Source organism: Vipera ursinii (genome assembly GCF_947247035.1).
Source record: "Vipera ursinii genome assembly, chromosome: 1".
Classification (NCBI taxonomy): Eukaryota; Metazoa; Chordata; class Lepidosauria; order Squamata; family Viperidae; genus Vipera; species Vipera ursinii.
In genome coordinates, this window is record NC_139512.1 from 251596220 (window position 1) to 251668308 (window position 72089).

Sequence of the window (72089 nt, forward strand, 5' to 3'; positions counted from 1 at the left end):
CTGGAAACCAGGAGACCATGAATTCTTGTCCCACCTTAGGCACAAAGATAGTTGGTGACCTTGCACCAGTCACTTTCACTCAGCCCCAAAAAGGAGGCAATGGTAAACCACTGCCCCCAAAAAACCTTGCCAAGAACATTGCAGGCTGTTGTCTAGGCAGTCCCCAAGAATTGGACATGGATGACTGGAAGAAACAAAGATTTCAGAGGGTGAGATTTGAAGTAATCCTAAGTGAGTTTAGTGGGATATGCTTCATTCAAAACAGTTAAGTATATATGCCATGTTGTTAATTATAAATTACATTAGGTGGTGTAATACATTTTAGGAATCTAGCCCCAAAGAAAGGACTTCTTAAAACCACAATGAATAAAGAGTTTTGGGATTTTTTTAATTTTTAATCCATATAGGCCTTGGATTATTATACATAGCCTTTTCTTTGAAAGCCTCAGTGGAAGTTTTTCATATGGTAAGAGTTAGTTTTTCTTTTCACAAGTTGTAATGATGAGTGACTTTAAGGAGAACTGACACTTGATTATAACAATAGAAGATTTGCATTATTTCATAATATTATGTATGAAGATTATTTTAGCACAATCAGCAACAGAATAGAACATTATACAGTCTTCTGAAAAGCTGAATCAAAAAGCTAACAGAATTTAACTGTAGTTGAGAAGTAATCTTACAGACTAATTTATTTATTTATAACATTTATATGGTATTTACATTTAATTGACTTTTATTTATTCTAGTTAGGAAAACAGCACCAAATAGAGTCAAACTAAATTTAAATATAGATCTTTCAGATTGCCTGATATAATGCTGTATTACAGCCTAGCCAACACAATTTACATAGAAACCAGAATGTCCCACTGAATTCCACAAAATTGCCCTCATGCAAATGTTTACAAAATTCTAGTGTTTCCAGGAGGTATATGCACATATACACATAGTATAAATATTTTTTGAATTAACAAATATGCATCAGGTGAGTTGCACAATGAATAGAAGATTTAAGAGCTAGTGAAAATATATGGGTTTTATTGTCTAATGATGTTTACATAACAGGCCTACATTGTTCAATGAGGGTTTCCTTCCAGGAATATATGCATAGTATTGCTATTCAAAATTAATGATAATCAAATAAAAACTTAAGTACTGTGAAATAACTCACTAGCACATACATCAGGCTCATTTCTAGAAATATAGCTTTAAGTCATTTTTTTTGTTTACTCACTGAAGCAGAGTGTTTGAATTTATCTTTACCTCTGAGATAAAATCATTTTATAAAACTCTCTGGAATCAGATATTTTGAAACATCCAAAGGAAATAACATATTCAATTACTAGCACATACAAGGACTCCAGAAACCATTACGTATGGAATCCACAAGGGCTATTACCCAAAGTTAAACCTTCTTGCTATTAAAAGGTAAAGGTAAAGCCCTATTGGAAAAATAAGATCAGTAAATTGGACAAAGTATTTAATAATGTCTTATTAGTTTCAAAGAGATTTCTTATATTATGAGCGCAACGTAACACAATAGAGCTTAGGCAGCATCACTGGTTTCCAGACTGTTTTGTAACAGTGAAAGCAGATTTTATCTTTATAGTTCTATCTTGTTTGGATCAGGATCCTATTTGTTGCATAGTGGGTGTGAACAAGGAGAAAGTCTGTCAGACTCTTTACAATGATTTCCCTAGGAAGCCTTGACTGGTACCGGTATGTAACAAACTTTTTTTTACAGATATTATAAATCTGTTGTTTTCTCCTTGTGGTTATGACTTTCTGTCTTTTGTGATTGACGTTATCCAGGAAACATGAAGGACTACTTTCTCAATTACCACCTTACTCAGGTAAAATTGGATAGGAAGAACCTCTATATCCCAGTTGGAATAAACAAACTATTATGTGGAACTTTCGCTGGAGAATTTTTTTGTTTTGTTTTGTTTTACAGTAGGTATGTATCATTGCTTGATGATATTTTTACAGGGTTCGGTTCTTTTTATTAAATAACCTCTTCTAAGCTGTTCTGATGCTTTGAATACCTCATACTTTTGCTTATTTGGATTTTGAAGAGATTTAACAATAATTAGAAAGTTTCAATTGCCTATAACACAAGAACAATCTAATAAGCCACCGTTTCTTAAACTTTTCACTCACACTTTTAAAAATTGTGAAGGACATTAAAAGAGTTGTTTACATTGATATTTACTATCTTAAAAATTAAAATGGATGTATTTTTAATTTTGTATTTATAAAATATAAATATTACATGTGTTAATGTTTATTAAAAATTCCCTTTATGACCTTGTAATCCCTTAATTCAGGGTAGTCAGGGTGATTAAATCATGTAAAATAACAGTATTAAACCACTAGATATTAACACTAATATTTTTATGAAAAAACATTTTTAAGAAATAAAAATAATGAGAAGACTGACATTGTTTTATTTTTTTTGTAAATATCTTCATTATCTGACAATAATTTTGATTTCTTGGATCCCTGAGAGTATCTTGTGAGACTCCCAAGATTCTTTGGACCAGGGTCCCCAGCCCCCAGTCTGTGGACCGGCACTGGGCCATGGCATGCCTGAAACCGGTCCACGCAAACAAGCAAAGCCCCACCTGCAGGATGCAAGCAGTACATAAAACCACGCCCCCTCTGGTCCACAGAAAAACCTCTCTCCACAGAACTGGTGGTCCCTGGTGCTCAAAAGGTTGGGGACCTCTATTTCGGACCACACTTTAAGAAACACTCCTATAAGCCACTTAGGACTGTCTTTATAATGTGGAGGACACATTTAACCACATATTTTCAATTTCTCCCCAAAACCAAGCACTTTGGGTGAATATTTCTTTTTATATTTAGATATGAGAAAATGGGAAAGGATATAATTAGCATACTGATCACCTCAGAACAGGACTTCTAGGTGCTGTTATATAAGCTAGGTGCTTGTATAACAAAATGACATTAAAGAATGCTGGAATTAATGGACAAATGGACAAGTTAAAGGAAATGCTTGTTCATGCAAGAAACAATGTGTGCTGCTCCCTTAGTCTACCTAAGAATTTTAGCATTTTAAAACCAAACATTTTAATAGTTTCAGTACAGCAATTTCAGTAACTAGAGGACATAACTAAAGGGTATCAACCTTAAGTGTCCTAGCTTTAAGCTGTTAAGTAGAATGATTCCAAAATAAGACATTATAAAATACAATGCTGGACTAGATTTTTATTTGTATTAGAAGCACTAATATTGGCAGTTATCCTAGAAAGAAGAGACTTTAGCATTTAATTTTTCATTCCCTAGTATTCCCCAGAATTTATTTTAAAAGGAAGAAAGAAAGAAATAGGGCTTAGTTTCTGATGTATTACAGATTTCTTTTGCAATGAACATATGCCATGGCTGGAAAGAAATGACACAGATTGTGCTGGGTGTTTTATGATGGGATTCCCAGGGAATGTATATAATTACATGCGATTGTATTAATGCAGACAAAAGTAAGCATGCTGTATTGTTAAGATATTTGAACAGTTTAGCCCAAAGACTGAACTGGAAATTAGGAAGCCATTCAAATCACTCTCAGCTAGGACATTAGAAAGTGGCCTTAAGTAAGAGTAAGAGTTCTTCCCTACAATATGGGAGCAATAGTAATGATTTTATCTTAGTCATATGCTTTTAAATGAAACATTTCAATTATTTAGAAAATCACAACATGAAAATGTTTAAATACTTTGTGTTTATATTTTTTCTGAGTATATATATGAAATGTAATAAACTGCCACTTAATATCTTATTAAGTCTAAATTATTTAATAAGATTATAAAAGAAATCAGAATAGATTTTTTTATTTTATTCCCAAGAATCTATAGTGGGTAAGTTATTATGCTTCTTTCTTTCTTTCTTTCTTTCTTTCTTTCTTTCTTTCTTTCTTTCTTTCTTTCTTTCTTTCTTTCTTTCTTTCTTTTTCTCTTTCTTTCTTTTTCTTTTTCTTTCTCTTTCTTTCTTTTTCTTTTTCTTTCGTTCTTTCTTTCTTTTTCTTTCTCTTTCTTTTTCTTTCTTTCCTTTCTTTCTTTCTTTCTTTCGCTTCTTCTCCTTTTCCTCTTCCTCCTCCTTCTCTGCCTCTTCCTCTTCCTCCTTCCTTTTCCTGCCCTTATTTGTCTAGGATGGCTGATTTGGAATATCAAAACAACACACATTGTATTTCCTTTTCCATTCAATAGAGTATATCCCATTTTGCAGGGCTGGAGTATAGAGAAAGCCAGTAATGTATAGGCATTTATTTCTCTTTAATAAAAATATTATGGAGAGTGTCTCGTTATTCCCTGCACTTAGCTATTTTTTTTCTTTTATTGGTATCCTAGAGGTTTGAAAAAGAATGATATACATAGTGGAGATATAATTATATGAAACTGATCAATTATTTAGTTCACATGGGTATCCACAACATTAAAAATGACAGTCAAATGGAACAACGATCATATAAGTGGTTATATCCTTAAGTAATTCCTCTCGCCATTTCAGCACAAACATTATCTCACAATTATGGAATCCAGGCCACACAGACAGTGTTTGGTATATTTCTTTTAAATGCACATGCTGGAAACATTTGTGTGCAATCCTGAAAATAGTGTTAGGCCAGATGGAACCTTACTCTAAATATGGGTTACATAATGTACTAGTAAGTTTTTAGCAGTGTGTGCTGAAACTTCTGTAGAAACTCTTTGCAAGGATGTTAGTTTCCAAGAAAGTAGGAAAAATCATTGGGTGTCCTCAATGGAGACAATTGTGAATGCAATCTGATAAAGTTTTTCAGCTCCAAATAATTTCTATCACATAAAGCCCAAGGCATAGAGATAAAAGTGTCATCAAAAGAGAAAGGAAGCCTTCCAGAAACTCTCCATTAATTTACTCTTTGAAGAACTAAACTTTCCTCAGCTCATCCCCACTCCACTTCCATCTTCTCAAACTTTTGCATGGCTCATTATTTTGTAAGTAGCTGTTACTTCAGTCTGGAGAAAAATAATCACCATAGATTTGAAGGCATACTTTTTTTGGGAAAAAAATACTGCTTAGGAAGCAAGTTTCTATATCAATAAAATGAATATTCAGTCCTTAAAAAAATAGCCTGAAGGAAAATTTTAGAAAAGAGATGCTTGGGAATTCAAGTCTTCTTGAAAACCTTAACCCATAAAGAGCAAGGTGTAGATATTTCATGATAATAATAACTAACACTCCTTCTGAGGTAGGTAAAATGAGGACCCAGATTGTTGGGGGCAATAAGCTGACTTTGTAATAATGCTGCTTGGGGGGTGGGGGGAAAGCCCTAATAAGCAGGCATATACATAGAATGAGGGCTATTGCTAAGCACATTGATTTGTGCTTTAGATTGTAAGCCGTCCTGAGTCTTCGGAGAAGGGCGGGATATAAATGGGATTTAAAAAAAAATGAGGCATAGAAATTATGACAGTTCAACAATGAGTGAAATTTGTCCTGACAATAATTTTTGTACTAATCAATTTACAAATAGATTGCATTTTTCTTTGCATAGTATCCGATCCCATCCAGCGAGTTGAGTTTAGTATGAAAGAAAGCCAGACCTGTCAAAACTTCATTTTTTTTAACTTAAACAATAGGGTCCATTGAACTATAAACTAACCACATAGGCTATTTTGCACAACAAGATAAGACTATAAAGTTGCTAATTGCAGATATAGCCTCTAAGAAGTTCACAAAGCAATATGGTAGCAACAAGAGCTTGGAGAAAAATGCCCTGGAGTTAAGCAACACCAATAGTCATAAGGCAAGAATGGCTTTATTTCTCTATACCAGCCTTTCTCAATCTTACGGTAGTACCTAGTGAACTTCGGTTCTCAAAATTCTACCACACATCTTAAAGTTGTGAGATTTAGAAATGCTGATCTATATTGTACAAATACTGTAAATAACTAATAACTGAACACAGCTTCACAACTTATAGGATGCCGAGTTACTCCTCGGTGCAATACCACCAAAATTTTCGATATGGGGGCACCTCTAGAATAGTATTCAATACTTGACATAGTTAAACTAGCACCTTTTTTGTTCAGTTGTTGAATCCTTATTATTTTGTTATTTTAAAATTTCCCAGGTGTGTATATATATATATATATATATATATATATATATATATATATATATATATATATATATATATATATATATATATATATATATATATATATATATATTATAAACAGCAATAGTTGCACTAGTTTCTCTTACAGCTATAATAAGGCTATTTATTGTAGAGGATGACCATGACCACACCCACCTCTTTCCCAAGGAAGCTGCAGCATCAATTTCTCCAGCCAAAACAAAAATAAATAATAAAAGCTCTTCCCTCACCACCTCACGGGGCTGTAACCCTTCCCCTCCCCCCCCTCCCTCCCCCCTCCCAATCATCCCCTCAGGATGGAGCCTCAGGAGCCGAAGTGAAAGTGAATGATTCACGACGCGGTTTTTTATTGAAAAAAAAACAGGAAGGGGGGAATTAAAGGAGGCACGTGACAGACGGGAAACTGCCCAATCGAAGGGGGCCGTGGGGAAGAGCGCGTATGGGGTTGTGTGCGCGTCTTGTAGACGGGAGAGAGTTTTATTTCTTTTCTCTCCCCCCCCTCCGTTTCCCAAGTGGACTGACAGTGGTGGAGAGGAGGAGGGGGTGGTGGTGAGCGCGGCGTGGGACTTCGGCGGGGCGAGCTCGTCAGCGGTGGGTCTCAAGGCGCGCCTTGAGCGCTCCCCGTCCTTTCCCCACCCCACCCCCCAAACCTTTCCCCACGCACACTGAAGGAAAAAAAAGGCAACGCGGGGAGTCAAGCGCGCGCGCGCGTAGGTGTCTGGTCTTGGCTCCTTTCCCTCAGCCAGTCACTCACCACCCACGAGGCTGACGCTCGCCGGGGTCCCTGCACGAAGAGACGGGAGTCTGAGGGAAACTTCCTTGTTAAGCCGGGAAGAGAGAGAGAGAGGAGAGAGAGAGAGGCATGGGAGAAACTCGCTCGCAGGGGAGCTTCTGAGACGGGGCTTCTCTGATTTTTTTATTTTTTATTTTTTTAGCACGCTGCTGCCTTTGGGACTTGCGCCCCTCGCCCAGCCGAGTTTGACTTTGTGACTGCGCGCCTTTGATACGCTGCGCCTTGGCTTTCTAGGGCATCAGTGGCCGCTTCGGGATTGGCTCGCTGCTTCTTCTTCTTTTTTTTTTTTTTTCTTCACTTTCACGGCGACCTGCTGCGCACCTTCGTCTTCCTCCTTTCTGCCGCCTGCGGGGTTTTTTTTGGTTTTGTTTTGTTTTGTGTTTTTTTTGGCTCCGTTTTGCGAAGAAGCGTTGGGTTTTCACCTTTTTCCACGCGCCAGGCGACGTCGCTTAGGAAGATGAAACAGAAGTCTCCCTACTCCTGCAAGTAAAGTTGAAAAGGTAAGTTTGCACAGGGATGCATGACCTGGGGGGGGGAGGAGGGGGGGAAGGGTGAAGAGGGCGGAGAGGAAGTATCGATGCTTATCCTGAAAGTAACCTCAGGGAGGAAATATATGCATGAAGATGAGCATTAGGCTTGGGTCTTCTTCTTTAGGCTGATACGCTATACCTACTTGGGAGAGGATCTTGCTTTTTAAAATCCGTGGTTTGCTTGCGTGTCTCCTTAAATACTACGGTTGTAAGTTGTGCGATTTTTTTTTTACGTTCAGCGTTTCTTTCCACTTAACTGATAGAGAGTCCCACAGAAACTGGATTCACTTATCGCATTTTTGGGGTGTTACTTCCACGTTTCTGCGCTGTGTCACTTTAAAAAAGAAAGAAAGAAAAATTCAAGTTTACTCATAGCCCATTTTATTTTGTCCTCACCGAAAATCAACTCTAAAAACAGGATTGTGGGAACTCATGATCATCTGATTTTTCCCCCCGTTTCTAAGGTTTCTTCAACCTATTTTTTTTTCAACCTGAATGAAGGTATGTTTGTGTAACCAGACGCAGAGACTTGCTGTCTGATAGAGAATTATCTCTGCCTTTGAATTCAGTAGATGTGTTTGTTTTTCAGGGTTAAAGCTGCATACTGAAGAAGGTAAAAGAAATCACCTGAAAAGGAGCAACTGAGAAGATTTTTTTTAATTCCTTCCCTGAAATACTACCGAATTTTGAAACAGGTGGGACATGCAGGATTGGAGATGGGGTATAAAGAATAAACGGGAATTGTGGAAGATGGTTTTGGCACAACGGGGTTCATTCTAATCTTCAGAAAATGCAGTGCATAATCTTAAATCAATTATTCTTAATACCTGTCACCAAAGTTTGTTAGATCTGAAAGTTTTTGAGAAGTAGTTTTTTCCCCTTAAGATTAACTTCTCAAATGTGGCAAAGCTTAAGTAACTTCTGTTGCTCAATCTGAAAATAAAAATAGAAATGGTGGTAGTTTTATCTAGCTTTGCAAAGAGCAAACAAAAGCATTTAATATCTTCAAGGGAATTCCCATTCTGGGGGGTTAGGTTGGACCACATGGTAGAGATAAGCAGTTTAAGTATTAAATTTGGTTATGAATTCATACATGAGTTTAAACTTTTAACAATGGTTACTTTGCTTTTTGCAGAATTCTGAAAGGTTAAGTGGTTGCTTTGTTTGGGTCAGCAAAAAGTATTACAGATTTTCCTGTCTATATAGTTCAAACTGGAGAATCTAATTATTGGGGGGCAGGGAAGATTAGGAAAGATTTTTGGGTCCAAATTGAATTCTGTTCCATTAGGAATCTGTTTCTTTCCCTTTAGATTATTCTTGAAAGTTTTAGAAGAAGATTTGGAAAAGGTAAGATATTGATTAACATTAAGAAGGTTACTTCCTATGGCTAATTAGATGTTACTTTAAACATTCTTATGCTTAAGGATATCTTGAAGTTCATATATTAAGAAGGCAAAAAAGATAGCTTTGTTCTGTGATTTTTCTGAAATAAACAGGGTTATTCATTTCATAGTTATTTAAAATTTAGATACTTCAAATATTATCTAATGTTTAAAGCTTGTAGCTTCATGCACAATTAATCTATATTCTCTATACACAAAACTGTAGCAAAATTAAGGTAAATAAAATACTGTAGCAGCTTCATTGTGTGGCAAAAGTGACACTTTTTATTCTTGGTATGTGCTGTAAAGCTTATCTGTTACATTTTGTTCAGCTATAATTAAGTCTCCTTCATTTATTATTTCTTCACATGGTTGGTTGTGTCTGCCAGCAACAAATGAACTCTCATATTGAGGTAAAGAATGTGGGCATAATGCCAGTTTAAGCAATATTAAATACTATGAATAAGATTAGCTATCTAGTCTTCAGCATGCAGTAGTTGTGATGAAGCTGCAATTCGGTCTTACTTTCTTGGAAGTTAGCCTCTCATCTTGTACTTAGTACGTGTAAATTCAGACTGTGTATGATAAATCTGAATGACAAATCAATTTCAACCTGTTTGCACAAAAGATTAATGTTAATGCTGCAATTTAAGAGTGCCGTGGTGATTAGTTTTACAAAGATGTTTTCCAGGCTGTTTATATGGAATTTGTTGATTTATTTTCACTTTCACTTTTAATACAGCATTTTATGTTTATTTACTTTTGGAAAAATGTTGGAATTATGTTTTGGAAGAGTATTAACAGACAAATTAACAGACAAATATGTCATTAAATAAAACAGTCTAATATATAGTTGAATTAGTGTGCATTTTATGCTTAGTCACTTGAGAGTGACCTCATTGAACTGTGTAAAGTTTGTTTATGTGGTAACATCCATAGAACCTTTTTGTTCAATTCTAATAAAATAAGACTTTTATATAAAACATTATACCAAAAATATACAACAGTTTCTCGACTGGTTGAAATGTAATAAATCAGTTTAGTTTCAATATACCTGATTTAATCTCATAGTACCTACTTCTGCTCTGCAGATAAATTTAATATGTTGCCTTTAACAATATTGACTGCTAATCTCAGTAGTTATCTTAATAGTATTGCATTTAAGTATTTAATTGATAGCATTCTACCATCATAACACTAGACACCAGGTACCTGTAATTTATCTCTAAAGTTGCTATTAAAACCATTCAAATCTTGTTGTCTATCTTGACATGGACAACCAAATTATGAAATGTATCAAGACAATACCAAAAGGCATGGATATTGAAAATACTAGGAGACTGAAAAGTTTAACATTTTAAAGAGACAGTTAAGAAACTTATAATCATTTGGGGAAGCAGTAATAATCTGCCAAGAAAAACCTCATGGTCTTATATAGTGAAAGTATTTCAGTTTCCGAGGGATAGTCTACATGATTTCAACAGGAGCTTCTGTATAAAGCACTTTGGAATAAATGGAATAATTGATAGGTTGTCTAAACAGTTGTCTGATATGACTATAAATATCTTTATATATTATTTAATTTTAGTGAAAGCACTATAAGTCAACTTCATTTTTTTCCTATTTAGTGTTAAACAATGCAGCAATTATTTTCTGTTCGCTACTTAAGTAAGCATGCAGGTAAAGAAGTATAACTAATTTTTGACTTTAAAAATTGAGCAATAATTTCCATTCTGTATGGCTCACTGTTTTTGGCCATTATCTCAGTTCCTTTACATGTACTTTTTTCCCTTAGAAAGTTAAATGTTTGCTTTTCAGATTATTCAGTGTTTAGTTGCCTTTTTAATCTTCAAGGCATATGTTAAACTTAAAAAAAGATAGATATTGCAGTAATAGGATTTTTAACTATTCCTGTGCCACAGATTTGATTCCCATTACATGCAATAATTCAAAAGAATTTGTCCCCAACCAGGCATGTGATTGCTATTATAATTCTTGTTCATGCAATACTTTAAAAACAATTCTTAATATTTTTTAATTATGCTGTGATTGATTGATTGCAATGTAAGGAAGTTAAGTACTGTATACTAATGTTAGTTGGCTTGTTGGAAGTGGAGCCCTTTCTATCTGTTCTCAACCTGCTTGAGAAATTCCCTGGACTATGTTGCCATCAAAAGTCAAATGCTCCACTGAGCAGACAACCAACAACTAATTTTAGAGCATCAAAAGATAAAAGTGTTATCCATTTTGATTCATGTTCTTGGCTTTTCTGAATGCATCCTTTACCTGCCAACTGAATGCCATCGTTTAGCTGCCAATTTGTGGCTTACAGATAAGAGCTCTTGGAGGATGTATTAATTAAATGAGAGGCGTAGATTTGCTTAAACCAAGGGATCTGCTTAATAAATTGGTATTATCATTTTGCAGTTTATAGCAAATGCTTACATTGAAAGATAGAATGGAGCATGTACAAAAATGAAAAGAGTAAATGCAGTGCCTAATATTTGTCTCTCAAAAGTTCAGAAAAGATCCCTCCACACTTTTGATCCTTTATTATATTGGCTGGATTCTTTATAGAATTAAATAGACTTCATAGACGTAATGCATTTTATGCTTTATTAATATGATATGCCTAATTTTGTTTCAAGCAATGGATGTAGAAAGACTAATATCAGAACAGGCTGATCTTCTACTTCTTGTGGATTAAAGTGTTTTACTTTAATGTATTTGCCAATACATTAAAGTTGTGCTGTGATCTTTTAATTCACATTCCAGAAATATATGTGAATAAAGGGTGGATCTTCTAGTTTCCCATGCTCACCTCAGCTATGCAGTCTTTGATTGGAATTTATTTCAGACCAAGACATGCATTTCATTAATCATATCTTTCATAATCTCACTAAAAGCCATTCAAAGTTTCTGCCCTCCTTAAAGTCAGACATGGTTAATCATACCTAAATAGTAACTTCCATTTATTTAAAAACACTCCACCTCTGTCTCTCTTACCAGATGTAATATATTGGTTTCATGATGGTACCGTATTTGTGATATTAAAGATTTCTAAACCCCTTTATTGTCAGGTTTTTTATGTAAAAGAGTTTAAAGATTGCCATGCATCTAAGAAGACCTCTGCAAACTTTGTCTGCTTAATTAAGAAAATATGTCATTTTTAAAAAAATTGTCAGTCACTACGGATTGGAATAATTTATATCTTTCAGTTAATTGCTATTATGATGTAAGAAGAGTTGAAGTCACCATAAAAGTGAGTTGCGTTAATTTTTTATTATAATTCTTTGTGAAGATCAAGTAGGTTTAACAATTTAGGAATTACTTGCTTAGTTAATTCATATTTCATAATCTGAGGGATGAATTTTCTTGAAAGTATTGTTATGAAATCCAATGCATATCAAATTTCAGGTTCAGGGAGATTTCCTCCATATAATTATGTATAACGCTACAGTCTTGAATAAGAAAATAAAATATATCAGGATGAATATAGTTTAAAGAATAACTGTCTCAGAGGAGCAATATATTGCATATATTTTAAAATTTCAAAGCAAGTATTTCTTTTTTAATTTACCTAATAAGAGGAACAGTTCATTTTCCAAAATTGTTATTTCATGCTGCTCTGAGGAAAAATTGTTCTTTAGCTTCTTCTACTACTACTTCCATGGGTACTTGATGTCTAGTTTAGATGTGCATTATCGAGACTTGATAAATTTAAAAGTCCTGAATTTGAGAGAGAGGTTTAGTGATTAGGATTTAGTCATTTTCTGAAAAGAGCTCCTCAGAAAACAGCTTGTGCACATTTATTTAAAATGTTTATTTTTTAAAAAATAAATGCTTCCTAGGTAACATCAAGAGTTGTATAACTAAAGCATGACACTTTTCTACATAAATGAACTTCAGAAATAGTTGACTGAAATAATTACGAGATTTTACAAAAGTTACAATCAGTATAATCTGAAATAATACTATCTAAAACCATCATTTATGTACTCCTTGCTGCAATATAATGTTAAATCCAACAGGACAGCTTTGACCTTCACACATGATCCTGTTATTAATCATACATTCCTACTTAATATTTTTCTATTTGCTTCTTGTATATCATTTACATTCTTATGCTCTTGCTACATTAAAAGTATATCTCTCCAGTGCCAAGAAATACTGAGTTTAAATTTCTGGCTCTAGATTGTGACAAATGGTACTTCATAAACACTTTGTTTTCCCCTACCTATTTATTTAAATTCTGCAAGTTGTGGCAGTTAAGTAGATGCAAACTTTAAACTGCAGCATTTTTATCCTAAAAGACTCCTAATGTAAACTCAACATTCTATGATGGTTTCTTAAATTATATTGTAACTATTAAATCCATGACTTGTTCAAAATCTGTATGATAACTTTAATATTCATTGTTATTTAGATTTAAATATTATTTTTTAGTTATTGATTTACTACTTTTGTTAGATTTGAAACTTAGCATTCAAAATGGAATTAGTCCTTGCATTTATCATGGTAGAATTCTAAATATGCCATTTGACTTAGTCTATTATGTGTTATTAGCTAGAGGTAACACTGTTTATTGTAATAATGATTTTTTTCACCTATACAATATTTTATGTTTTGAGTATTGAAAAATCTGGAATTTCAAAAGTAGCTTTGGTGTGAGTTTATTCAGACAGAACTTTATGCAGATATAGTAGTAGTCTGATACTATTTAAACCTCTAACAAATCAAAATCTTTGCCCAAATAATAACATGTACATATGTATTAACATTGCAAATAGATATTTTAGAAATATTTTTCTCCCTAGTTCCAATAGAGGATCAGTGGATATAAGTTAAATTTCATGAAATAGGAACATTTTTTTTCCTGTTGAAATAATGTGCACAGAATTCTCACTTTTTTTTAATGGAATGAGTACATTCCATTAAATGTCTTTATTAAGGTGGCTATGTTTTCAGTAAATGTAGTAAATATAAAAATGAGAAAGTGTGTAAGAAATACTTAATTTATAATGGTCAGAATATAAAAAGTGCATAGTTTTTTTTATCTTTTTAACAGTAGCTTTCATTTTGAACTATAAATATATTGTTGAGAACATAGTTCGGTTTTAACTGAGACATATTTTTAGATTACATGTTTTTCTCAAAAAATTAGACTGAGATTAAGTCCAAATTACAAAATCAGTTTCAAATTATTTTCTTTTTTCTTAGATAGCAATAGGAAGTGTGCTTCAGTATTTGGACTGAATTCTTTTTCTCACATAATAAATATATACTCATACAGAGTAGAAAGTGTGTTTTTCATATAGAAGGTTGCTGTTAAGTGCAGTAATAGTATTCACAAAGTAAAGAATTCATGTTTTATACATTTATTGTCTAAATATTTATTTAATATATTAATAAGTTATAGTGGCGTTCTAATTTTTGTTATTCCCTGCTTCTAAATTGAAGCCTTTTTTGCCTGTACTTTAAGAAGAAGGATGAGATATCCAGTTGTTAAGGCATTTAAAAAACCTATGTTATAGGGGGGGAAACCCATACTTTTTCAGTCTTTTATTTTTATTTCAAAAAAATCTATTGCCCAAAAAAACAGCTTTGTTGCATGAATGTTGGAAAATGTGTTGTTCAATTTTTTTTAAGTTTTCTTATTAAATAGTCCAAAGAATATGGAATTTTGCTATATACTGTTTTCCTAAGGGAAATGGATTCCAAATATATTTCTGATTAAAGAAAATGGAAACTACTTATATTACTATTTTGTGACATTAAGTTGATTTCTCAAAAAAATTCCATTCATACATATGGCACACATAAGCCAGTTGCTCAGAGTTTACTATACTAGAAAAAATGTGTGGGTGTTCAGTTTAGTATTGTCTAGTCCCATAAACTCACACTGCACATTTCCTGGGTAACAAAAATTACCAGTGAGCAAGATGTAGTCATGTGATGTTTTAAAAAATGGACTAGGAGTGTGGGGCACATGAGTTCAAAGTTTCATGAAGTCATGAAACATATAGGATGATTTCAATTACTTTATTTCAGTGTATCCTACACCATAACTAAAATAGCAAGATATGTAAAATGTAATTAATAATAAGAAACATTGGTAAGTAGCCACAAAAGATAACCTGTTTTTTGGATGAAGGATAAATAAGCAGGGGAAGATTCTGAAACAACATTCAGGACAATCTGAATAGGATTAGAGTAGGAAATATTTTTCCCTGAATGGGATAATAGGAGGAGGAAGGAGTATTGTGTGTGTTCCCTGACTTAAATTATTTATAAAATAATAAAGGCGGGATATTTTTCAAGAGGTCTCCCATCCAATTCCATTCAGCAGATTGGGCATACAGGAATCCCATCATTCAAAGAGTGTTAGACAGGCCTTCTCTGCTATAGTCCTTGCTTTGTGAAGTATTCATCCCTTGAAGATTAGAATGATACCAACCCTGTTGGCTATCATAAAGCTTTAAAAACCTGGCTGTGTACTTGGGCCTGGGGCTTTCAATGTGTTAAGGACCCCACTTCTTGTAGATGGTTAATACAATTGCTGTTTTAATTGTTTTTAATTGTCTTAACTGTTTTGTAGTTTTAGAATTGTAAGTCCCAGAGTACTTGGCTAAGTTCAGCAGCTATAGAAATTGAAGGAAGGAAGGAAGGAATGACATTGACACAAGCCTTAAAGCAATCCTGAAAGAATGTGAGCAGTATTATTGTTCACTATTTTGCAGATGGCAGGAATTGAGGCAACATGATTATTTTTACAGCAATTACATATTTTAGGACCATTTTACGAATGGATATGTGATCAGTAAAGAGAATTAGCTGTTTGCATATTTTATGGAAAGTTCCAGCAGGATTGGGGAAAGAGCAAGGAAAAATATCTTAGTCACCTGACCTTTCAACTTTGCTCATTGTTAGCAAGTTTTCACTAAAAGGTAGCCATACCCAGAAACTGCTTATTCAATTCTCCTTTTTCTTCTGACTTTTCTTTGTTCTCAAGACTCTATTATCTAGATTCTACTGTATGTTTATTTGTATCAGGATGTAACTGACAAAAGTACAAGAAGGAAATTGGAAATTGGTATGTTATATGTTATAGTATAATTTTGGAACTTCCTTATTTTTCAGCATTTGTAAGACCCAAAATAATACTGAAAAGGGCAGGAGTTAATAAAATTATTAGTTTTAAAAAGTAGTTAATAAAAATGTAATTGTCCACAAAATTGATCATCCTACCAAAATAACAAAACAAATAGAAATAGATTACTTCTTTCTACTTTTCTTACAATTAGCAAAACAGGATATTGTCAACACTATGAGATTTTTTTTAATCAAGATCCTCAGTAAAGATTTGTTTAATATGAAATAGGACAGAAAGAGTGAGATCAAGTTTCAACAGAAGTGCAGTTGTAAAGTATGTGAATTATGTAGTCTTTTAATAGATTTTACCTTTTCAAAGAGATTAGTGGGTCTACTTTGCAGAGCATTTAAAAAATATATTTAGGAAAAATTAGAATGGCAGGGCATGTAAATTGATGTAGAACTACAAAAGTTATTGAGAGTAAATTATCCCCCAAAGGCAGCACTAACTTTCTCTTCCTTATTATAAGGACATTGTTCACTAAGATTTCTTTTTCACAAGTAATTTCCTGAATGCATTACCTTGAGGGTTATTTAGACATATGAACCTTCATTAACCTTTTGGGTGCTTTTCCTATTTTTATTGTATTGTTGCTGCTTACAGCTTAAAATTAAGGGGGGGGAAGGTATGCAGAACTTCAAAACAGAAATGTTTTTTAGCCTAAGTTGAAGATCTGCATAACATTGGTACATTTTATAATTAAAGTCTAAGAGAAATTAAGTATCTAATAATGCAAGATGACATTTGTCTATCAAAAATCCATTGTTGCCTTGACACACAACATCAAAAAAAAGAGTAATAGAATGTATTTTTTTTCTGAGCAACATTTTCTAGTTTCAATTCAGTCTGGACTCGTTTTCTTTTTTATGGTTATTACATTTTTGCCAGACCCATGGAAATTTTGTATGAGAGTTGCTTGACTAAATGCACTTCTGTCTAAAAGATTCTGCACTTTTAACCTTTTCAGTTCAAACCAACATTCAATCTTACAAAATAGAATGATAAGTACCTTCATTCCTTTATAAAAAGTTTATATTCTTTAAAATTAAGCTTTGTCATTCACTTTGAGATATATGTGTATGTATATATATATATATATATATATATATATATATATATATATATATATATATATATATATGTATGTATATGTATATATATATATAATGTTTGTTAAGCATTCAGAAGCCAAAAAATTTACATACACACACACACGCACACACACTTTGTTGGATGAGGAAAAGAATAACAGTTCAATTTCTGTTATGAAAATAATGTAAGCAATAAGAAATATAAACTATTCCATTTTCGCTTTGCCCTAAGAAACATTAAGTATGCACCAACTTATGATTTCAGATTAATTCCTGAACAACAGGTAGCAACCAAAACCATCCCAAAGAAAAAGAAATGCAAGAAAGCAAAATGGCTTTCTGAGGAAGCTTTGCAAATAGCTGAGGAAAGGAGGGAAGCCAAAGGCAAGGGAGAAAAAGAAAGATACACCCAATTGAATGCAGAATTCCAGATAATAGCTAGAAGAGATAAGAATGCCTTCTTAAATGAACAGTGCAAAGAAATAGAAGAAAACAATAGAATAGGGAGGACCAGAGATCTTTTCAAGAAAATTGGAGAAATGAAGGGAACGTTTAATGCAAAAATGGGCATGATAAAGGACCAAAATGGCAGGGACCTAACAGAGGCAGAAGAGATTAAGAAGAGGTGGCAAAATTACACAGAAGAACTATACAAGAATGAGCTTAACGTCCCTGATAATCACAATGAGGTGGTCACTGACCTGGAGCCAGACATCCTAGAATGTGAAGTGAAGTGGGCCTTAGAAAAGCTGAGCAACAACAAAGCTAGTGGAGGTGACAGTATTCCAGCTGAGCTATTCAAAATCTTAAAAGACAATGCAGTAAAAGTGCTACACTCAATTTGCCAGCAAATTTGGAAAACTCAACAATGGCCACAGGATTGGAAAAGATCAGTTTACATTCCAATTCCTAAGAAAGGCAGTGCCAAAGAATGTTCAAACTATCGCACCATTGCACTCATTTCTCATGCTAGTAAAGTCATGCTTAAAATCCTACAAGCTAGACTTCAGCAGTATGTGGATCGAGAACTACCAGAAGTGCAGGCAGGATTTCGAAGAGGCAGAGGAACTAGAGATCAAATTGCCAACATACGCTGGATCATGGAGAAAGCTAGGGAGTTCCAGAAAAACATCTACTTCTGCTTCATTGACTATGCTAAAGCCTTTGATTGTGTGGATCATAACAAACTGTGGCAAGTTCTTAAAGAGATGGGAGTACCAGACCATCTTATTGGTCTCTTGAGAAACCTATATGCGGGTCAAGAAGCAACAGTGAGAACTGGACACGGAACCACTGATTGGTTCAAAATTGGGAAAGGAGTCCGGCAAGGCTGTATACTGTCGCCCTGCCTATTTAACTTATATGCAGAGCACATCATGAGAAAGGCAGGGCTAGATGAATCAAAAGTTGGAATTAAGATTGCCGGAAGAAATATCAACAACCTAAGATACGCAGATGATACCACTCTAATGGCAGAAAGTGAAGAAGAACTAAAGAGCCTCTTGTTGCAGGTGAAGAAGGAGAGTGCAAAACTTGGGTTGAAACTTAACATTAAGAAAACCAAGATCATGGCATCTGGCCCTCTCAATTCCTGGCAAATAGATGGGGAAGAAATGGAGGTAGTGACAGATTTTATTTTCCTGGGCTCTAAGATCACTGCAGATGGGGACTGTAGCCAAGAAATTAAAAGACGCTTGCTCCTGGGGAGGAAAGCCATGGCAAATCTAGACAGCACACTAAAAAGCAGAGACATCACCCTGTCAACAAAAGTGCGTATAGTCAAGGCTATGGTCTTTCCAGTTGCAATGTATGGTAGTGAAAGTTGGACCATAAGAAAGGCTGAGCGCCAAAGAATTGAGGCCTTTGAACTGTGGTGCTGGAGAAGACTCCTGCGAGTCCCTTGGACTGCAAGGCGATCAAACCGGTCAGTCCTAGAGGAGATCAATCCTGACTGCTCTTTAGAAGGCCAGATCCTGAAGCTAAAACTCAAGTACTTTGGCCACCTAATGAGAAGGAAGGACTCCCTGGAGAAGAGCCTAATGCTGGGGAAGATCGAGGGCAATAGAAGAAGGGGACGACAGAGAATGAGGTGGCTGGATGGAGTCACTGAAGCAGTAGGCGTGAGCTTAAATGGACTCCAGAAGATGGTAGAGGACAGGAAGGCCTGGAGGAATGTTGTCCATAGGGTCGCGATGGGTCGGACACGACTTCGCAGCTAACAACAACAACAACAATTTAAAAGTTATTTAATGAGAAAGAACAATAGATATTTTCAAATATAGAATGAATGTAGTTGTGTAAATTCGTATGTCAGAGTCCAAAGAGAACTGAGAATGTTATTGCGTATGTTTATTGTATGGGTGATTCAGAAATCAGTCATTTAGTATATGCATGCTCAGGAACAGCGTATGGAATTCACATTTTGTCTGTCACCTTCATTCATTCATTTCTCAGTATATTCTTCATATAAGTCTGTCAGCCTTTTCTCAGGCTTCTGCAAATTATTTCCCCTCTTTGCCTTTTTATAATTATGTGTGACTTTTCTTCTACAGTGTAAGTGTAGTAATCTTTTTAGGAAACAGCAAGGAGTCTGTAATTTGCTGCAAGTTAAAATGCCCTTTAACAAAGAGTTATTAAAGATCAAGGGTTATCACGTCCTTTTATCTTTGCAAATGAGATGATATCTTCTATTGGAACAACTGGTTTTTAAAATACTGGAAGTGAGCACTGCAAGTAAAATTTTCATTTAAGCTCTATTTACGTATCGTGGGCTTTTCAGCTGTTTTCCACAATGTTACTTAACTCCTGAGATTAACTAGTTATACTCTATAATCCTAAAAATCTTAAATATGCCCTTTGCTGTACATGATTACAAGGTATCTGGAAGCCATTATTTGGAAAATAAAAATTATTGACTTTTCCCCCTCGCTCCCTTACTCCTAATACGTTAGTTTAAACGTCAAGCGATTTTACCAGGAGTAAAATATATTTTTAAAATATATTTTTAAAAATAGGCAACTCGCAAGCTAAGCAGGTGGTGAAGTCCCTAAAGGAAAATAAATATTTAATTTCAGAAATAGTTTAATTAGATTTACCTGATTAGAAGTTTATTTTTTTCCCTCAAATTGTTACTAAGTTCTATTCAACAAACTTTGATAATAATTTTAAAAACCCCTGCATGCCTAAATATAAACAAATGATATATTTTTAGCGTATCTCCCTATCAAAACTCAGTTTCCATGAATGATGCAACTTTACACTTGAAAATAGAGTTCAATTACCTTTGTGTTCATGTGTTAATTAAGCAGAAAGTTACTCAAGGTAATCTCTCTTCACTACAAATGCCTGTTTGGTTATGCACAAGCTACTTTCTTTTCTCTTATATCTCTTGTCTACATTCAAATGATGGCTTTAATAGCTGCAACCAGTGGCAAATCTGCCTTCTTGGAAACCAGTCTTTTCACCTTCTTCAGCTCAGCAGGAATAAGTAGTGGCCTATAATTAGTGGAGCCATCCATCTCAGCCTTTAGCTTAAGCCAATGTCTTCCCCTTGTATATTTCTCTTATCCAGTTAACTAGCCTATCAGTATAATCATGGCCCAACATTTGAATAACCAATGTATTTACAAGCTATATTTCTAATATATCGCACATTGTGACATAATAATAAATGTTATTTGCGGTTTGGGAACAATTGTCTGATCACAAAATATTCCTAGTTTAAGCCAGTTAGGAGACGATTTCACAAAAGTTAGCAAAAATTGGTTTAATTACTCTACCATGAATCTTTACACACACACACACAAATGATTAGTTCACAAGTTTCAAATGCTTTTACAAAACATTATGAAATAACTATGAATCAGTAACTGGCTTAAGAAGAAGAAGCATATGTGAATAAACTCACAGCTCTTAACACGAAGGGAATGGTGGCTCCATATTGAGATAAAACTACAGTAGTAACAGTGGCTAAAAATTTGCTAAAGGTACCAAAGCACAGTGATTAAGCACAAAACAGTAGCAAAGACTTCCAGGAGGGCATCAAAATGAAACATATACTTTGTGTGAAACAGAAAAATGAAGTACATTGGGACAAAAAAAAACCCCACCCAAATTCATGATGAAATTTAAACTAATTGTATTTGGGCAGGAAAAGGATTGTAGAATTGTAGAGGATAAATCAGTGAAAATATTGACTTAATGCTTTATACAGTCTGCTCCCTGCATCTGGTGAAATGTGTTGAGAATGGGAACAGTGCAAAATGAGATATATACCGTAATAAAGAGGTTTTGCATGGTTTGTCAGTTTTTAACTTAAATAAAAGTCAAGGAGAAGCAACAGAAATAATATTACAGTAGTATATAAAAATGTCTTTGTGCATGATATGAGAAAAGAGGAAGGCATTCACCTGATTTCATCACTGTAAAGCCTAATGTCTTCAAGGAAGCTGAATAGTGAAAAATCTTAAAAATGACAAGGGGAAGATTTAGTGCATAAATCATCTGTGGAATTCATATCAGAACCTCTATGGGATATCAACACGTCCAATTATAAAGGGAACTTTGGTTTCTGTCCTATGACCCCTCCAAAGATTTTCTACAAATCACAAAGTTCATTTATATCCTCAAAAGCTATTCCAATGTGCAGGAATATGGTGAATTTGATGAAAATATTTGGAGGGAAAAAAAGGAATGTGATGATTCAGAGTTCCACTACACATTATTCAGCAAGAAAAACCACTCACCAAAAGGTATGTATATGAAAGGAAAGATAATAAAAATATAATTTTAGATTAATTTCTGTCAAGATAAAAAATGTCAATATTTTTTTCCAATCAGAACTTCTGAAAGTTGAATTGAAAATTTGGGATATGAGAATATGCTGTTTCACCTCAATTTCTGGTCTTCAAACCAGAGTTCTGAGTTCTCTAGCTGTTGAAACAAATCTTGGCATTTTGTATGTTTGGAGTCTCCAAACTTGGCAACTTAAAAGACTTGTGGATTTCAACTCCCAGACAGCTGTGCCAGCTGGGGAATTCTGGGAGTTGAAGTCCACAAGTCTTAAAGCTGCCAAGTTTGGAAATCTCTGTTCTAAGAGTTTATATACATTGCTGTTTTGTGGCTTGAGATTAGGCTGCTCTTTTCTTGTTTTTCACCAAATATTTTATAACAACCACTCGTAGTTCTGATGTTATTAATTCTAGAAGCATTGTTGAGGTAAAGCAAGCAGATACTTTGGGCAGAAGAAGGCTGCCCACAGTAGCACGTTTGCTGTTTTTAGAAAAGTGAGTGAAGGGTCGGTTACCTATTAGTGGTTTGTTGTGTTTTATTTTGGGGCAGGTAATGTTATACATACCTCAGCAGCATTAGAAACCCTTGTGCTGGAAGCAAACTATCATAACCCATACGTATGCTAGTTTGCTTCTAGCACAAGGGTTTCTAATGCTGCTGAGATGTGTATATCACAATGATTAGTACTGTACAGTGTCAACTTTTTAAACAGTGGGAGGGATGTATTTCGCTTATGCTCTTGCATCTTGTCATATACAGAGTAAACGATATGGAAAGTGAAGACCTTGGAAGTCTTCTAGTCCAACCCCTACTCAAGCAAAATAACAGAATAACAGAGTTGGAAGGGCCTTGAAAGTCTTCTAGTCCAGAGTTCCCCAACCTTTCGGGCTTTGTGGACCAACGGGGATAAGGGGGGGAGAGGGGATGGTTCCGAACAAGTGGCGGGGCAAGCGCGCATGCATGCACAGCTCCATTTACGTACAAATGAAGTGCATGCAGACATGCCGCTGCTTGCGAAAGTGGGGATGCAGGCTTGCCTGCCCCTTCCGCAGCCCAGTTCCCAATTAATCCCTAAATCCAGATGGGAACAAATGCACCTGCCTCTCACTTCAGCTAGCAAAAATACACTTTAATATTTGTTTAATAAAGATCAGTACACTATAAAACTGTTAACTGGCAAAACAGGACAAAAGCTGGAAGAAAAACCCGAAGAATAGGCCTGAATTTATATCTCTCTATATTAAGAGGCCCAGAATTTTCAAGAACCACTAGAAACAATCTAGGGGATAATTAGTGTAGGCAGTGCCAAAGGGAGTGGCTGTGGTTATTCCAGCTTTCATTCTTTTTACCTGCATATTAAGCAGCAGAATAGAGATAGAAAATAGGACACCAGATGATCCTTTATCTTTCCAGCGATGTGAAAGAAATAATTTGGATGACAATACATGCCAGCAGCATCAGGAAGAAACAGCATAGTTGATTTTGCTTGGCCTGCATGGAGCAGACATGTTTCCAAAAAAAGAAATACACACAGAAAACCACACAAGAAGATTTAAAAACCCTTATTATGGAGATGTACTAATTGAAAGGAATGTTAAAAAGACTTCAGCTACTCTGTCTATAATCTGTTGGCTGAGTGATCCAGAAGGTTTATTTAGATGAATTGGAAAAAGTAGTATCTGTTCTTGGGGGAGGGACATTTTTGATAAAGTTCATTTAAACAGGTTTTTCAGAGTAGTGTTTACTTAATCAATTTATTTATTAAATGTATATGCTGCCCATCTCGTAGTCTGAGGCTTTTCTGTTCTGTGGGTTGTTCCCCCTCTCCATGGGTTTTATTTTAATATTTGCATTTAAAAAAATCATACTCTTGACTAAATTATTTGCAAATTAAGTGATGAGTAGTATTAAGTACCACCTTACCTACAATACCATCTAACCTACATTTGTGGCCAGGAATGAACAATAAGGCAGCAGTGAGTGATCTCAAATTCTCATTGATGTAAGGCCTGAAGCTGGCAGGTCAGGAACCAGCATTGCTCAGACCAGACAGAACTGTTATATAAACATGAATGAGCTTTGTTCCACTCTTAAGTCAGGGGAAAGAATAGCCAAACCTCTGTTGATCAAAAGGTCAGGGGAAAGAGGTTTAAGATTTAACTCTATGTGTGACTTACATATAGAACTTGATTTCTGTGACTTGGAAGTCCTTAAAATTTCAGCTTTATTTTATATTTATGTATTAATTTATATGTCACCCATCTCCCTGATGAGGCAACTTTGGGCAAGTTCCAAAATGTGACATTGAGTTTCTAGAACAATAGAGATTTATAGCTAGGTCTGATGTCCAAAAATGGTTTCATTCCTGCATAAGACAGAGCACTGAAGCAACTTTTTTCTTCAGATGAATCATAGCCTACTCATCATGTTTTGAGTGGATCTATTTTGTTGTAACTTTAAAGCAAATATATTTTCAACTTTAAAACAAATATATTTTCTATCTGTGCATATAGGGGTATTAAATAGCATACTTTTTCATAGGGAAGTGCAGGTAATATAAATAACACAACTACATTCCATATATATGAGCATGGATCATTGTTTGAAAGGGAAAAATATTTATATATAATGAGTTAAAACAGGAGAAAGCAAGGCATAACCAATAGATAAACCTGATAGATTTATCAGCGTACAACATATATAAACACTGTAATAGTGAACTAAAGATTGGATTTGTTGCAACTGCCTTTTTAAAAATAATATGATAAAACCCTAAGACTTGGAGGGGGCTATTTCAGACATCAAATCTAATCCTGGGCTCCATGCAGAAATCCAAATTGAAGCATAATTGGTTTCACTGTCAAATTATATTTAAGCTAGCTTTTTCTTAATATTTAACTGATGTCTTCCTTCTTGTAATTTATACCCATTATTACATGCTCATTCTTTGGGATGTCAAGACTGTACCTTCACCTTCTGTACAATATCCTTGCAAATACCTGAAGAGTCCTATCATATCATCCTTCAATTTTCACTTTTTAGGGCTAAGTTTATCCAGTTCACTTAGGCTCGTCTTATAATTTCGTCTTACTTCCCTAATCATCCTCGTCTCCCTCCTCTCACCCTGTTCCATCTTGTCTAAATCCTTCCTAATATATCTTTGTTCTTGCACTAATAAACAAATCTGAGGGCTGCAGTTTTCATCAACTATTTAAGAAGTAGAAATACATTTGCTCAAGAATGAATTTTGTGGGCCTGGAAGATATGTTTGGAATTTTGAGAATACCTTGTGAGTTCTCTTACAAAATGGCTAGGAATCTTGCTAATTTCATGAAATACACAATGCATTAATTTATCAGAACATTATCTTCTCCCTTGGCCCTCTTCCCCCAGGACATTCCATATTACCTCTGCTTTACCCTTCTCCTGTTTCTGGCAGGCAGGTGCACTTACAAACAAAACTCTACAATGTAATCACCTATCAGTTTATTTTTTAAGAATGTATGTGGGGACCAGAACATTCTTGGGAATAAAGAGGATAATTCAGGGAGGTGACACATTTTGCATTGTGCCAACTTTCTACCTGAAGTTATGTAACAATTTGTAGAATAAAGTAAAACAATTGAACCAAGACTGGAAGAAATTGGAAAATTCCTACTTCTTACTTGCTATTATTTTTATAGAATTAGTTCTACAGATTAGTTCTATCTTTGACTGGGCATAATTTCAGGAACCGCAATGGCAGGTTGAGGACGTCTCTGCTGTTGCAAAGCTGATGACCATGGTGAAAAGGGGAGCCAATGAATGTATTGCCTCCTGAGAAGTCCTCTCTGGATCAAGGAGAAAACAAGGATCACCCACAAGTTTTCTTCATACAAAATCTCTGGTGGTTTGAGAGCTCTTGGGATTTGCCGGGGGTGGGGGTTAGGCATCATCTTGCTTAAGTCCCAGTTTGGTACCTTCAAAGGGACACTGGGTTTGTCTACTTCCTCTTTTAACTACTTTAGGAAACTGCTTGTTATTGGCTTTCTAGATGTTAACCTTCTGAAGGGCCGGCTTTGTTACACCACAAAAGTCTCTTTCTAGTCTGAACAAAAGACATTCTATGTAAATTTAAGTTTTTCTTAAAGTAGAAAAAACTAATTTTTAGAAAAGGGGAGACTAGAATGTTGATTTTGGAAATTTAAGAAGCTAGGTAGGCATGAAAGAATATTTTATAAATAATATATTAAGATTTTAAAATAAATTGTAATAAAACTTCCTATGGAAAAGTCTTGTTGATTGGAAAATAAACAGATAAGAAGGGACCTGAAAGTTGACTACAGGAAACTAGAGAGAACAAAAGATTATTGGAGAAGAGATCCATCAATATAGTGGACCAATACTGTTTGACTGTAGAAGAAATTAAGGCTGTTTGTACTTAGAAACTACCTACATGATTGTCTGATACTCTAACAGAAGATATTAAAAAACAACAGATTTTATTGGATGAAACAGAGACTGAGGCTGATTGGATGTGGTTTTGGCTTCTTAGAAAATACCAAATGGCAAAAGCGATAGAGGAAAAGATGCTGTGAATCTGAAAATGGATTGTAAAATGGCAGAGTATAAGAGCCAGATGTAAAAAGATGCCACAATGGATTTATAAATGAAACCAGCTGATCTCTTAATAATTAAAGGAGACATACAAGTAATAAATCAGAAGAATGACTTGGAAAGCCTTCTTATCTTGGATTTACAAAAGGGATGTGTTAAACTAATGAAGCTTAGTCTGTTACCTTCAGTCAAAACTGACATGAAGATGGAGAGGTCTGGGGTGTTGTTGTTTTTCCTCCTTATCCCTTTAAAAGACATTTGAGAAGTATTTTAGCTGCCTTTGCTTCTGAAGCAGCTCTGATCTTATTTGTTTAGAATTTGCTTCAAATTAAGAAGTCCATCTTTTCTCTTTCTTAACTTTTTTTTTCTTGGTCAGGGGAAGAAGTACTTTTTCCTTAGCTACTTCAAAGATAAAATATTTGAAGTGAAATGTAAGATTTATTGAAACTAAAGCTATTAAAAGCCGCCCCCTGCCCTTTTTATGTGTGCATTTTCATTGGCTCTTTCTGGAATTTTGTAACAATTGTGACTTCACTGACCTCACCTTCTGTCCATCCAACCCACCCTCAAGCAAAATGAATCATTTTAAGAAGCAGCCTATATTTAGCACAAAGAGTACGAGATATTCATAGTAAGTGTTTGCCACTTGGATTCTCTGCAAATGTCTTCACGCACTATAGTTACAAATACTGCAACAACTCCATTTTAATCACTTTTGAACTTTGAAGGTCATTTGCAGGGAATGCCCTCTGTTCAAAATCGGACCCCGAAAAAATATTGATATTTTGACCATGGAATTACCCTGCTAATTAACATGGATAACATTATGGTCAAAGTATCCTAAGAGAAGAGCTCGTAAATTTAAATAGAAAAGAGTAGTGATGCAAGTTTATAGACTCTCTTAATTCTTCCCTTTAAGGATGTTGATATAGCTTGATAGATATTTAAAGAGTTATTGTACATCAGGGCTGGAGCTTTAAGAGTTTAGAGCAGTGTGAGTTTAGATGAGTTTAAGAGTTTAGATGAATGGACTTCAACAACCTCATGCTGGCTGGGGAATCCTGGTAGTTGAAGTCCATGTGACCTTGAAAAACACTAGAGTGACAACCTCAAACTTTGGGTGGGGAGACTGAGAGGTAGATGCACCTATGTAAGTGCAGTTATGTAAATACCCAGGTTAGCCCTGAAAGTGAGAATGGAATGAAAAAGAAACTCAAGATTGCCCCACCTAAATTCTCTTGGATTTAAGAGGTAGAGGTTTTATGGATTTAACAGGTCAGCTTTTTAAAATTCTATAATTATTCTCTATGTCAATCAAGTAGGGTTTCAGTAGTCTTTGTAGAATCTGATTCCAGACCCAACATATTGAAAATGGCTGACAACCTCCCCCCCCCCCTCTTCATTTGCTCCTTGTTCCAGCTGGAAAGTGGAAAGCATGAGTCTAAGTGGACTCTAGGCTTGCATTAAAGCTCTGAGGTCACTGTCTGTGTGGACAAATGCATTACTCTAGTCAAGGCAAGGAGAAGCCCTGGGAATTGATCACAACTCTCAGTATGACAGCATATTAATGTGGGGCTGGGAGTATTATTTCCCTTTGACCTGGTCTGGCTTTAATGGCCTTGTTTCCTCATTCTCCCAAGGCTGAGCCATCTTGTATGAGAGGCATAGAAGAATCAGGGAGGGGCAAGGTGGCAGCCTATGTCTGGCTATGATAGGAGTGGGTGGCAGTGCCTCTTATCTAGACTTTTGGCATGTGTACATTATAATAAGTTTTCCAGCATCGTTTCTACAGATCCAGTGCCTTCTGTGATCCTATCTGCTTTCACATAGGTCAGGGGTGTCAAACTCAATTTCATTGAGGGCCGCATCAGCATTGCGGTTGCCCTCAGGGGGCCGGGTGGGTATGGCCAGGTGGGCGTGGCCTACTGGGTGGGCGTGGCTAGAGTGCGTATGGCCTACTGGGTGGGCGTGGCCAGCTCTACATCGTTCGCATCAAGGGTGTCTATGGGGGCCTGGGCAGGAGTGGGGCAGATCTGAGGGTCTCTGGCAGAAGGAGGGTCTCTGGGCCAGGGCCAAGGCAGTGGGGGCCGTTCCCTCACTGTTTCCAGGATGGCTTCGTGGGCCACATGAAACCACTTCGCGGGCCGGATCCAGCCCCCGGGCCTTGTGTTTGACATGTCTGACATACAGTCATGCTCGAAATTGTTGGCACCCCAGAAATTTTTCCAGAAAATCAAGTATTTCTCACAGAAAAGTATTGCAGGAACACATGTTTTGCTGTACACAGGTTTATTCCCTTTGTGTGTATTGGAACACAACAAAAAGGGAGGAAAAAAAGCAAATTGGACATAATGTCAAACAAAACTCCAAAAATGGGCCGGACAAAATTATTGGCACCCTTTCAAAATTGTGGGTAAACAAAATTGTTTCAAGCATGTGATGCTCCTTTAAACTCACCTTGGGCAAGTAACAGGTGTGGGCAATATAAAAATCACACCTGAAAGCAGATAAAAAGGAGAGAAGTTCACTTAGTCTTTGCATTGTGTGTCTGTGTGTGCCACACTAAGCATGGACAACAGAAAGAGGAGAAGAGAACTGTCTGAGGACTTGAGAACCAAAATTGTGGACAAATATCAACAATCTCAAGGTTACAAGTCCATCTCCAGAGATCTAGATTTGCCTTTGTCCACAGTGCGCAGCATTATCAAGAAGTTTGCAACCCATGGCACTGTAGCGACTCTCCCTGGTCATGGACAGAAGAGAAAAATTGATGAAAGGTTGCAACGCAGGATAGTCCGGATGGTGGATAAGCAGCCCCAAACAAGTTCCAAAGGAATGCAAGCTGTCCTGCAGGCTCAGGGAGCATCAGTGTTGGTGCAAACTATCCGTTGACATTTAAATGAAATGAAACGCTATGGCAGGAGACCCAGGAGGACCCCACTGCTGACACAGAGACATAAAAAAGCAAGATTACAGTTTGCTAAAATGTACTTGAGTAAGCCAAAATCTTTCTGGGAAAACGTCTTGTGGACAGATGAGACCAAGCTAGAGCTTTTTGGCAAAGCACATCATTCTACTGTTTACCGAAAATGAAATGAGGCCTACAAAGAAAAGAACACAGTACCTACAGTGAAATGTGGTGGAGGTTCAATGATGTTTTGGAGTTGTTTTGCTGCCTCTGGCACTGGGTGCCTTGAATGTGTGCAAGGCATCATGAAATCTGAGGATTACCAAAGGATTTTGGGTCGCACCGTAGAGCCCAGTGTCAGAAAGCTGGGTTTGCGTCTGAGATCTTGGGTCTTCCAGCAGGACAATGACCCCAAACTTACGTCAAAAAGCACCCAGAAATGGATGGCAAGAAAGCGCTGGAGAGTTCTGAAGTGGCCAGCAATGAGTCCAGATCTGAATCCCATTGAACACCTGTGGAGAGATCTTAAAATTGCTGTTGGGAAAAGGCGCCCTTCCAATAAGAGAGACCTGGAGCAGTTTGCAAAGGAAGAGTGGTTCAAAATTCTGGGTGAGAGGTGTAAGAAGCTTATTGATGGTTATAGGAAGCGACTGATTTCAGTTATTTTTTCCAAAGGGTGTGCAACCAAATATTAAGTTAAGGGTGCCAATAATTTTGTCCGGCCCATTTTTGGAGTTTTGTTTGATATTATGTCCAATTTGCTTTTTTTCCTCCCTTTTTTTGTTGTGTTCCAATACACACAAAGGGAATAAACCTGTGTATAGCAAAACATGTGTTCCTGCAATACTTTTCTGTGAGAAATACTTGATTTTCTGGAAAAATTTCTGGGGTGCCAACAATTTCGAGCATGACTGTAGGTGATACTGATTATAGTTCAGTTCCAATAACAATTGCAAACTCCTCACTGCACAGCCATCACAGCCTACAATAATCAGAGAAGTAGTTTTATTTCACAGTAAATATGATGATGGTGCTGATTTGGTACACATTTTTTGACCAAAAATAGAGCCAGCTTGCTTGATTCAATTCCGTTTTGTAGGTTCCTTTTGTTCATCTTCAAAGAAGCCAAGTGTTCTCTGTGAAGATGAGGTTATGGTTTTTAATGGCATTGTACTCAGTGTGATAAAGCAAGCCAAGTTCTATAAATATTTTACTTTTTTTCTGGGCTATAGTGTTTTTACATCAGGATGTTGCTTTCAAATAATAATGGAAATTCAACAGCATGTGAAAAGGCTTCCACATCTATGCTGGAACTTCTTCCTCTTGTTTATCTTACCATATCTTCCAAATCTGCACAGGAATTGTTGCGAAATTAGTAGCTGAAATGTTTACTCTAGTCTGGAGAAGACAACTTGGATTCTCCATATATAATTGTTTCTGTCCATCTCAGTTAGGAAGGCAAACTGGAGGTTTCTGTGCTTTGAGTTGTTCAAAACAGGACTAAAGATTGCCTATTCTAGCAATACGTGGAGCACATCTGAATGCACTATAAGCTTTAGAATGATCTAAGCAGATGGTGTTTAGATGTGATTGATGAGGATCAAATGCCATGAAATCATTTTTGACTTCCGGTGCCCTTCCTTAGAACTTCCAATGATGAATTCACCACAATAACTTGAGTCCATCCACCTTGTTGGTCATTCTCTTTTCTCTTTTCTTCCAACTTTCCCAGCATTAGACCTTTTTCCAGAGAGCTAAATCTTCACATAATACTTCTGGAATAGGATAATTTGAGCTTCATCATTTGGCGCTCCATTGAGAACTCTGGGCTGATTTGTTCAAGATTTGCTTTCTTGGCTATTCACAGTATTTTCAGTTTTTTCCTAGCAAAGCTCAAAGGTGTCAGTATTTTTCCTATTTTTCCTATCCTGTTGTTTTGAAGTCCAACTTTCACTTCCCCAGAGTGTTACAGTTTGATATCATGGCACGCACTATTCCAGGGATAGGCAACCTTGGCTCTTTTATAACTCATGGTCTTCAACTCCCAGAATTCCTGAGCCCATACGGTTCAGCTTGGAAACCTCTCCCTTTCCCCTCAGCATGGCTGGCTCAGGATTTCTGGGAGTTGAAGTCCACGAGTCATAAAAAAGAGCCAAGATTGCCTACCCCTGCACTATTGTGTGATCTTTGTAGGTGTGGATGTATCATGGCCTTTCAATGTATTTTCCAAGGACTTAGTGGCTGCCCTACCAAGTCTTTTGAAGACTGTAGAACTGCTTTGGTGATTTTTCTAAGGCTAGTGGCATTTTATATATAAAAAATTATATGCTATCCATAGACCCTTCACATCCTGGACATAAATTGTTTCAACTCCTCCCTCAGGACACAGCTATAGGGCATTGCATGTCAAAACAACTAGACATTAAGACAGGTTTTTGCCTTATGCCATCACTTTACTGAACACCCAAATATTACAATGCTGTCTTATGTCTAAGGATATTTACCCATGTAGTAGGGCTGTATTACTATTATCTGTCTCCTCTTTTCTACTATCAATTCTTTATATGTCCAATCACACTTGGTCAAAAAAGCCTATTCTATTCTGTTCTACTCTGTTCTGTTAGAGGGGCTGCTTTCAAATAGAAAGGACTTGATTTAACTTAAAGTATTTAAATCAATCTAGTCATGCCGGCCACATGACTACGGAGACGTCCTTGGACAAACGCTGGCTCTTCGGCTTTGAAACGGAGATGAGCACCGGCCCCTAGAGTTGGAAACGACTAGCACGCATGTGCGGGGGAACTTTTACCTTTATTTAAATCAAGAGTTTAATCATACTTTCAATTATAAGTCAGGAAGGCTCAACGATTATTAAAATCACAGTTTAAATCACTGAGCAAAAGACTCTGTTAATAAAAAATGTTTATATAATATTTTATAAGCTGCCTATTTCAAACTTTTAGGTGGCTTATGTCTCAGAGCAGTAAAAAGCTAAATAAGTAAAATAATTTAAAAATCATATAGTTGGGCTATATCTCCCTAAACAATGATTTCTAATGAGACTGAATCTTCTGCCTTAAAGATTTTGCTGTTTCCCAGAATGCTGATGGGAAAAGAGGACAGGCTATTCCAGAATGTCAGGGCTGCTAGCAAAAATCTTGTCCCTTAGCAACATATATGTAGCTATGGGATCTCAACCTGCCATTTCAGCCAAGGACAACAGGGGCAAGCAATCTGCTGCTGCATCATAGAGTTTTATGGAAATAAGGTAAAGGTAAAGGTTCCCCTGCACATGCGTGCTAGTCATTTCTGACTCTAGGGGCCGGTGCTCATCTCCGTTTCAAAGCCGAAGAGCCAGCGCTTGTCCGAGGACGTCTCCATGGTCATGTGGCCGGCATGACTAGAAGCCAAAGGCGCATGGAACGCTGTTACCTTCCCACCGTAGTGGTCCCTATTCTTCTACTTGCATTTTTACGTGCTTTCGAACTGCTAGGTTGGCAGAAGCTGGGACGAGTAACAGGCGCTCGCTCTGTTATGCGGCACTCGGGATTCGACCCGCCAAACTGCCGACCTTCTGATCGAAATAAACAGTCCCTTAAATTTGATTCAGAAACTAGTTAGTAATCAGTTCCTGTATTGTGTGTAATTTTGCTACTGTCTCTTATTGGTCAGCAAGCAGGCAGATGAATTTTGTACCAGTTGAAGCTTCTGAATCACTTTCATGAGCAGCGCTATGTGTAATAGGTTTTGGTATTTCAGATGTGAGAAATGGCAACCTGTGCCCAGGCCATACCTGGACACATTCTTCTGGTCACAGCTTCCACCAGTTATTGCAGCAGGAGTCATGAATCCAGAGGCTCCCCAGGTTATGGACCTCCTCCTTTGAGGCATACTATTGGATGGAACTGTTCTAGCACAGAGGTCTTCTGAACAAACCACGGTTCTGTGTTACTGAGATTCATCCTAAGTCTTTCCCATCCATCTAATCTCTCTCAGGTTTCAGACCTAACTTTACCCAACCCCGGGTAGAAACATGCTACTGGATATCCTGAACATATTAATAACACCCCATCTAATTGGAATCAATGAGCGGGTGTCTAAAGAACAAGACTTTGCCACTTTAGTCTCAAGACAGTTCAGGAAGATACTGTGATTAAGGATATATAACTCTGCTGAAAGACAAGGGGAACACTCCCTCCATCAAAGTTCTGCTGCAGGTTATGGACAGCAGCAATCAGTACAGTTTTTATCCCATGCTTGGGCTTGAAGGATGACTGAAGGGCAACTAAATAATCCACTCCATGCAGTCCAACACCTTCTCAACAATATTTCCAAGAAAGGACATTGGCGACTGAATTGGAAATGAGACATGATGACCTCTTTAATGGGTTTGACTACTGCCTTTTTCTGGCTGGTGACATTATGTTCTTCTCAGAGTTGTTGACTTCTGTCTGAATCTAGTTCTTCTCTCTAACACCTTGAACTAGCCAGAAGGAGCAAGTACCAGGCTGATCCAAACCAAATCTCCAATGCATCCCCAGAACCAACAGCTTGAGAGAATCAATCTAGAGATAAAATTAATCAGGTTAGATATGACTGCACCTGGGTAGCATATGAACAACACTCTTTCTACTTTCTGGAGATCAATCTCACAAATGTACAGTAGCTTATATCTAGTCATTTGCAAACCAGGATATCTAACTACCATCAAGTTATCTCAGAAGATTATTGCTACTCCATTTCTCCACCATCTGCCAGTAAAGTACTGGAAATCCAGTTGAGTACATGTCAAAGGAGCTCACTTTCTTCTTCACCTAATCAGGTGTCAATGGCAAGACAGAATCATCTACAGAATTAAATCATAAAAGAGCATGGTCTCATTTTTGTTTATTTAATTAATTTATATGGACACCCATCTCACATTCATGATGCTATTGCAAATGACTAGCTCATACTGGCATTGCTGGAGGCTTTACTTTTAAAATTACGTGTGAGATAAAATCATGTGTTCATTATTATTATAGAATAGAGCTGGAAGGGACCTATCTATACCATTTCAGACAAGTATCTGTCTAGCCTCTTCTTAAAAATCTCCAGTGATGGAGCGCCCACGATTTCTGGAGGCAAACTTAATTGTCCTCACTGACAAGAATTTTCTCCTTAATTCTAGGTTGCTTCTCTTTTTGTTCAGTTTCCAAGCATTGTTTCTTGTCCTGCCCTCTGGTGCTTTGGTGAATAATGTGACCCTCTTTTCTTTGTGGCAACCCCTCAAGTACTGGAACACTGCTATCATGTCTCCACTATTTCTTCTTTTCTTTAGACTAGCCAGACCCAAGTTCTGTAGCCGTTCTTCATATGTTTTAGTCTCCAGTCCTTTGATCATCTTAGTTGCTCTTCTCTGATTTTTTCCCAAACTCTCAACATCTTTTTTGTGATATGGTAACCAAAATTGGCTGCAGTATTCCAGGTGTGGTCTTACTATGCCTCTGTTTATACAACCCAGGATTGTATTAGCTTTTTTGGCTGCTGCTGCACTGCTGGCTCATGGTCAAATGATCATCTACTACGACTCCAAGGTCCCTCTCACAGTTACTGTTTTTAAGCCTGGTCTCAGCTACTTTGTACTTGTACCTTTGATTTTTCCTGCCTAAATGTAAAACTTTGCTTTTCTCCACACTGAAACTCATTTTGTTGGACAGGACCCATTGTTCAAATTTGTCAAGATCTTTTTGGATCCTGAGTTTGTCTTCTGAGGTGTTGGCTACTCCTGCCAGTTTGGTGTCATCTGCAAATTTGATGAGTTTCCCTTCAATTCCCTCATGTAAGTCATTTATGAAGATATTGGAGAGTACTGGGCCTAAGATGGAACCTTGTGGTACCCCACTGCTTATTTCTCTCCATGTGGATGTTGTGCTGTTGAGAACTACTCGTTGAGTACAGTTTGCTAGCCAGCTACAGAGCCGTCTGGTGGTAATGTTGTCTATTCCACTTTTTTCTAGCTTACCAAGGAGTAGGTTGTGGTCTACTTTATCAAATGTCTTGCTGAAGTCCAAGTATACTATGTCCACAGAATTTCACTGGTCTATTAGTTTAGTCACTTTATTGAAGAATGAAGTAAGATTGGTTTGGTATGATCTGTTTTTGATAAAACCATGCTGGTTACTATTTATAACTTTGTTTGCTTCTAGTTGTTCGCAGATCTGGTTTTTTTATTATCTTTTTTTAATCTACAGATGCAAGAAGTTTTTGAAATGCTTTTAAATTTGTACATTTTAATGACATTTTTATTATGAGAGGCTTCACTTCTACTATTTTCCTTTAAAAGCAGTCAGTTCATTCATAATATTCCTTGGAAGTATAGGATTATTATGTATTTATATTATACTTTCTGTTTCTCTCTCCTGTATATTGCATTTGTTCCCAGTGACAGACTGTGAATTCAAGTTCCGCCTTAGTCATGAAAGCCAGGTGGGTGACTTTGGGCCAGTCACAATCTGTCAATCCAACCTATCTCACAGTGTTGTTCTCGTGGGGGAAAATGGGAGGAGAAAGGTTGAATATGTTCACTGCCTTCAGTTACTTGCAAAAATAATATAGGTGGGATATTAATAAATAAAATAAATGCTAATAGATACTACGGTTTAAATAGGGTTTTAAACGTGTTTAATAATTTTTATATATACAGTATATAAATCATAAAACCTGATTTTTATCAATGTACACAATGTACTATGTGTGTATTTAAAAGCAATATAGACAGCCCTCCTTAGCCACAGTGACATCATCCATGCTTTCATGTGTTCACAGTTGGTAAATATAAACCAGACCCTCTTATCCACAGTACAGGATTTTGTTATTTGTGGTTTTTGTCATGTGGTTCTGTTTAGAGGATCTTTTGTGTGATTCACACATGTACACAATGGTGAATGAGCTTATGCACATCTATAACATATGCTCTTTTTTTCAAGATGTTGTTATCCATGGCCTCCTTACCTATGAGTGTTAACTGGAATGAAACATTGGTGAATAATAGGGACAGTGTGTACATTCTAGTGAACTGGGCTATGTGTGCATCTTCCTTTTGCTAAATAACAGGTCAGATTTGCAGTCAGATAAAATGAATAAGTATAAATATAAAAGTGCAGGAATTCTGGTTCTGTGTCATACTGTGTTCTCTAAAATACTGTTTGTTTTTTAAACAGGGTTCAAAATAAAATTAATGACAGTTGATATAGTAAAATAATGATTACCTGAATATTAATAAAATGTTCCTTCATCGTTTAAAGTGGGATTATAATTATGATTTTAGTTCTGTTAATTAGATAAATAGGTTTGGCTTCTTTAAAAACTCCATTTCATTTTGTGTGTTTCTTTTAGTGTGATGAATTTTAGAGGTGGTGGATTAGTCATAGAGGGCAGACTTTATCTGCTTAAGTTGACCTAAACTTTATCTAAACTGATTCCTGATACAGTGCTATATAAATGTATAGAAGTTATTTATAGAATTACCTGAAGATAAATGGAGAGAATTGCAATCTAATTAATTTTATGTGTAATTATTTTTACTATCTAAACATTTAAAGCAACAACGAGCATATGAAAAGACACTGTTGTGAGATGTTATTAGAAAAAGAAAGGCTCAAATTTTTCAGCCTGTTTTGTTGTACTTTAAAATTATAATAGAAGCAGGAGGCATCTGGGAGACAATCAATTCTCATTGCAATCCTTTTAAAGAAATGTAAACCCGTCAAACTCTTGTGAAGAAATTATAAAGCACCAGTATAATTGCAGACCATTTTAATTGTAGATTTGGGGACGTTGTTCTTCTACAGGCTGCCTGCTGCCATTTTTTTTTATGTGAAAAGATGCCAAAAATTGCATGGCCAAATGGATATGGTACAGCCTTGGGGTTTTTTTTAAGATTATCTTTAAGTCACAGGTTGTCCATCCTTTACCAGAAAGTTACATTGGTGATATTTAAGTAAAATCACTCTAGCTTCCTAAGTATTGTTTATATCAGCATTTCTAAATGAGTTTCTTCCAAAACTGGAGGACTGCTGTTCTCATAACTCCAGTACATTTGAGGGAGATCCCATTTGAGAGTAACTAGTCTATATTTGACTGGCAGAATGTAGTTAAAGTTTGAGGGAAATGACTATTTATTTAAATGGAAATAACCAATATTTTAAATGTTTTCTGTTAATAAAAAGTCACCTATTAAGCATGTCACCAGAGTTCTCTTTAAAAAAAACACTCCATTTAGTATCAAGATGCAGATTATAGAATAAAATAGGATTTGAGTTAGAATAAATAATTGTATTTATGCAATCACATATTACACATTCTATTTTTTAAGAATGGTCATTAAGTGAACTGTTGTAAGTCAAGGACTATCTGTAGTGTTTAATTTAAATACGTGGATAACATGGAACCAGTAATGAAAATAGGGTATAGTAACACTTCATGGACGTAACTAGAAGTTTATTTTGAAGTCCAGTTTGAAAAAAGAAAACCAACTTCCTTCGATAGATGTTCATTTACTGAACTAGAAATACGTACCATTGTGATTCACATATAATGAAGGCAAAATAAGGAATAACTAGAACAGCTAACTGAATGAAGTAAAAGGTCAATAATGACTGAATAAGCTTACCATTTGCTACATCTACAAGAAAATCCAGGACTGTGAAAGCATAACTTTCACAGACTAATTAATCCAAGCATTCCTCAGTAAAAGGAATAACACAATGCTCATTACAGATCTTTATCTCAGCTGAACAACAAATTATTCAGAATCACTTCCATCATTTCCCAAATCTTATTTCAAATCAGAGCTTGTGATGCCCCCCTCATAGGAGCTTCTTACAGTTGTTTCCATTCTCATTAAACTGATTTACTGGACTCCTTGTCTCTGTTCAGCTTCAGTTTATTCCTACTTTGTTTAAAATTCGGGAAGTGCTGGGAGGAGGGGACAGGACGCTAATGGCTGCACTTGTGCAAATGGAGTGACAGCTGATTTATTACGAAGGTTATAAAGGAAAAGTATTAAGTGTGTTCCATTCAACTTGGCAAAAGGCATCCTGCAAAATGTCCAAGAAAACTCAGAGAGTCCTGTTTGTTAAAGGAAAAAAAAAGGGAGGGGGGAGAGACAAAGGGGTAGGGCTGGGGAGCTTAACCAAAGATGTGCTCTTCTTCTTTTGAGTAATAATGAAGATAGTAAATCACAGCAACATGAAACAACTGTATCTGACAGAACTGGATAGTTCTGGGACTTTGCTGTGCTTTCCCAACCATTCTGAATACCTACACTGAAACACTAATGGGAGGGCAAACTTCAAAGAGAAATTTTGGCATAGTAGAAAGGCCTGTGAGACCATTACACGGATAAAGCTGTAAAGTAGACTCCTCCATGCAAATTGGGCAGGGAAGAGGATGGAAAGCTTGAAGGGTTTATTGTGACCTAGAGATTTTTCTCTCTTTAAAGCACGTAGCAAGTTTTGTATTAATTCTTTATGGTAATGTAATATGGAGGTACGTTTATTGGATGTTTGGCTAAAAAATGAAGGGCAGGAAGAACTGTGTTAGTCACTTTTAAAAACAAGTTATTCGTTGAAGTCACTTGATAAACATTTTATGTTTTATACAATCCAGATTACTTTGTAATGGTGGTTCAGTAATTGGTTGGTTTTTAAAAAAAACTGGCCTGTTTGAGCAAGCTAAAGTGGCTTATCTGTAATTAATTCAGAGGTAACTTGTTTTCCAGCTTGTCATGTTTTGAACATTAAAACTAATCTGCCTTTCTAATTCTCTATTGCTTTTAATTTCTTCAAACACTTAAAATGCACACAAAATGTATTTTCAGACCTAAGTCGTAATACTGAGTGTTGAGGTTAATCTTACTTCAAGTGGAACATGCATTATAACAAAAATATTCTGTCCTTTGTTTCATTGTTTCAATGTAGGGAATCTTAAAAGAGTAGGGGAAGAGAGAGAAGATTATGAAAACAAATAACTCTTTAAAAATCTGGAATGATTTATGGTTAACAGTATGGAATTTTTATGTTGTTCACCATATGAACACACATGTGCACAAAAGCACCCTGTGACAGCATGACTATGACTCCCACTGAGTTTGTTTTGTAGTTGCAAGAATGGACAACCACTCCTGCACTTTACCAAGAAAGTACATAAATAGACAATGATGGAAACAGATCATCCTGGAGAAGGTCTGTCTGTATGTTAGCTGGGAATTGACACCAGCCACATAATCCTTTAGAAATCTGAAAACAATACTTTTGGAATCTCTTGCTGTAATAAGCTTAGGATGCCTCTATTAAAGAAAAAGTTCATTTTAAGATTGTGACTGAGTTGAGGAAAATGCCTTAATTCTTGAAATGATTAAGTATGTCATGGCTCAGTTGCTATAAAGTACAGCGATTTTTTGAAATTCCCATATGTTGATTCTGTGCATTGTGGCTATTTTTTTTAAAAAAAAATATATTATTCAGATTCTTGCTTTTTGATTAAATGGATGTTTGTAATTGTTTCTTATTTTAAAATGAACATTAACCTTAAAATGAATATAAGCCACTATAACTCATGTGATAGTGGCAGTGTAGAAATAAGCCTGCCATGAACTCTCCCTCTCATTTCTTCCATTTCATGAGTCAATTTCTTTGTGCCAAACTTTAATTGTGTACAAAATTATGATTTAAAAAAGAATAGTATTCCTAGTTTACCAGAATATACCATATGACTTTAAAATGAAATTGTATGTTAATTTCCTTTGTTTTTCATTTCTTTTAGGTAGAGACGTTAAAATATCTTAAGTTATGATTCACTGTTCTTTCATACTAGTCAATTGCCTTTAGTTTATAACTTGTTAGTTGGTATAACACTTGATTTATTCTGGAATTTAATGAAAGTAAATTCATTTAAATTATATTCTCAAATTAAGGATGGTTTGGGGTGACTTTCTGGAGATTTTCCTGAACACAGTGACTAATTGTGTATTAATTTTTGTCACAGTTTACAAAAGTTTCCAAGTTCAGCCTAGTACCTTGGAATTCGATGATCTTCCAACCAAAAACCAGCCAGGCTTGAGTCTGTTTTGTGTCTGAGCCCAAATCTGATCAGCCAGGTGCTCCCATTTACATTAATTCATTTACATTCGAAATACAAAAATTTCCTGTTATAATAGAATACAGGTAGTCCTCGTTTAGCAGCTGTCTTACTGTAGATAGTGCCTGTTAATAGATAGGGCAGTGATGAAAAAGTCACTTTGCAACCAATCCTCACATTTACAACCTTTGCAGGTCTATAAGGCAAAGGAAAGCTGAGGTGATATCACAAGCATGGTTTTGCTTAGTGGCAGCTTCACTTAATGACTGAGTTGCCAGTCCCAATTTTGGTTGCTAAATGTGGATGACCTATATCAGGGGTGTCAAACTCAATTTCATGGAGGGCCGCATCAGCATTGCGGTTGCCCTCAGGGGGCCGGGTGGGTATGGCCAGGGTGGGTGTGGCCTACTGGGTGGGCGTGGCTAGAGTGTGTATGGCCTACTGGGTAGGCGTGGCAGCTCTACATCATTCGCATCAAGGGTGCCTATGGGGGCCTGGGCAGGAGTGGGACAGATCTGAGGGTCCCTGGCAGAAGGAGGGTCTCTGGGCCAGGGCCAAGGCAGTGGGGGCCGTTCCCTCACTGTTTCCAGGATGGCTTCGCGGGCCGAATGAAACCACTTCGCGGGCCGGATCTGGCCCCCGGGCCTTGTGTTTGACATGTCTGACCTATATTTTTAATACAGAACAGAATGGTGGATGGCTGGTGTGTACATAGTGCTTATACAGTATGATTTAAAGGAACATATCTTGAATCTGGCTTGTAATCACATTGCCTTAGTAGAGAAGCTACAAAAGGAAGAAAGGAAGAGTAGCAGGATTAGAAAGCAAGTATTAAACATGTGGCTTGGGTCTATGACCTTCCTTACTTCCCTAGGCTGCAGGGTATCTTTATCTGGATTTAATGTTGTTCTTAATCCAGTCAAGAGTCTAAGAGTGAAAAAAAATAATTGTCGGAATTACCTTCTGCACATGATCATCTGATGGACGACTGCCCTTGACCTACTGTGGCAGACATTCGAGAAGGATGCCATTCTTCACGGTACTGAAAACTGCTAAGACATCTGGGGAAAGTGGCAGGACTACATTCTCTTTATCTAATTTGCGACATAGGTCATCCATCAAGGTGACCAAAAATGGTCTCAGTTTATATACTAGCCAAGAGATGAAATGAGTCCAGATAGTATCATCCATATGCATCTGGAGTTACAGAGCCACCACCTTTTCCAGGAAATTAAATGTTTGAAACTGACCTGTAATTATACAGCTCTCCAGACATGTCATTAGTTTTACTTATATAATAATAAGGCTGTACATTTGTTGCACTTTTACCTGTTTTCCCTTACTAATAATATGAACACTGAGGCAAAGAATGTTATTTCCTAAGAAGTATGATGCTGGTACTAAATAAATATGCAGATTGGATAGCATTATGAGTAATAATAAAAGTATGTTGATGGATTGATGCAAAGTAGACCTTTATACAGGCTGGGTTCATTTTATGCTACGTAAAAAAATGTGGTTTCCTTGTTTGAGACTTGGTATATTATGTGAACCCAGCCAGTGCTATTTGCAAACCATGGTTTATTTTTTTACTATACTGCATGCACTCAGCCAATTTAATTTATTTCAATAACTGCAGTTACATTTACTATATGTTAGAATGATGTATGAGTAACATCAGGTGGCTTTATCTTTTTCCCTTATACTTAAAGCACACACACACACACACACACACACACACATACACACAAACAACCTCTCCCAATTTAGCCCCCAACATATCTCCAGTAAGAACTATCCTATCAAAAGTCACTAAGAGACCCAGTACAAGTAGAGAAACTATATTCTACTGTCTCAATTTTCCCAGAAGTCGTCCATATGAGTAATCGAAGTGGTCTCATTGTTGTTTCTTAAAATATATTTGCAGGAAACATACCAAGCTTTTATTTAAACTATTTCATTGATGGCATTTAAAACACTTTCATTTCCCTGAGAGAATATTTGCAAGAAGATCCATTTGTTGTACGCAACAGCTTTCAGCCCGTTCCTCATCCCCTATTTGTGGCCTTCCCTATTTCATTCTCTTAACCTAAGGCATCTAAAGTATTCTCTGTAGGTTTAGGCAGCAGCACAGAGTGAAGAACAAAAGTAACTGAATGTGTGAAATTAAACTAAATGCACCCAATTATCATCTGTTTAGGACTTTTTTTATCTTGCGCTATGTGATGGTTAATAGCAGATCCATTGTCTTGGCTCAAACACGTTAATGAAGAAATTAACCCAGCTTATCTGATGTCGTAGATGACAGAAAGGCGAACCCTTAACTGATTTTACTTCACCCTTTTCCAAATCTTTTACAACTAGTCCAGGAGAGGATCGTTAATAAATAATTAAAAATTTATCGTGTTACTAGTGACTCTGTTAAAAGAACTGAAGAAACTTCCAAATATTCTGCACACACAAAAAAAATAATACAACCTGCTTCACTGGATAAAGGCTTTCTACTTGCAACCAACTTATTATAAAAATGGCTTATTCACACACTACTTTTTCTGATATGAGGTCTGACCTATACCGAAAGTAAAGCTTACGATATTTTCCGGCTTGTAGAGTTTTTAAGTTTCACTGCTATCCGTCTGATGAGAATAGGTGCTACTGAGGGTGGTGCAAAAAAAGTACGCATAAGCAGAAGTGCATGTCACTTTAAAAAAAAAAGTTAAAGCTAAATACAACTTATTTTATTTATTTATTAATATTTCTATACCGCCCTTCTCCCGAAGGACTCAGCGCGGTTCACAGGGCAAGAATAAAATACAAAGTTACAAATATTAAAAGGAGATTAAATAGTTGCCCGTTAAAACAATTAATATACTACATTTATAAAACCCCAAAAATACAACAATAAAAATACAAGAATAAAAACCCCACCAATCCCCCATCAGGCCAGGCCGGCTTGTGCAAACAAAAACGTCTTCAGATCGCGGCGAAAGGAGCGAAGATCGGGCACCATCCGGAGCTCTACCGGTAACTGATTCCATAGCTCCGGAGCGCCCACAGAGAAGGATCTCCCCCTGGGGGCCACCAATCGACATTCTCTGACCGGTGGCACCCTGAGGAGGCCCTCTCTGTGGGAACGCACAGGGCGCAGGGAGGTTGATGCCGGCAGCAGGTGTTCCCTGAGGTACTCCGGACCCCTGCCATGTAGGGCTTTAAACACCATTACTAGTACCTTGAATCTCACCCGGAAGACAACTGGTAACCAATGCAGCTCACGGAGCAGAGGTGTAACATGGGAGTATCGGGAGACTCCCAACACAACTCTCGCGGCTGCATTCTGTACCAGTTGGAGCCTCCGGGTGGTCCTCAAGGGCAGCCCCATGTAGAGAGCGTTGCAGTAGTCTAGACGAGAGGTCACGAGCGCATGTATGAACTTAGTTTATACATTGTCTTATCTATAAATTAAAAGATAACTTTAATTATTATTTCTATATTGATTACATATAAAATGTTTTGCAGTTCGTTCAAGCTAAATCTTAAATAACCAAGTTGGTTACCAAAAAAAATTCAGTAGCCAAGTACACCTACACTGAAAAATTGCATGGGTTCATACCTGAGGCCAAGGTAACAAGGTGAATAAAAAAAATCCCTTCACAGCATTGTAGTATTTCTTGTATTTTATTCTTCAGAAGTCTTAACATTTTGAGATGTTCAATTCTTACATAGATTGACTTGTATCTGTAAATATTATTTCCAGTTTTTGTTTTATTTATGGCTTAAACATTAAGTGAATTATGATAACCATATTAGAAATAATAAATTATAAAAAATATTATTTATAGTTAAATTTATTTAAAAGAATAACTGGTTTTCATCTGTCTTAATTGGAATCTATGCCTCAGGGAGGGAACTGGGAAAAGTAAATTGAATGCAATATCTGCAGAAGATGGGAGAAAAAATTAGAATGGTGGTTGTGGACATGCAATAAAATCCCCATCTCTTTTGTGCATGAGGTGGCATTGCCAGCAAATATAAAGAGGTGGGGATTTCCTTGCGCAGTCATTGCTGCCATCCTTATTTTTTAATTACTTGCTGATGTAGCTGAATTTAATTAAAAAGAAAGGATATTCTAGGATATCTTTAGTAATAACAGAGCAACAGATTTGCAGGTCCGCTCAAAAATTGCTAATGTAACTTTTTTTTTTTAAAAAAAAGGCAATTCCAAGAAATTGTAAGCCACTATTGTATCTTGTCCATATTGGACATAAATTAAGGCTTGCAATTATTGAGATAGTTTAAAAGAAATTGAAATATTAAAGCCAGGAGGTCAATGAATGGCATCATCATGACGTTCTAAATATGGGAGTAGTAACTTCCGGAAGACTGTCAGGGGTCTCAGGAGATTATCAAAACCACATGAATCTACAGCAAAGAAAAGGCATGAGTAGCTGAATATTAATCTACAGCTGCTGAGAATATTGAGAGACTGTCAGATACAGGTTTAAAAATTACAGGAATCCAAGTGTGGCAAATCATTTAAAACATTTCAGGAAATTTAATTCAAGAAAACCTCCATTTTGAGGATTTACTACTCCCTAGTCTTCTGTATTCACAAGGGCTAATATTCTTTGAGACCTGGAAGAGAAAGCAATTAGCATCTGGCAGCTTTTCCAAATTAATTCCATTATCTCAAGGAATATTGCTTTGCCCAACTTTTGATATGGCTCTGCTTCAACTATTCTTATTGGTTTCTGTCTAATAGTTGCTTTCTATCCTCTTAATCTGGGTATCCATCAAAGTTACACATGAGAACCAATCGCCTAAATACTTGTAGAAAAAGTAACTAGGAGGAAGGCCTTCTCTGCTGTTACTCCTGCCCTCTGGAACATCTCTCCCCCCCCAATGTAAGGTTGGCCCCAACCCTCCTATCTTTTTGTAAGGGCCTAAACACATGGATCTGCCAGTCATCTCGGGGCCCCAGTGGGTGGGGAGGGGGTTGATTGAGTAATGATCCCACCTCTCCCCTCTTCACCTCTGCCCTCCCCTTGTGTTCTTAGTTTTAATGTCTGATTTTAATTTTTTATGTTTAACTATATATGTAACTCTAAGAGTTACCTTATGGTAAGATGGGTGGCCAACACATTTTATAAATAAATAATAAATCTCTTTTTTTTTAAAATGAACATAGCAGAAAAACTGTTGCTGAAGGAAAATCAACATGGATTTTTGCAAAAGTAAACCTGCCTCATCAATTTTCTTGAGAGTTTTTGTTTGCTTGTTCTGAGAATATCAACTGGCACAGGATGGGGATGATTCTATAGAAAACTGTGGATCTGGGGGGAAAAATTCCCCATCAAGGGTTTTGAACAAAGTTCAGAGTGTCATAGGAAGTGTCAACCCATTTTCCCTGGATTGCTGTAGAGCAGAGAAAAGGAGTAATTTTTCAGTGGAGAGAAATAAATGGATTTCTTCAAGCAACTTTGTTAGGACTGATATTTTTTTATGCTGTTCTTAAATTATATTTTGAGATAGAGGCCAGTAATGAACTTGTACCCTGTTAGTTAGAATTAGTTAGTGTTCCTTTCATATGGAATTTAGAGTACATGTGATGAAAATATATATTTCTATAATACTGTAGTGTAAACTGCTTCAAATTATAAGCTTTGGGATTTTTTTTTAAAAAAAGTTCAGAAGCAATTTGGGACTTAGATGGATAACAACACTGAAAACTCACAACCAAAAGAGTGGCACTAAGAACAGTGGGACACTTTTAGCATCCGAAGTGTATAAACTGCCTTAGCTCATGCTGGCAAATTTATTTTCTTTACTAAGAAGTGATTCTGGGAAAAGTTAAGAGAAGCTGTTAACATTTGTTTGTTTCCCACTTGGAATGAAAGGAAGATAGCACTAATCAAATCATGTGATAATTTGAAGGGAAAAGTGCTTTGGTTCCTCAACCCTCACAACTTCTTCATTTGTCCCAATGTTGACTGTGAGTTAAATAAAAGTGTTGACACTTGAGATTACTTTGAGTCTGGAAAATTTAATCAGCTAAGACCTTGGTAGCTATAAATTGCAGCAGAAGTCTCTAATTCATCTTATAATTCCATGACAGGGGTTAAATTGCCTGTATTTGGCCAGATCACCTTAGCAGTTAATTAATTATAAGATGGAATATGAAGGTCAAATGTGCCAGAATCTTTTTCAAGGACCTCTCTTTTTTCTGACTTATAGTTTCCATCAAAATATCTCACAGGAGCTATTAATTTTGTACATACTCCTCATTATGGTCTTTCTTATGTTGCATTGCATCAGTCTCTGGTTGCTGATCAATTATGATGAATGAATAATCAAGAAATATCTCCTCATATATAAATACTAATAGAAGTACTTTCCAATATGAAATTAATTCATTCTTGAAACGTACTTGATGTTTGTTTTTCATACTTAAGTGTTTTTTGTCATTTATCCTGGATCAAAATGAGTATAGGAGTAAAATGAGTTATGCAGGGTTATTTCTTCCCACTAACAGGAGATTGTGGCTCTGTTTGCTGTCATTAATGCAGCACTACAATGGTTTCATATGTTATATGGAAGTCGTGACAATTTTGGAACAGAATCACTATTATGTTGTTGCTAATCCATTTTTGCTTTCCTTACTTGCTCTTGCGTGAATAGGACAGCAGCAGAAATCTGATGTAAGATGATTCAAAGTATGTGTAAATGAAATATTTTTTCTTGATAATATTGTAGAAACATTAAATTCATTTGTTATTATCAGAGTTAGAAAACTTATGACTAGAAACTGGGAGACTATGAGTTCTAGTAGTGCCTTGGACACAAAGTCAACTGGATGACCTTGGGCCAGTTGCTCTTGCTCAGCCCTAGGAATGAGGCAAGAGCAAACCACTTCTGAAAAAAACATCCAAGTAAACAGGCAGTTGTGAGGAATAAAAAACTGTCCTGAAGACATACATAATACCAAAGGGATTAGGTTTAGAAATACATTCCTCACTAGAACCTAATATATTTTTTCCAGAAGCAGTTCTATGAAAGTAGAAGGGACTTGACTCATTGTAGCCCTGGATAATACACGTTCGGGTGTGGTGTACAGTAGGTTGTTTTGTTTGTAAGTAAAAAATAATATAATTGATTGAATTAAATTTGTCTCCTGGTAGCCACATGGACTCATCCATAAGAACATAAAAACAGTCCTTCTATACAATTACTTATCTATCTGGTAGTAACATTGACTGAAGACTAGCAGTACTAGATAAACCAGTGCTCTTTGAATTTATCCTGTCCCCTGCTAAAGAATTCACATGAATGACAAACACCATGTACTGTGATAGTGACTTCTACAGATTGAACTTATGTGAAGAAGAGTATTCTGGTTATCATTCTATTCAATGTTGTGGAATGACCCTTGGTCCTAATACTTTGAGAAAAGGTAAAACTTTCCCCATGATTTCTCAGATCATCTTGATTAGTTGTTGACAATTCAAATCTCTCACCATTCAGGACTTCATTACTGCATATGTAAAAGTTCTTGATTTTATCCCAACAGGCTTAATTGTACACTTCCTTAAATTAAGCACATTTGCCATTAGACAATTCATCAATGTACTTTTCTTGGCAGTGCTGTTTTCTCAGATATAGTTTCAACTATTGTAGCCTACAGCCGATCACTCATCCGAATATGATCCAGGGCTGACCCTGCTAAATTATTAAATCCTTAAACAGATATGCTAAGCAGTTGCTCTGACTTTTAGGGGATCATTCAAGAACAAACATGCATTCACAGAAAGATAGATAGGCAAATAGATATAATGGATTCTTTTTGATTGAGCTTTGAGATTGTCCTGTCCTACTGAATCATCAGTCCAAACTGCTGTGCTGTTAAAGAGAGAGAGGGCGTGCTGGATAAACTTTCTCAAAGCTTAGATAGCTGGGATAGAGATCAGCATTTTTCATCAGTTTGCAACTTCCCTGCCTTAATCATTGGCCATGACCACTGACACACTGGAGAGAGAGAGAGAGAGAGAGAGGGAGAGAGAGAGAGAGAAGGATAAAGGGGTAAAGGGCCGTGTCATGTGACCCTTTCTTATATTGCTATTGACACAGGAGACTCTAGGACCAATATTTTAGAGTGTCTGGAGCGAGAGTGGCCCCTGTGTTGTGAAGAGAGAAAACATTTCTCAGCTGTGCAGTTCTCAATGAACTGGGGCTCAACTATTGTTTTGAAGCATTTGTAGGGGGGAAAAGTAAGTATCTCTGTATTTATTTAAAACTTATCCATCAGGGGAAAAGGAAGGAAGGAGAAAGACATGTGATTTTTCTGTAACCATTGATAAAGCTTGTGAAAGTCTCATAGTTTCTTATTGTCCAGGGTTTAATCCGATACAGCATTTGAATATGTTATTCTCCCAGATTGCACTGTTCTGTATCCCAGCATGTTAATAAAGTCCAACGAATGCAATGGGCTATAAAGGGAATAAAATTACGCTGTCAGACTGTTTGTGAAAGAAAGCAAATAACACTGAATCAGTAAATACATACTCAGAAGGTAATGTGTAGGTTTCTGCAGTGAGATGAATTAAGAATGTGTTTTATTTCAATTTTATTTTAATACTTTAATATTAAAATATTTTAATTTCCTTTATTTTAATACTGAGAATCATTTAAAAGAAATCGTCTATTTAAAATATTTTCTTATTGAAGCCAAAAAAATCAGTAATACAATTGGAATTTGCTAAAGAAAGACGCAAATAACGTATTGAGAGTTTGAGCCGTATTAAGTTCTTTTTCATTTTAATTTTGAGCAATGCACAAGTCACTTGAAGTTACATTTTTAATAGGAAATTAAAAAATTTTGTGAATATATTTAAAGTAAAAACTGAGATGATGTGAGGCACGTCACAAATTTTCAGAACATAGCCTTGGTATTTATTGTACTGCTTTTTTTGTTTTTGTTTTGTTTTTACAAACAACTCCTACATACATATGTACCCATTACACTATTTTGGGAGGGAAGTGGGCGAGCAACTTTATTGCAACTCAGATATTGACATATATTGTCAGTACATATTCATTTCAACAATAAGTCTATATTTCCTGTGGAACAGTTTGAATAAATTACACAGAAATTCATTGAAAGATACCTGGTACTTCAGTGCTCATTGTAGTTTTACGTGATAGCCTTACCAGCTGAAGTTACCAGCCTCAGAGAAATTCACTAATAACACCAAGAGAAGATAACCCATAACTCTCGTTTCTGTTCTCGTTCACCAAAACCATACCTCCTGTGCTCTGTGTATAAATATCAGTTTTTATCATCTTTGACAACTACTGAAAATTAAAAAATAAAAAACAAAATCACTTAATTGCATGCATAAAATTTCTGGTTGCCTATGAGAACCAAGTGATTGACTAAATATATAAATGCATTACAGGGTTTTTTTGTGTGTGTTTGTTTGTTTTGCAATGGATAGATTTTGATACTTCCTAATACATTTCACATAAAGCAGAAGGTTGTGAGATTTAATCAACTGCTAAAATTGACTTAACACACTTTTGATAACTTGAACAAAAACTGTCATAGCTTCAAACTATTGTCAGGCAATACCTTTTGTGAAGAAAGACTGAATAGAACCTGCAGCTTTTAAGAAATTATTTTGTATGCGAGTTAATATTTTCAACATTATAAAAGAAAAAGAAGACACTTCCTCATTTGTGATGTTGTATTTAACCTCCCAAATCTTCAAGAGTGTTGGATTAGAATTCTCAAAACCTTTAGCTCTGGGAAAGGTTGCTTTATTCATATTCAATCTGTTTTAGTTAAATTAATCATTCTCATGTGCAATCTGTTTTAGTTAAATTAATCATTCGGTCCAGATATCTGCACCTGAGCAATCTTGAGGTGAGGTGGGTTCTGGGAAGTTTTTCCACTATAGTATTGTCTAGATTTTCAATATGCTTTTGAAAAATTCTACTTTCATTGATACTAAAGATAAGAAAACTAGCTATTTTAATGCGAGGATTGATGCCAGGCTATAACATTTCCACCCAAATTAACTTAGTTTTCTTTAATTATGTTATAGTCTAATAATTGTCCCTATTTCATGTAAAATATCTAATTTTATAGAGGCAGTTTGATGTAGTGGTTAAGGCATTTGGTTAGAGACCAGGAGAGCATGAGTTTTAGTCCTGCAGGAGGCACAAAGACAGCTCAGTGACCTTGAGCCTCTCTCTCTCTCTCTCTCTCTCTCTCTCTCTCTCTCTCTCTCTCTCTCTCTCTCTCTCTCTCTCCCTCCCTCCCTCCCTCCCTCTCTCTCTCTCTCTCTCTCTCTCTTTCTCTCTCTCTCTCTCCTCACTCCTTTCACTCCCCAGGCAAAGAAAAGCCACATCAGAAAAACCTTGCCAAGAAAATTGCAGGGACTTGTCAAAGCAGATGCCAGGAATCAAGACTTGACTGAAAGGAAAATTTTAAAAAATATATATTAATGTGGAATTTTAGGTGCTCTAGAAATGTTTTATGCAATGCTTATATTTAGATGTACCAGGGTTTTACAAATACCCTGGTTTCAATCATTCAAAGTACAGTTGCAGTTCTCATATGAATAATTGCAGCATATGTTGCAATTGAAGTGGCCTTTAATAGCAAGAAATGAACAATACATTAAATAAAGTTTCTTTATATCTGTTCTTCTATGGGAAATCTAATATACTAATCCTAAATTATTTCTTTGGAAAGAAACACAATTAATTATGTTTGCTAAAGGACATAAACCTGTACATTAATTTTGCAAATTTTGTAATGCTGAACTACTGGGAACTGTATTTTTTAATTGTAACCATAGAATGTAAAAGAATTGGATACATGAGCAGTCATGAAAATAACATGTAACAAATTAAGTTTTGGTTGCATGAATGGATCTCTCCCTTGCTCTCAATATCCAATTATAAGGTACTGTTGGCAAAATAAGAATATTTCAGAGTTCCTGTCTTCATCCTGGTTTACCAATTTTATGGTAGTTTCAGCTAAGCTGACAGAAACATCCTTGAAGTAGACAAGATGTGTTTTCTTATTGGAACAGTGAACCCAGATGTAAGGAGGTGTGTTTGGTCAGCAGGGAATTTTATCAGTAGAGAAACATGTTTTATTGAATGCATAAAGGCTAGGGAAAAAAAAGCTCTGCCAAAAAAAGCTCTTAAAACTAATAATGACTATATTTAGAAATAAATCTAGACTATGTCTATTTAGAATTTAGAATAAATCTATTAGGTAAAGATTTATTTTGAATACTTGGGAATTGATTTTCTCTCTTAAGTAATTTCATTTCTGAACGACCATATGAATAACCTAGTTTGAAAATCAAATTTTCATTTGTTAGGCACTATTGAGATTCAAGGTGCTAGTAATGGTGTTCAAAGCCCTCCATGGCATGGGGCCGGAGTACCTCAGGGAACATCTGCTGCCGGCATCAAGCTCCCTGCGCCCTGTGCGTTCCCACAGAGAGGGCCTCCTCAGGGTGCCACCGGTCAGAGAATGCCGTCTTGTGGCCCCCAGGGGGAGATCCTTCTCTGTGGGCGCCCCGGAGTTATGGAACCAGTTACCGGTTGAGCTCCGGACGGCGCCCGATCTGCGCTCCTTTCGCCGCGATCTGAAAACATACTTGTTTGAGCAAGCCGGCCTGGTATGAGGGGGATTGGTGGTTTTTTTTTTTTTTTTGGTTTTTTTATCATTTTTTTTATTGGGGTTTTTACTATGTATTAATTGTATTTTAATCGGGCATGTATTTAATTATCTTTTAATTTTTGTACATTTCTGTGTTTTATTCTTGCCCTGTACACCGCCCTGAGTCATCAGGGAGAAGGGCAGTATAGAAATATTAATAAATTAAATTAAGGAAAGGATGAATAACTGGGATATCCATTTTTGGCTTTGGTACAGAACTCCTAAGGCTCAAGCTTTTTTCCTCTTTTTTTTTCTCCAGAGGCAAAGCCAGATAATGAACTGGTTTGCATGCTTAATACAGCAGCATTCATCAAATTCTACCTATGACATAAACTTAGTACAGATGTGTATGATAATGATTTTTATTTTGCCCATACATGTAGTCCTCATTTAGCAACTACCCCAGGCAGCAACCACTTATACATATAAAGCAAGCAATATTATTTATATTTATACAACTGATTAAAGAACCAAATACCATCTTCAACACTTTTAGCCCAGGTAATGTGGTTTGAAGTGATTCTTGAAAGATATCCACAGCCTAATAGAGTCTAATGTACTGTGTGTGCTTTCAGGTGATTCTTCACTCCTCAAAATCATACAGTTTTTTCAGCAACCTTTTTTGGAAGTGGTTTGCCATTGCCTTCTTCCGTAAGCTAAGACAGAGTGACTGGCCCGAGGTCACCCAGATTGCTTTGTGCCTAAGAAGGCACTAGAAATCACAGGCTCCTGTTTTCTAGATTGGTACCTTAATCATCAAACAAAAGTGGCTCTCATTTCACGTAACTTTCCAGGTTTCAATGTTTATAGTTACAATAGGTAAGAAATCTGGAAAGTGAAGACCAACACATCTGAAAGCAGTTCATTGGAGAAGGTGTATCTTTCCTATTATTTACCCACATTTCATAATTTCAATGCTTTTATAAAACAATATGCCTTACACACAACCTTAGTAAAGCTGAAACACAGTGTAGGATCCTTTTTTGTGTCAGACAATTTCCTCTCTGACTCTTTCATTTTACTGTTGTCTGTACTTGTATAAACATTTCTTCACAATATCCATGTGTCCTCCACAATATTTATAAAAATTATGAAGTGACAAAAATAGATGCTTTATTATATTCACCTTCTCACTGAGAGGAAAAGTTGCCATCTCACCACTCATTAACTTAACTGATCCATTTTACTTTCCCTGGTCTTTTTCATTTGTTTTAAGGTTTGTAAAATACTGCATCAAAAATGACAAGACTAGCTGTACTGGTGATAGATTTGCTGTTGATAGAACTGTTTATAGAAACTATAGCCTGCACATTAATAAATTCACAGTATTGCAGTATCTGCCAGAACTGTAGCATACTGTATATCAAATAAGCAAAAACTGGGTGAAATTTTTGATTGCTTATATTCTCATATATATACATGTAAAAAAAGGTAAAGGTTCCCCCGCACATGTGTGCTAGTAGTTTCCAACTCTAGGGGCCGGTGCTCATCTCCGTTTCAAAGCCGAAGAGCCAGCACTTGTCCGAGGACATCTCCGTGGTCATGTGGCTGGCATGACTAGACGCCAAAGGCGCACGGAACGCTGTTACCTTCCCACCATAGTGGTCCCTATTTTTCTACTTGCATTTTTACGTGCTTTCGAACTGCTAGGTTGGCAGAAGCTGGGACAAGTAACAGGCGCTCACTCTGTTACGCAGCACTCAGGATTCGACCTGCCAAACTGCCAACCTTCTGATCGACAAGCTCAGCGTCCTAACCCACTGAGCCACCGCGTCCCTCATATATATGTATGAGAATATAATTTAATCTGAAGTAGTTTATGCTAAACAACTCAATTTAATTTTCATTCTATCTTATTTCGTGCATTCTATCTCAAGGCTAAAAAAATAACAAAAGTGAAATTATACAGTGAATCTGCAGAGTTTAAAAACATGATGTCATATATCATAAGAGAATTTTGACCACCCTGAGTTTGAGTTGAACAATAATTCCTTTCTTTGAACCTGCATTCCTAAAGCAAATGTGGCTATTTGGGGTGTGCCTTATTGCCCCTTGCAGACAATACAAGTTGAAAGAGAGGCTGTCATATTTTAAGGAAGAAAGGGAAACGGCAGCAATGATTCAGGGAATCTTTTACTGTTTCTTCAAACACATTACAGGAGGCATCGAGTTACTAAGACTTGCTATTTTCAAGTAACGAAAAAGAGACAGTGTGGTGGGGTCTCCTGTGCATAAGTCTTGAAGTTCATAGGGGAGCTGACCTGACTTATCCAGCTGTTGTTTTGCTTGTTTAATTGACTGTTGCCTGAGCAGGTGCTGATGCAGAATGAGGCTGTTTGAAATAACTTACATACCGTTTTTCCACAGTTCAAGGAGCAAAAAAAGGGGGGAAATGTTAGGTACATATTTTCTGTAGGCAGTCACTGTAGATGCCAGGAGTGAAGGAGCAGGAGAGTGTTGGAATGCTACACTTTTTATTTTATTTATTTTTATTTAATTTGAGAACTTTGCACATTTCCAGAACTTGATTAAAAGCCACTACATTGTCATTGTGAAAACTGCTATTTATCTGGCATATTTGCTGCTAATATTTCTAAATGAAGATGAATTGAAGAAGCTTCTTGAATGAGAAACAAAATGTTTTCAAAGAAAAAAAATGAAGTCCGATTGCCTTTTGGAAAAGAAACTTTGGGACAACCATGACCTAGATGATTGAGAATATCCATAGACTAATATTTCTAAATTTACACACACAGATGATAACAAAGGATATCCATTTTAAAATTATTATATTTTTGAATACATCATTTGGTACATAAATTAACATCACAAGGATGACTAATAAAGTAGGGAGATATAATAGGAATGTTAAAAATTAAATCAATAACACAAGTTATACAAACTAACCAATACTCAAATAAAAAGATTTGGAAATTAGAAACATTAAAATGATAGATGCTTCAAACCAGTGTGCAGAAGTAGTTTTAGTGGAGGCTAAATAACAATAGCATTAAAGTTGTCATGTAGCATTCTTAGAGGAAGAAAGAAAATACCATGAAAAGACTCACTCCAGTTCCTTTCTTTTCCTCTTTCACAAAACAACACTTCAAACAAATATTGAGTCTTTCTAGAAATAAAGCTCATTTCATTCATTTTCACTTTTTAACATAAAGAGTGTTCTTGATATTATATGGCTTCATAAAAGGGCTGCATGAAAATAAACAAGAAATGCTTCTGTTGGTCACTGTGAAATCTGCCTTCTCTGGACTAAAATTGTTGGCTCTAAAAAAATGGTGTTTTTGTTGTTGCAGCAGGTGTTGTTTTTGGATTGTTTTCTCTTGGGATTGGGGTGTGTGTGCCTTTTATAGTTTGCCCTTGCCTGCAAGGGTTGAAAGAGTATGAGTGGTCCAATGTCACAAAACTGGTTATGTGTCTAAGGTGGAACTGGAACTCACAGTCTCCTGGTTTCTAACCTGGTGCCTTAACCATTATACCAAACTGGCTGTCTGAGAAATACTTGCAGTCAGTAATTCTGGTTTATAATACTGGAAAGCTCCTTGGTTTTAATCATTTCCAGGAAGTTCAGGTGATAGTCCAAACAAGTAGAATGTTTACATAAGTGTATGTTGTCAGTACAACATTTCCTGAATCTAACAGGAATGTATAGTAATGTTTATAGTTTTGTCGCATCACACTTAGACTACTACTGTGTACTGTTTGCTATGTGTGCACTTCCATCAACTGTCAGAATCTTCATCTGATGCAAAATCACTTTAATCCTACTTTGACGGATTTACACTGGTCGGTAATTGTTCATTTTAAGCTTAAAAACTGAAAATGTCTGGGTCTTGTTATGAATCAATGCAAGGCTTCAGGAAATACCCTTCTGGAAATGGCATGAATAGCCCTGTTTCTTAGGCACAGGAAAAAAAACCTATTTCTTTGATGTTGTTCTCTAGCCGGAAAATAACCCCTTCATAGGCTTTGTCTGCTTTTAGAAAAAGTGTTGACACCTTTCTCTCTCTTTTTGGTATTATGTCCTTTTTGATGTTTGCAAAGTTTTAGGATGCTTCTTTGGATGGGGTGGGGAATTTTTGTACATTGTACCTGTACATTTCTTTGACATATGTGTGGGTTTGGTTTGGTTTACAGAAAGACAGTATAAAATATTTATAACAAATTCAGTCAGCCTAGTCTTAAAATTAAATTATTTTATTAAGTAAAATAAAATAAAGATTCCTTTGCAATTCACAGGATTTGTCTTTGGATCCCAAATATTCAGTCTTCAAAAAAAAGCAGAGCTCCTTTAATGTAGATTATATTGGGTACTAAAAGGGCTCTTTGGCATAATCTCTCCTACCTTTAGTAAAAACTATTTCTGTTGAGAGAAAACATAGGAGCAAAGCTTTTGCAGTAGATGTTTGTCCCTCAGACGTGTCAAACCCACGACATCACATGACGTCGCACGATGTATCAGAACTTTTTCCCAATTGCTGGCAATGGGGTGGGCACGGTTTCCTCGTGACGCATCCGGCAGATGGGCCGGCAGTTTGACACCAAAAAAATCCCTATTCTTTTCCTGTAATAGATAAAATTAAGCAGCATAACAGTTCAGAAATCAGTTTGTTCCCTATATATGAGGTGTGTCCAACCCATGGCCCACAGGCAGCATATGGCCCTGGACAGCTAGTAACAATGCGCTCTAACAAGATCATAAACTTTTAGCATTATATGATATATGTACATTAACTACAGTATATTTTATAGGCTACCCAAGACAATTCCTTTTCACTCAGTGTGGCCCAGGAAGTCAAAACGTTGGACACCCATGCTATATACCAACTTAAGTATTTGCTTCAGAGAGCTTTTTTCAGTAAACACTCAGGTATAGTGGGTGGTACAAAAATCAAGATTTTAAAGTGGAATGAAACTTAACATGGAATTTGGAGTGCATCATTTAATAATAAGACTCAGAACTTTTTTTGGGGGGTGACATATTTGGAATTTTGAGGACATGGTCAGCACATGGTTACAGAATGGTTAGTTCTTGACTTGTCTACCAAAGTTTCTGATTGCCCAGTTATGTTTCACACTATAGCTTTCTCTATAAAATATTGTCATCTTATGGGACCAAGAAAGTGAGTTGCAGTTGCAGCTCCCACTGTTTGTAACAACAACTCCCCACCCCTAAAGAACATGGATGGTGCCCACTCTCCTCAAGTTCTAGAAAGCTCTTAAGATCTAGCCATCTGTATTGTTTTGTGCTGTTAACTGTTTTTATTGTTTCTTTGAAATTTGTAAGCTGCCCAGAATCTACCAGAATGGGCAGTCATAATAAATTTGCATGATGATGATGATGATGTGGAGCAGAAGATTGTCCATTTCTGGAGTGGCTTCCAATGGGCACATTATGAGTCACCACTACCCCTGTCTATTTATCATAAAGCGAGCCAGTGCAAATTCTTCTGGTCACCCTAGCTCCCATAGGTGTTAGAATATTCTTCTTTTTTCAAGCATTTTTAATAACGTATTTTTATGTCAGCTGTGCACATTACTAAAGTTTAATGGCTTATTTACATTAATATTTTTATATTTACATTTTATGTTATTTTTCATGCTGCTCACTGAAATGTTTTCCTCTTTTTTTATTTTCTCATATTTCTTTTTTATTTGCTTAATATTTTAATTCACCCAACGTATTTATTGGGTGTATTAAAATTATACAATAAATAAAATAATGCTTAGTGCTCTACTGCTTATGAAGTCACCCCGGTCTAATGTTGCTGTAAGGCACCAAGGTTTTAAATGGAAGGAGATTGTTAATTAGGCTTCTTTGATTTATTTAATTGAGTTGTTTCTTTATGTCTTGTACATCCCTTCAGACATGAAACGTTTACAGAAAAGAAGAGTATAAAATTAGAAGAACCAAAAAGGCATGGCCCAAATACAGTAAGCGAATGGTTAGATCTGGAAATAGACAAACGAAACTGTTCCAATGAGAGGGTCTCCTCCTGTTTTGCTGTCATATTCTGTATTCCCGGGATTGTAAGTAAGCAGACTCAGAGGAAGGCAGCTGAAGTGTCTTTCCTCTTGGGCAAAACATCCCAGGATCCAAGGCACTTCAGTGCATTGGTCAGTACATATCACTATCCAAAGATCTTTTTTTAAGGCCATTGGAATTTCAAAATGCTACCTTTTTGCTTTCAATACCGCCTTGTGTAAGAATGGTCTTTTGATTGCAGAGAGCAAAGTTTAGAATGACTGTGAAAACTGTTTCAGGTGAAAAGAAGTTTCTTTACTGACACTTTTATGAGAACTTTATCAGTTTCAGTGTATATCCAAATATTTACAATGGTTTGCCTGGGTGGAAAGTACACTTGAAATCTCAAACTTGTATAGCCATAGAATTAATGCTAAAGACTGTCTGGAGTACAAAGGTTATAACTATGTATTTAAAAGTCTGCAAAATAGAAGGCCAGATGCCATAATTACAAAGTTGTCAGATTCACAGTAGCATAAAACTATTATTCCAATATTGATAATTTATATAGTATGTTGTATGTATATTATAACTTATATAGAAGATTTTTAACAGCCATAATAGTTTCCATTGTAACAGGTTGTGCTGGAGAGATTACACATATAACATTTTTTCCTTGCCAAAAATGTGGGTTTTTTTAAAAAAAATCTTATTATGAAGATAATATTTGCTAGTCTAATTTTATATGCTGCATATAAATATATATATGTGTGTGTGTGTGTGTGTGTGTGTGTGTGTGTATGTATATGCATATGCATATGCATATGTATGTATCTGACTTTCTCACAACTGACTACAGAGTGAAGGCTTTCTGTGGCAAAAGTATTTGTGAGATAGCCCACATGAAAAGTTACTTTAGAATGGAAAACCCATGTGGGTTGGGGGGTTTTTACAGAAAAGATTCATTCTGTTTTGAGAATGATATTCGAGTGTACTTTTGCTTTTAGTTTTGGTTAAAAGTTCACTTTTTTTCCTCTTTCAAGTCCTAAGGAAACTATTGGCCAGCCAAACGATTCTTAAGGGGCTACTTCACGTCAGCCAGAGACTGCTGCCAATATCTGTTTGCCAAGTGAGGCAATAGTTTATTGATTTAACAGTTCACTCCAGGGTTTGGAGAAAAAAACTGTGGACATTTAACCAATTGAACAATTTATTGCTGTAATTGAAGGGCTTAGTTTTTGTTTATTAACTGTCATTTTAGCTGTGTTTATTAACCTGTCATAAGAATAACCCTTGGGCTCTGACTTTTAGTTTTTACATGTTCCATGAATGGTAGTGATACTTCAGTTGTTAGTAGCCAAGGTCATGACTTTATTTAATTCTGTTTTTCAAATTCAGCATAACTGATGACCTCTTTTTCCATTCAAGACAAGTATACAAATATAATAACATATGTGTACAATTCAAGAAAGACACTTTCCTCTTGATCAAGAGCCCTTTGACAAGTAGTATAAACCATAAACTCTCACAGCACAATATACTTTTCTTCATATAAGATTTGTCCAAGCTCCTATTAAAATGGATATCGTGATAATTGCATTTTTGTCCTCTATACAACAGAAGTCCAGTGAACTGTCTCAGACATGCATTACCTCTAACACAAATCTATTCACACAATGAATGCTGGTAATAATAGTGTTATTTTCCCCCTTCCAAATGAATGTCATTTAACTAGAACTAATTGGCCATTTTTAAAGTATATTTGTCAGGAAAATTAATCTATCCTTGGCAGATGTGAAAATTGTTTACTTTTAGTCCATTCAGTAGGTACCAAATCTGAACAATAAGGGAGCAATCCATGTCATTTCTCCTTTTAAATTCCCATGTGATTCAAAGCTGCACACCCAATGCTGATCTGGATTGTTTATTCATAAATCATTACAGTAAAAGGCTTCTTTGAATTTGATGGCGCATCCTTAGGATTTCCTGGTCCCCTTGTATACCAAAGCTCTAAATTGGAATAGCCAACTTTTCATATGTGAAATTTTTGAGACAAGGCCAGGGAAATATTCTCAAAATGGGTGTCATGAGACTTCTAGGAACTACAACTTTCCATTTAACCAAAGACATCTTAGTAGCATTGTCTCCCATCATTTCTCACCCCTGGCCGTTCTCCAATAATTTTATCAGAAAAATTAAACTTCATGTGCACATTCAGGCCCTGGTTTGAAGCTCTTTTAAATATGGAAATAAAAGTTCACTACAGAGCCTAATTTCAAAGTCTGTTTTGATTCAGGGATTTGCAGACGGCATTCTCTGAACATCAAGTTAGGATTAGGGACAACAAATTTTGTAAGAGTGAGACAGACAAAACGGTGATTCAAGATTGGTAATTCTAATAAACTGCATTCAGCTAAGTACAGTTAATATTATTTGCCTTATATGTGTTTTATCTCTTCTTTCACATTAAAAATTATAATTTACTGCAACTTGGAAGAGTTCCTAGGAGCCATGTGGAAGGCTTTTACGGACCTCCGTGGCAGTGGAGCTTCATGCTTGCCTTCCAATTCAGCTGCTTTGATTGTGTCTGACCCACAATTGTGACCCACAAGATCAGAAAGGGTTCCATGTGAATAATGTTAGAAATACACAGAGACAGTTTGTTTCTTACTAGCTTTACCATTGTCTTCTTTCATTTCTGATTTTCCTGCCTTTTCCCAGTAATATGAGTATTAGCTTTCAGAAATAGGCCTAATTTTCAGTTGATGTGAAGTGCTTAATTTATTTTCAGTACTTACATAATATAAGCACTGAATGTATAATACCCTCATATCATCATTGAATTCACTTTTGGGGGGGGAGTATGAATACAGACACAATAATATTGCTGGAATCAGACAACATGTCTGACTTCAATTAAACTAGTTATATGGTGAAAGAATGGCAATCAAATAGCTCAGGACATTGTAATATGATCACTTATGTATGTCTGTTTTTATTCATTTGTTCAGAATACCTATCCAATAGAAGCTAAACTATGTATATAGGCGAGAAAGGCTACAAGACACAAAGGATAGGAATCAAGTCAGCGACCTCGATAATTGGAATTAAACAGATAACTAATTGAGTTTTTTTCAAAAAGCCATACTGAACTGGACATTGTTACATTAATACATAGATGGAATTTGGCAGGAAATAGCAGTTTTATAAACTGAACCAGCGAACCAAAAAACAACAAACAGTATGTGTATTTTTCCAAAGTCAAGTAGACTTGAAAGAAACATGCTGAAGTTATAATACAAGGCATTAAGAAAAGCATAAAAATTTAAACCTAGCCCTTTCTAAGAACATCCTTAATAAATGTAGCTAATAATAATAATGTCGTAGACTATTTAACTCAAATAGAATTATATCTCAATAATTACATTATTAAAAAGCAATACTCAAACCTATCTTTAAGGCACTAAGCCCAGTCAACCCCAGTCAATGCACTTTCTTCAGGTGCATTCTTATTTGTAAGCCCTACATCCTAAAATGCTTTTGGGTCAAGTTATTTCTATGAATTAATTAAATTTGTATTCCATCCTTTTTACCAAGAAGAGCAGGAATACTTAATCCTATGAAGCAAGTTAGAATAAGTATTATATCTTGAGGGGCATGACCTGCCTTCTTATGGTATGGGAAGGAAAAAGCCGGCTTAGATGCTTTCAGAGCCATACCATAAGAAACACACTTCTCTTAGAATGGGGAAAAGTAAAGGGGGGAAAACTTATATTAAGATACCTGAATGGTTTTCAACAATGGAAGCTTTTGCTTACCCAGACCTAATTAATTATGATAAACTTGTAACATATAAGGACTTATTTGGATAATGAAGGAAGATTGAAATCTAGACAAGACCTATATCAACAAGGTATTGATTTAGCATGGTGGCCATATTTCCAAATTCAAACAAGAAATGAAAAAGACTTGAAAACAACGGGGCTCTACAATGAACAGACAGAACTCGATCATATATTGTTAAAAACAGATGAGAAGCTGATTAAAAAACTACAGGTTTCTGCTTAATCTAAAGATGGAGGAAGGACAAGTTAAAGAAACAATGATAATTTGGGCAAAAAATGAATGTCATTTAACTAGAACTAATTGGCCATTTTTAAAGTATATTTGTCAGGAAAATTAATCTATCCTTGGCAGATGTGAAAATTGTTTACTTTTAGTCCATTCAGTAGGTACCAAATCTGAACAATAAGGGAGCAATCCATGTCATTTCTCCTTTTAAATTCCCATGTGATTCAAAGCTGCACACCCAATGCTGATCTGGATTGTTTATTCATAAATCATTACAGTAAAAGGCTTCTTTGAATTTGATGACGCATCCTTACGATTTCCTGGTCCCCTTGTATACCAAAGCTCTAAATTGTAATAGCCAACTTTTCATATGTGAAATTTTTGAGACAAGGCCAGGGAAATATTCTCAAAATGGGTGTCATGAGACTTCTAGGAACTACAACTTTCCATTTAACCAAAGACATCTTAGTAGCATTGTCTCCCATCATTTCTCACCCCTGGTCGTTCTCCAATAATTTTATCAGAACAATTAAACTTCATGTGCACATTCAGGCCCGGGTTTGAAGCTCTTTTAAATATGGAAATAAAAGTTCACTACAGAGCCTAATTTCAAAGTCTGTTTGATTCAGGGATTTGCAGACGGCATTCTCTGAACATCAAGTTAGGATTAGGGACAACAAATTTTGTAAGAGTGAGACAGACAAAACGGTGATTCAAGATTGGTAATTCTAATAAACTGCATTCAGTTAAGTACAGTTAATATTATTTGCCTTATATGTGTTTTATCTCTTCTTTCACATTAAAAATTATAATTTACTGCAACTTGGAAGAGTTCCTAGGAGCCATGTGGAAGGCTTTTACGGACCTCCGTGGCAGTGGAGCTTCATGCTTGCCTTCCAATTCAGCTGGTCACACTATAGAACTTGAAGAATGGGGAAAGTTATGGGATAGAAATATTAGATTGACTAAAGCTGTATCATATAAAGAAAATTTGTATAAAATGTTTTATAGATGGCACATGACACCATGAGACTAGCAAAAATGTTTAAAAATACCTCAAATGTTTGTTGGAAATGCAGCCAAAGACCAGGTACCTATTATCATCTCTGGTGGACATGTTCTAAAGCTAAAAGGTTTTGGCTTAAGATACATTTATGGTTGGAGAAGATGGTTAGAAAACAAATAGAATTTAAACCAGAATTGTTTTTGTTAGGAATGAGAGATCCCAATTATGATAAAGAGACTGGGCATTCAATATTACATGTAGCAAGAATTATGCAGCAAGAATTATGTATGGCCAATACTGGAAAAATGAGAGTTTACCAACTGAAGAAATGCTTATCAAGAAAATATTAGACTGTGCAGAAATGGATAGATTAACTTTAGAGATTAAAGAAAAAGAGCATTTAGTCTACTATAGAACCTGGAATAAATTTTATCAATGGCTAGACAAACAAATTACAGAGAAAGGAATGTGATACTTATTTTTTGATCTTATTTTACTAAGAAAAATATTATAGATTGAAAATTTAACATTGTTTACTATAATTTGCTATATCTGTTATTGTTATTGTTATATACTGTATCTACTTCTATTGATATATATCAACCCAGACAATATGCTGTTTGCTAAATATTGAATGTAATTTGGGGAAACCCCAACCCCTTCACCAACTTTCCCGCTATCCCAACACCATACCCTATCCCTTCATTTTCCTCCCCACCCTCGTAAAAACTAAAAATGTACATAAAAAAGAATAAATATTAAAAGCAGCTTTATAATACAAATAGCAGTAGCCAAGGAAACCAATAATGAGTAATAATACTGCAGACAAATATTCACATTTTTAAGCGTCTATCTCTGATCTGGACTTTTTGATGCTATTTGAACTGCATTCATGTTGGTTGGCTAATTATTCATTGGTAACATCATAAACTCTGAGATTTCTGTATTAGAAATGGATCAACATGATGATTTATAAAATCTTCTCTATTTCAATGATTCTGTTACCACAAATTTCGGAATTTTATCATAGAAACTATAGCCTATAACAACTTATAATAAAAAAAAACTTTATTGGTATTGCTAAAGGAAAGCTTGTAAATGTTGTAAAATGAAGGAAAGTGGAGAAGAAATAATAACATCCTTCTGTCCTGGAATTGGAAAGTTGGAGGAAATGACAGCAAATGAAGATGGATGGAACCCTAAAAGGGTGAATGAGGTTCTCCTGAATAGAGACAGGATGGAATTTTGACTCCTGGGTCACTTTAGATTTTGCTGTCTTTCAAAGAACATTTTCAGAGGACACCACTTCCTGATGGAGATTGAGGCAGAGTTGAAGACCTTTAAAACTTAGCTTGTAGGTTATTCAGAGGTCAATGTAAATTGAACTCACCATTTTTGATTGACAGTGGGAGGGAGAAAGCATTTGGGAATGTGTTTATTATGAATCATGCTGTTTTGTAAAATTAGTTAGGATACAACTGAAAAGCCTTTAAATGGGTAGATAATTATCTCCAAAGGTTTAACTCCAAGGATTAAAGGAAATTGTACCGCTTAGATCAATTGAAAGAAGTATAACTATAGTCTTATTTTCTGCAATTGTGGTGTAGAATACAATATTTATGGTTATTAATCATAGTACATGAAATAAGATGGCATTATGGGGGGAAATTATTGATGGAATGGGGATCAAAACTCTAGAATTTTCTTTTCCATCCTGCAACTCTCAGAAACTTAAGGCAACATGGTCCTGGGCCATGTTCACTAGGACTTCGACAAATTGTTCTCCCAATGCATCTAAGAGTCATTACAGTTTCTCGAGACAAGCTCTCTGTTACTTCAAATCTTCCTAAATAGAAACATCTGTTTCGTGTTAACACTTCTATTGTAAACATAGTTACTGAAAAGTAAATTACACTTTTCACTAAGATATACATTCATTTTATATAACGAACATACATCAAGATGTATAAAACTACTGTGACTTTCCCAGTGTTTCTTTTTGTTCTAAACAAGCCTGGTAATTGCTCATCTCTACATTATAAATATGGATTTGTATCATTATATGCAAAATGGGACATTTGGATGCCTCTTAGTGGATCTTTGACACTTCCATTATAATGAATGTAATACATTACCTTTAGCAATACTTGTTACAGTGTATCCTTTATCTGAGCCAAAGGCTTTAGCAAGGAATATGGGACAGATTTTGTGTGCCTTGTCTCATTTACTCTTAATTATCTCTCCCTCCCCTTATGACTGTGGGGGCATGAAATTAAAAATTGTACTCTAAATATGCATGATAAAGCTCAGTGTGTTGGGTTGAATAGAATGTCACAGAGTTGAAAGGATTTTAAAAACAGCATTTAACCTCTGCCGGGGACTTGTCCAAAAAGAAAAAGTGTGTGATTGTTTCCCTCCGGAAGCCATGCCCAGGTGGTGAAAGTTAAGTATTGTTGTTCAGATAAGGTCTGAAAGCATTTTCCTGAATGTCGTCTTTGCCCTTCTGTTAAATGATCTGTATGAATGCCGACCTGCGAACAGACATAGTGCAGGCCTATTGACAGTGTTAGAGATGGGAGTTGTAGGGGACTTGAGTCTGTGTTTTAGATACAAGTCATTTCACATCTCTCAGCAGAAGCTGTAACTCATGAAACAGAGGCCAGAAGTGGCATGAATAAGGAATTGCAACAGCACAATTGCTTTGTAGTGTATGTGAAAGGATGTCTTCCCCTTGAATTTCTTTCAGTCTAACTTCTGTATGAGCTATGGGTAATATTGTAGTGGAAAATGTCACATACCTTGGGCTTTAGCACAAATCACCACATAGGTTGCTGTTTGTTTTTTGTACTCATTTTGATTCAGCACCAATGTACAAAAATGCCTTTTCTACCGTTTCTATTTTCTTTTATTAACCTTCACATGAAGAATTAATTACCTTGTTCAAATAAATGTTCCCCTAACCCCATTTCCCTTATATCCTAAATAAGGATACAAATTTGGTTCTTTTGAACAATTGAAAAGAATACAAGAATATATTCATTTGACACCTTTAGAGAATTTTTTGTACAGCTACACCAGTTCCAGACCCAGGATAAAATTAGCTTCTTTATAACCCTGGAACAATTCTTTTAAGAGTTTAACATCAACTGAAATGCTGCCCAAGATAATTTTCTTTCCACCAAGATCTTGGTAGATACAGCTTTCCATATTGCTCAGTGGCAGACTGAGTGACATATACACACACTTCTGTGACAGAATAAAGAAGGGTTAACTTCTCAGGAAAACACGAGAAACAAGTGAATTCCAGTCTTTGTTACCTTCTAGTACCAACCACAAAAGCTAGATATCTGCCTAATGGTAGAGATAGCTTTAAGAAACAGTTTCAATTTCAAGTGACTTTGTATCTATTTGCACATTTGGTAACCTCATAAAATCTGTATTTTGAAAGTACCTCAGATTCTTCTTTCATCACCTATGTGAAAAGTTTTATAGGCATAGTTCAGTGTTTTCGTCATTATATAAATGTTCTATTATTTCGGCTTTCTTTTTGCATCTCTATACATACCAGATTAGCCAAAACATTTAAAAAGACAAAAACAATATCCTCAATTATTTAAATAGAAGTGACTTTTTAAATATTCTGGATTATTACTCAATATTATCAACTGGCAATATGTTGTTGTTGATGATGTTGATATACCAACAAGCTGTTTTTGACTCCTAGCAACCACATTGATAGATTTATTTATAGATAGATGCTCTTCATTGGTGAGGATTATTACAAATGATTATACTATCATCTTTGTTATATTTGTTATAATAAAATGAGTTATTAAGCCTTAATACAAGAAGCTGAAAAAGAGTCTCTTGATTCTGCATTTTTGAGCTTCAACAATCAAATACTTGTCCCGATAATCCTAATAAGATTGACTTCCCAAATTCCTTGGATTTGTAATTTGTAAGTTCTTTTTCCACTGGAACTTGCAAACAGATTTTCCTGCAAGTAGATTTTCAGGTTTATAAACTTCAATATCCTGAGTCTAGCGATAAACGTCCAATAGGTGGCTGAATACAACATTATATAGGAAGGGGGCTGTTTACTTAAGAGAGTTCAGTGTATCAAATGCCAAGGGGACAAGGATGGAGAAGAGACCTTTCAATTAATAGGCTGTGTGGCCTGATTGAAAAACTGCCCCGTGGCTAACAAAGCTTTGTCTGTAGTATCAGCTTGCTCCTCATCCAGTAGAGCAAATAGAGGGATTCTCTAGTTGGTCATTAATGGCTTCGTCATCGGGTGGGGGTTGTTCTTAAAAGGGGGCTTTGTCTTATCCCTGCTGTTTAAGCCCCCTCCGAGCACTCCTCACCTGTCATATCTGTCATACATTTAATTCATCACGCTCCCTGGTCAAAAGCTACACTGATAGTATCAAAGGGAAAGGAGGGGGTTCTTATAACTTTAGCGATCAAAGGAGATTACCAAGCAAATAAGATTTTAATGAAGAAGCAGGTTTATAGAAAGACAATTTACAGCATTGTGATTCAGTAAAGTCCATATTTTTAAACTCTCCACTTGCAGCCCTAATGTTGTAAAATAAACCTTTTCTGTTGAACTTTTAGATACGAACTGTTTGTTCCTTCATACCTGACAGTTGCTTAAGGGAGTGATGTGGGTTTTGTTGATAGTTAAAAACACCTTTCAAATCCTGGTTTGAAATAAATTACGGCTTGCATGACATAACTACTGAATATGAATTTAGTAAGCTAGTGGATATTTAGCTGTTTCTGATGCAAAGTTGACAAAGTCTTCATATTTAGATTTTGTTATTATAGAGCTTGATATCTGAAACATATTGCAGCGCAGGACCACAGTTCAATGCCACACATCTGCTATAAATCTTTAGCAAGTCAATATACACAATATTGCATGATTACTTAACTTGAATTAACACATCAATTTAAGCATAGACTGATATTATTTTCTTTCTTTCTTCATTTAACAGCTATTAGCAACAGATGCTGGGGCTGTAAATCTGAATTCTTAGTCAGTCCTTAAAAACTTAAAAAGAGTCCATTAGAGTTACATAGCTATACAAATTTAAATAAATAAATAACCAAATTAACTGCAAATCTGTTATACAAAAAACATAATCTGAGATTCAACCGTTATTAATATTACTATTCTCTGTTGCTAATGGATATGTCAGCAGTAGTACTGTGTAGTTTTTTAATCTAAGAAATATGATTTTAATAAGAACAATGAGTGATTCAATTATTTGATTGTTGAAAAGAACAACAAAATTAATACTAGCACTTATTTTGCATTAAGAGAGAATAATATTTTAAAAAAATTGTATCGTGCCTTTATTATTTTTACAAATAACTCAAGGCTGTAAAGATATCCAGCACATTTTCCTTTTCTTATTTTCTCTACAACCATAATCCTGTGAGGTGAGTTGGGCTGAGAGTGAGTGAAAATAAGCAGAATTAATATGAAATAACAATTTTAGATCCTGAAGTATACACCAGAGTCATAATTTAAAATCACCTAAAGCTATGAATCATGTTTTTCTAAATACCAGTATTGTTGACTTATAACTGTGTCGAATGGTTTAAATAGCCTTATTCTAAATGATTTTTTAAAATACAGAATAATGTATATCAGTGTTATTAGAAGTATAGAAAACCTGCTCATCCTCATTAGTTATTTTTCCTTACCATAAATCACATACAAATCACTGTGATCTATTGCATGCAGTGCTGCTGAAATATTTCAAAGCACTAAGTCCGTTCTGAAATCCCTAGCAAGACTACTGTAAGCACTTCCCTGATTAGTGATATTTTTCTTGTAATGTAGACATAAAATAGGTTTAGAATAATGGCATATAATGGCAATACCAATAGCACTTAGACTTAAATACAGCTTCACAGTGCTTTTACCACACTCTCTAAGCCATTTTACAGACTCAGCATATTGTCCCCAATTGCAGTTCTGCATTCTAACCACTGCGCCACCATGGCTCATATAATATAATATGATGTAACATATATTAATGTAATAATATTCATTTAAAAAATTAAACCTGGTATATTACTGTGACATCCTTGTTATGAAGTATAAGATATCAATTTTTGATTTATACATTACAGTACCCACCCTGCATTTTACAGACTATGTTGGGTCAAGGCACAACTGTTGCATTTTATAACATGTACTTAAAACTAAGTGGCATAATAGTTTAACAGTTTTGGACTACATGCAGACAAACATCCAGCAGCAGCATTGGCACATCTACATGTGATAATTTAAATAATGTTTAATAGAAATAGAAGCTATCTTAGCCATTCTAACACCCTTTTTTTCTCCAGTATTTTAAGGGTTACAGTGGGGTATGCCCACCCTCTGAGAACACTAGTACTATGCCATAACTTACCAAATTTTCAGATATGTTGGATTTTAATTATCACAGTAGTGTTTGGGGCTGATGGTAATTGAAATGCAACATATCTGGAGGCAATGAGTTAATGAAGAATATGGCAAGCTTCCATGGTATGGCCACTTTGTAAGCAAAATTAAGTTATGCCTTAGAACAAAGTAGAAGTTATTGAGAAACCTCTGTTAAGCATTTTGGTTTGCCTTATTGGATAGTTTAATAATACTATATCATTCTGGTCATCATATAGACCTTAAAAACATCAGAAGACAATGTAATTGCTACTGCTCCCTAGATTCTCCTAGTTTTAGAATTAGTTATCCAAACACTTTAGGACTGCATTAGAAATCTCTCTTTCTATACATCACTATCAACAACCTTAACTCTATTTTCTCAACTGGATCTTACCATTTAGTGACAAATGCAGCCAATTCTAGAAATGTGTTACTTCACTTCTTATATTGGTTATGCTTTAGCCAAAGTGTATCTTATTTCTTTTAGGGACTCCTAGAAGTCAGAATAATTATAAAAAGGATCCATGCACTCACTGTACTGAATTAAATGTAGCTGGTTAAAAGCTCCCATTTAATGCTGTTGAAGCTTTCCGTTATCTTTGTAGATTTCTATTGTAGCACCATCTGTTGAACCAAACATCACCCTGGCTTCTCAAATTAAGCTGTCATTGACAGTCCAGAGTGCTACAAAACCTAATAGAAATATTTCTTAAGCTATTTTCTTTCTGTAACTTTGCAATAGAAATAGTGAAGAAATTGGAAATGCCATAAGAAGAAGCAGAACACACACTTAAGTCAAAAGACAGAAAAATTTACTAATTGTATAGAGTTAAGTTTATGATACAGCTATTTGGTGACAGTGTTCTTAAGTCTGGGTCAAGAGATTTTGTAGATGGTAAAATTACCTTTAAAATATGTCCCCATAAAATAAAGTGCAGTTAAACTATCCTGGGCTTTTCTAGTTGTAAAGATTTTTTTACTGTTGTTGTTTTTTTTCAGAAGAAACAGGGAAATTAAAACATTGCCTTAAGTGCTTTTTAAATTAAAAAAGAAGCATAAATATATTGTAAATAGATTATTTAAATTTGCCTTATATGGAATAGTATCACTGTGCCAAAATAGAGTATGCCCAGCTCTTCTTATGAGTTCTATGTTTTTTCTGACAAAGCTGTTATTTGATAGAGGGAGGGAGCAAAGGAGGAAGGGAGGGAGAAGGGAGAGAGGGAGAAAGAAGGAGAAAAGGAAAGCAAAGCAAAGCAAAAAAAAAAAAAGAACAGACTTTTCTGTGACGCGTGCCAAACACGTGGAAGGCAAATCCTCTAATACGTTCTATTCTTCCAGAATTCCTTGGCTGGTAGCCAAGCTAAATATTTCTGCAGGATAAAAAATGTACTGATGTACATAGTCCTCTGAAAGGAACACTGACTATACCAGAGGGACTTTTCCAAGAAGAACAGGAGCCAAAGTATGTGTTGTCTTATCTATTTATTTATATTATTGAAAAGGAGCTTTACAGGACATGATTAGATTAACAGAGAGTCCAGGAGAAAAACAAACCGAGAACTACGTTTAGCATCACCATTCCCCCTTTTACTCATCTTCTTTTGGGATTTCCTGGATGCCACCTTGAGTCTATTGAATGTTCTTTAGGCAAATCAATTTAAAAGTTTTTAATATTTGGGGGGACTGGAGCAGAACATATGGGCCATGATGCTGGTATCATGTAATGTTCATAGTTAATTAAAATGATTAATAGAGGCGTTATTTACCAATTGACAAAACTATAATTGAAAGCAGGGTCGGCTTTTATTTTACCATGGTGTAATCCTTCTTCTTGATCTTTTCATATTTAAGTCACCATTTCCTAAAATTAACCCATAACGGAAGCCTTGAAATTTAATGTATAATAATCTTGTTTACCTAAAATACCCAAAACATGTTTTTAAAATAATTGAAAGTAGTGAGCAATATTCTATAAGTAGGATGTTTTAATGAACTTCATAAACAAGTCTGTGGTCTGTTCATATCACAGCACTTAATAGAGGTAGTCCTCGACTTACGACCACAATTGAGCCCAAAATTTCTGTTGCTAAGTGAAACATTTGTTAAGTGAGCTTTGCCCCTTTTTATAACCTTTCTTGCCACAGTTGCTAAGTGAATCACTGCAGTTGTTAAGTTAGCAACACGGTTGTTAAGTGAATCTGACTTCCCCATTGACTTTGCTTGTTGGAAAGTCACAAAAGGTGGATCGTGTAATGCTGGGACGCTGCAACCATCATATTTATGTCTGCAACTGACTCATATTTATGTCAGTTGCCAAGTGTTGGAATT